The sequence below is a fragment of the Brassica napus genome, chromosome C6, assembly GCF_020379485.1.
Source record: "Brassica napus cultivar Da-Ae chromosome C6, Da-Ae, whole genome shotgun sequence".
NCBI classification, from domain to species: Eukaryota; Viridiplantae; Streptophyta; class Magnoliopsida; order Brassicales; family Brassicaceae; genus Brassica; species Brassica napus.
The window spans coordinates 18,665,230-18,733,784 of record NC_063449.1 but is presented as its reverse complement, the minus strand read 5'-3'; the positions used below and the strand labels follow the sequence as shown (position 1 = coordinate 18,733,784).

Below are 68,555 nucleotides of genomic sequence, written 5' to 3'. Positions count from 1 at the left end.
CAGCTTTTGCGCTGGTTGCTACGCGGCAACCTTGTTCGCGTCTTTCTCTGATTTTTCGTGAATGTGTTTTCTCCGCAAGATTCTTCGTAAAAATAGATCTTTTTCTAAGATTTATTTTTCGTAAAAACGTTCATGCCGATTTTTACGGACTTTCAGACATTGATTCCGTCGTAACCGATTTTGACCCCAACAGTTAGCCCCCCAGCTCATTAGAACCATGAGCTTCTAGCGTGAGGTTTTAGCGAGTGGATTGGCAAGTTAGGTGAGTTAGGCGGAATTAATGGTCGAAAAGGTCCGTGGTAAGTGGTCTTCTCACTCTTCTAAAAGTAGAACGCGATAAGATTGGGGCTGCGCCTTATGACGGCTGCCTACGTACCCTTGTTGAAGGGATCATGCCTTTCGTAGTTTTGGAGTTAAGGTTTGTATGACTAGTTTTTCAGCGAGACCTTTATGGTCTGGTTTTAATGTAGAGGTTATCAGGCGTGTTGCTGCCGATGGCATTTTATATGGGTGTAGAAGGAAGACTACGAGTTTTCATCTCGTAATCTAACTCTGTGTGAACTGTTATATCCGTGATCTGTTTCGAGAGTTTTCCACAGTGTGTAAACTTGCGGAATTTCTGAAGACGCTCAAATATTGGCAAAGAGACAAATTTTGGGATCTCGTATCAACGTTTTTGATACTATGCCTAGAGATGTTAGAGACCAGTGCGCTGGGTTTAGGGCAAGACCTAGGTTTACTCCTGGTTTTAGAGGGTGCGATGACTAATTCGACTTACGTATCCCGTTTCAGTTTCATCCTAATTCCATACCGATTTAAAGTCCACGATAGGTTCTCGGCTTATACGACTTGTATGGTTGGAACCGAGCATCTCTCCAAGGACAATTTTTAAGCCTCCTGGAAGTGTTGACCAAAACTTTTGGGTTTCTTTTATAGCGCTATTATCCTTGTGTCGGATGTACAAGAGTCATCTCTACGAGATGGCTAAGTCTGTTTAGGACGTTAAGAGTTTGTTGTGATCAGCAACAAACTTAATGGTTAAAATTACCGTTTCGAGTCTCCGCGAAGGATATGTTTTGAGAAGATGTCAGTGCGTATGACTTTCTGGTCTTCCAAGAAAGTGTTTTTATCGAGGAAAGAAATTTCGTTGAAGAACGAGTCTTCAGGCGTCTGCGACGTCTCGCGATGCTGGAGATTTGTTATTCTTTCGTATGCCGCGTTTTGTGCTTGAAATGTTCGCGGGCTTGAAGATGTTTCGCGATGTTGCAAGGGATTAGTCTTAGCCCTGCGTTTGGGAAACATTCTGGTTTGACTACAGATGTTCGCAGCCAGAATTGTTGTTCCTGTTTGGATTTGATTTGCGATCGAGGAGTTAGGACCAAGGGGTCACGTAAATTTGTCCCCGGAAGGAGGGGTCCTCCTATACCGTGCTTTGTGTGGTGTTGGCCTTCTGAAATTTCTTTCGTGTCTATTTGAGGATGTTCCGTATAGCTATAGGAGCCCTGTTACGAGTTTTCCTTACATGCCGCATTTTACGAGTAAAACACAGCGGGCTTAAAGTGAATCGTAGTATATGGAACTTGGTCGATTTTTGACAAGTGGAACCTTTCCGTTAACTGTTTTGTTGTTAGGACTGAGTTTTGTTATGACGAATTTACCGTATGATTCCCGTTTTTGGGTGGTACGATAATTGTTTGTGTAATCCTTACTTGGCGTTTCATGACAAATTCCGGATTACCGTTTAGCCGTCAAGTTATTGGAGCGGTGGTTGCTCAATTGTTTTGGCTTTGCATGAAGGTTGTGCTCAGCTTGATAGCCAAGGACGTTGTTGCCAAAGGATTAGACCATGACACTTTCGTGCTGTCAATAAGGTCAAGTCGGTTAGAATCGTCCTTAAAGGGGATGCTGTAATCTAGTTTGGCTTCGAAGGAAAGGCGTAATTGGGCGAGTGACGAATGGCGTTTATCGAGATTGATAAGCCGAGTATGCCCATGGTGGTAGAAAACATTTTTCCACTTTAGGGTTAATTTATACGATGAAAGTTTCGTATAATGTTTCCTTTATTTGTATGGAAGTTGTTTCCTTTGTTTTCCGAGGGAGATAAAGCCTAAGAAGCTCGATACAGAGCCCGTGCGGAGTCAGTTGCGGGGTGATTTCCTGCTCGGACGTGACCAAGAGGAATGAGAGCGGATGCCAGTGAGTCGCGGGGCTAAAGAATGAGACCTTTCAGATCGTGGTGCGAGGAAGTAAAGTTTATATTGGTCGTCCAATGTCGGATCATACAGCTTGGTTTTTTGCTATAAGGAAAGTACTTTTTCATAAAACCTGTTACGTTTACTTTCGAAAGTTACTTCGTATGAAATGATCTGATTATACGAAGGAGTTTTTGCATAAGTAACGGGCGACCACTTTTTACGAATTCATTAAATTGACGCGACATATGGAGATGTCAAAATAACGATGTTTCCGCAGATTTTTGAGAAACGTTTTCGCTTTTGTTTTTATTCTTCGGTGAAAGTTTCTCTGAGTCACTAATGGAGTTTTACCAAAGGTTATTTCACCGAGATCTAGTCGCGAAACGTTTTTACAGGTTTCTTGAATGAATCAGTTAAACAGCGATAGACTTAGTCGACGAGCGGGGACGACGTGTTTTCTTTGTCGTATTTTCTATTACTTTTGTTCTTGATTTTGCTTTGTCGCAAATGTTTTTGATGTTTCTCCGTGAGTCGGTTGGTTCAATGGAAAATGAGAGTGATGCTTTGATGCCTGAAGATTTCTCGTATAATGATTCTTATATGAAACTCGTTTTATCAAATCGGAAAAGATCTTTATGACTTCAGCAAATCATCGACTTTCATTCTGAAGTTTGATAGAGGTTTTAGAAACGAATGATTGCGATGATAGATGCTGTATAGTCTTTGAGAATTTTTCCAACATGGTTTGGATCAGTTCCTAGCGTTTAGACGAATCTCAGATTGTCGTTTGCTTTTAGGATGATCTTGACGAGACATCGCATTGTATGAATATTTTTTTGAAGTATGGGAGTATACGAGTATAGTATACGCACCTACTCCGTCCCTTTTTCTCGAGGAATAGAATGATCGACAGTCCGAGTCGGTTTGAAGACGACGCTTGGACTGTGATTTGGTTGTTTCCAGGTTGAAGACTTGGAATATGTCAGTTCCGAGAGAATTACCAGAAACGAATCGGTTTTAAGACGACGTTCATGTCTCTAGTTTTTTCTCTCCTTAGGAAGCGAGCTTGATATGCGTGGCGATCGTTTCTCGATTTTCGGAGAGTTTAGATCGGTTTGCAAGATCTGGACTAACAGTTATGGGACAATATATCGAGACAGGGAAAATCACCTAAGACTTAGTTCGCTAGACTATCCACCTAGGTTTTACGTTCCCTAAAGTTCTATGGCAGTCTCAAAGGCGTTTTTATTTCTTAGTAATTTTCTACGAAAACTCCAAGTCTGATTTCAAAAATTTCAAGTCGCAAATACCTTAGTTCTCTCGAAGATGCAGTTTTGTCTTTTCTCAGTTTTGCTTGCTCATTTTCCATTCCTCTTCTTGTGTATGTTCGCCTTTTTCGATATTGGTGTTTATCCTTTGAAACTTGACATTTATCTTCCGAACTTGACTGATACGAAGTCAAAAAAGGTTCAACCTAATCGTATAGTTGAGGCGGCTAAGGTGTTATGTTAACCATTGCCGTATTATACGATTAATCTGAATCCACGCGAAAAAACTAGTCTTTGCGTTTTTTTTTTATCGTAAAGTTTCAATGGTAACTCCAATCGAGGCGAAACAAGAGACGTTTTGATCGAGACTTGAAGGAGAACACAAAGATGGAGGTAAGGGCGAGTACGAGCAAGTGAAGGAGTTTAGATGAGTCTTACTTGTTTTCGTCGTAAAATCTCAACGGAAACTCCGATTGAGAAGAAACGAAAAACGTTTCGATCGGGATTCAAAAGAGAACGCAAAGGAGGACTTTTCTGAGGCCTGACAGGTCGCTATGTAGCGAGTGGAGGTCTGACAGGTCGCTATGTAGCGAGTGGAGGTCTGACAAGGAGAGTCCTACTTGTTTTCGATGTAAAATCTCAACGGAAACTCCGATTGAGACGAAACGAAAAGCGTTTCGATCGGGATTCAAAAGAGAACGCAAAGGAGGACTTTTTTGAGACCTGGCAGGTCGCTATGTAGCGAGTGGATGTCTGACAGGTCGCTATGTAGCGAGTGGAAGCAAGCCAAGAAGAGTCCTACTCGTTTTCGTCGTAAAATCTCAACGGAAATTCCGATTGAGACGAAACGAAAAGCGTTACGATGAGGATTCAAAAGAGAAAGCAAATGAGGACCCTTTTTAGGCCTGACAGGTCGCTACGTAGCGAGTGGAGAGTTGGCTTGAGCTCGGTCGCTTGAGCTGTGTGCGTGCTCGGTCGCTACGTAGCGACCGAGCTTGGCTGGAGCTCGGTCGCTACATCGGGACCGAGCTTGGCTTGAGCTTGGTCGCTACGTAGTAACCGAGCCGTGTGCTTGTTCGGTCGCTACGTAGCGACCGAGCTGTGTAATCGATTTGTCGCGCTTCCTTTTTCCGCTGTTAACCTAGGGGTTTTCTGCGGTTTTTTAGGAGAACAAGTTTTACCCTTCCGAAATGTTTTCGGAAAACGTGTTTTGGTAGAACCCTTACCCATTGAGATTTCTTTTGTTCGGTAATGAGCCAAACTTACGGGGTTTGATAAGATTTATTGTTTCCCTTTATGTTTAAAAAGAGAAATCGCGAGCTCGTTTCATTGCAATTCCAGTGGCGAAAAGTCACAGCAAGGTTTTCGATTTTCTCAAGAACTGTGGCGTTTGCATAGGCGTTGGCCATAGGCGCAGTGGTGGCTGGAGTTTTCTTGCCAGCGTTGTTGTGAACTGCGGTTTTCTCTTTCGAATTTCCAGACATTGTTTTGATCAAGCGTTTTGCGGCTATGAGTTAGAGTAATCTGTACCCCCCTCCTTCTAGCGCCAAACTGTGGGAACCGAAATTCGCACTGTCGATTTACATTTAAATTAAGAAACTAGGAAAACCCTAATTTCCCAGAGGTCCCGGATCTCTGCGAGAGCCAACGACAAGTGACCAAATATATGCGGAAATCATGAAAAGATAACAAACAAGTTTAGAGAAAACAGTAGACCTTATTTCGAGTCCGCGTGAGAGCGTTCCGATCATTACAAGAGATCATAAAAGCTTTGGCCGCAAAGGCTGTCAGTGAGTTACCTAGTTCTAGTGACTTAAAATCTCAAACCTAGTTGACTCGCAGCTCGATAACAAAAGACGAAGAAAATCATGAAAAGGTTTTTGATTGATTTCGGACTGAACCTTATGAAAGGCTGCCTACGTACCGCTTTCGAGGATCAAGCCGAACGTAGTTCAAGAGTGAACCAAGAGATCGAACTGCTTGTGCATGTTTGTCTAGTAATCGGGTGCCAGTCTTGGAAACAGAGCATGTCGAGAATAATACCTCAGAATTTATAAGTGCCGAGAGTTCTGAGTCTAAAAAGTTCCCCCTCGTGCCTCTCGCCTAGGACTCCTTATATACTCGCTCCTAGGTTGGTTTACGCTTTTTCCTCTTCTGTCCTTAAGCCGTCATAACTTAAAAATGGAGATATTCCATTTTTTCCGATCTTTCTAATTATCTTCGAATACTTCATAATTATCCGCGGAAACTTGACATTTATCTTTCCTTGCGAACCAAGCATAAACCGTCCTACGGTTTATGGGCTTTTGGTTAAGAAATCGTAAGTGGGTTTCGAGTCACGTCCTAGGTCTCTTTGGACTATTGTTTGACTCGAAACGTTTATTACGGCTTCTTTCGATAAAAAACGAACTTTCCGCGGTTTTTATCGTAAAGTTCGATTGATGACTGCAAATGACGAGAAACACGAAATGGGTTGGCTACAGTCTTCGGGAGATAGCATTAAAGAGTAGACGAGAATGCATGGATTCGTGTTGTATCGATTTTTAAGAAAGCACGGTCGCTACGTAGCGACCGAGTCATGTGCGTGCTCGGTCGCTACGTAGTGACCGAGCTTCGGGGAGAGCTCGGTCGCTACGCAGCGACCGAGCCGTGTACGTGCCCGGTTGCTACGTAGCGACCGAGCTTCGGGGAGAGCTCGGTCGCTACGTAGCAACCGAGCTTCGGGGAGAGCTCGGTCGCTACATAGCAACCGAGCACGCTACGTAGCGACCGATCACGCTAAGTAGCGACCGAGCACGCTACGTAGCGACCGAGCACGCTACGTAGCGACCGAGCACGCTACGTAGCGACCGAGCACGCTACGTAGCGACCGAGCACGCTACGTAGCGACCGCGCACGCTACGTAGCGACCGAGCACGCTACGTAGCGACCGAGCACGCTACGTAGCGACCGAGCACGCTACGTAGCGACCGAGCACGCTACGTAGCGACCGAGCACGCTACGTAGCGGCCGAGCACGCTACGTAGCGACCGAGCTTTGGTGAGAGCTCGGTCGCTACGTAGCGACCAGCTTTTGCGCTGGTTGCTACGCGGCAACCTTGTTTGCGTCTTTCTCCGATTTTTCGTGAATGTGTTTTCTCCGCAAGATTCTTTGTAAAATTACATCTTTTTCTAAGATTTATTTTTCGTAAAAATGTTCATGCCGATTTTTACGGACTTTCATACATTGATTCCGTCGTGACCGATTTCGACCCCAACACTTGTTCTTTGTCCCTTCCCTCTCTTAAACATCCTTTCCTTATCAACAACGCTTTATATGTTCCTGCACTAGATAAAAATTTGATATCTGTTTTTCAATTATGTTCAACTAATGGTGTGGCTGTCACCTTTACACCTACTTACTTTCAGGTCCGAGATCTGAATACGGGAGCTCTTCGTCTGGAAGGCAAACCTAAAAATGGGACGTATGTCTGGCAGAAAAATCCAGCATCTATGCCTCCTTTTCTATCTTTTGCTCCATCTACTAGTACTTCTATGACGGATTGGCATTCACGCTTAGGCCATCCGGCTTTTTCGATTTTAAAACTATGCTTTCAAAGTTTTCTTTACCTTTATCTTCAAACGTTTTGCTATCCAAGCCATGTAATGCTTGTTCAATTAATAAAATGCACAAGATGCCCTTTTCTACTTCAACGCTTAAGTCTTCTTTTCCTCTTGATATAGTATTTTCTGATGTATGAACTTTACCACTTGTGTCAATAGATGACTTCAAGTATTATGTGATTTTCGTGGATCATTATACACGGTATACGTGGCTATATCCTTTGAAAAAAAATCACAAGTTCATGATGTTTTTCAACGATTTAAAGCACTTGTAGAAAATCGTTTTCAAACTAAGATTAGGACTTTATATACGGATAATGGAGGTGAGTATATTGCTCTTACTGCTTTTCTTGCAAGTAATGGCATCTCTCACTGTACTACACCTCCACACACGCCAGAGCATAATGGTATATCGGAAAGAAAGCATCGACATATTGTCGAAACTGGTCTTGCTCTCTTGTCTCACTAATCGATGCCATGAGCCTATTGGACATATGCTCTAGCTATGGCTGTGTATCTTATTAACCGTATGCCTACTTTGGTCTTATCTAATAAATCTACTTTTGAATGTATTTTTATGCAAACTCCTAATTACTCCAAACTGAGAATTTTTGGTTGTTTGTGCTTTCCATGGTTAAAACCTTATACTTCACATAAGTTAGATTCTCGGTCTACTCCATGCACCTTTTTGGGTTACTCTACAACACAAAGTGCATATTACTGTCTAGATAGAGCTACATTTAGGGTTTAAACTTCAAGACATGTTGTGTTCCATGAATATGTTTATCCTTTTGCTCTACCTAACCCACTAACGTCTGATTCTATGCAAGAGAAATGTGATGCAGAAACAATGCAGGTACAATCCCCATCAGTTCTGATCATTCCTCAACAGTCCTTGACACCATCTGTTCCAACGCCATCACCACAGTCCTCGACACCACCGCTTCCAACTCAGCCTATTACTCACTCAACACCTTCGACAGAAACAACACCAGCTCAGCCTAACACGGCTCCATCTGCAGCAGTGCCACCAACTCCCCCACCTATAACCCATCAACCTCAACAAGCGCCAACAGTGCAACCTACGGCGCCTACTACCGCAACAACCAACTCATCTCCATCACAAGAAGCTAGACCTCAGCAACAGCCAACAAGAACATCTCAGCGCCAACGCAAACCAGTCACGAAGCTCAATCTCAGTGCGGTATCTGTTCCCATGTCAGAGAAGATACCCACAAGCGTTGCTGAAGCACTTAAAGATCCTCGCTGGCGTCAAGCGATGATAGATGAGATCAACGCTCAACTACGGAACCATACTTGGGATTTGGAGTCTCCCACACAAGCTGCTAATATTGTTGGTTGCCGATGGGTCTTTACAATCAAGCGTAAGGCTGATGGTTCGGTTGATCGGTTCAAAGCGCGTCTTGTTGCGAAAGGATTCAATCAGAAAGCTGGTATTGACTATCAAGATACCTTCAGTCCAGTGGCTAAGCCAGCAACCATTCGTCTTGTCCTCAGTGTTGCAACCTCTGCACAATGGCCAATACGTCAATTTGATTTCAATCATGCCTTCTTACAAGGCAAACTTGATGACAAGGTCTTCATTACGAAACCCCCGGGCTTCGTTGATAAAGACAACCATCTCGCAGTGTGGAGATTAAATAAAGCCATCTATGGTCTCAAACAAGCTCCCCGGGCTTGGTATAATGAGCTCAAGAGCTTCCTGCTTCAATTCGGCTTCAAGAATTCTTTGGCTGATGCGAGCCTTTTCATCTTCAACAACAAGGGAGTCCATCTCTATATGCTCGTCTACGTCGACAACATTATCCTTACTGGAAACAGTCAATCCCATCTCGATCACTTTATTACTGCATTATCAACTCGTTTTCTCTAAAAGACTTAGGACATCTTTCATTTTTCCTTGGTATTGAAGCTCATTATTCTGCTCAAGGTCTATTACTAACACAACATCGTTACATTGTAGATCTTTTACACCGCACAAAGATGATGGATTGCAATCTTGTGCCGACTCCCATGTGCATAAACAAACCTCTTACGCTTACCTCTGGTGTTCCATTGCAAGATCCGATGCAATACAGGGCCACAATAGGTAGCCTGCAATACCTTTCACTTACTCGTCCGGAAATTTCCTTCGCAGTCAACAAGATGTCTCAATTTATGCATTGTCCTACTGATGAACATTGGAACGGTGTGAAACGCATCCTGAGATATCTTTCTGGCAGCAAGACTACAATGATCTTTCTCTCCAGTCGCAACACACCTTCTTTACATGCCTATACAGATGCGGAATGGGCTGGGAATCATGATGATTACACATCTACTGGTGCATACATAGTCGACTATGGCAAGCATCCCATCGCATGGTCATCTAAGAAACAAGCCACAGTTGCCCGTTCTTCGACTGAAGCTGAGTACCGGTCTATTGCCTCTACAGCTGCTGAGGTTTTTTGGCTGATGTCCATGATCTCTGAAATGCAGATTCCGACAGCAAACACACCTACAGTCTACTGTGATAACATAGGAGCAACCTATCTCGCGGCAAATCCTGTTTTTCACTCAAAAATGAAACACCTAGCTCTTGATTACCACTTCGTACGGAACCAAATACAAGCCGACAAAATAAGAGTCTCACATGTCACCTCTGCTGATCAACTGGCAGATGCTCTCACCAAGACTCTCAAACGGTCCAAACATGACAATCTCTGCAGCAAGATCGGCCTCGCCAAAGGCGGACCGTCTTGAGGGGGCATATAGGAATAGGAAAGTATATACACATTCATAACAATATATTCTCAATGTCAATCACATTAATCTCTGTATATTTGTATGCCTTAATGTGCTCCTCTGTATCTGTATATTAGAGAGCCTCTCTCTGTCAATAATATTATCGAATTCCATAACTCAATAGAGATCTGTGTTAGCGGAAGAAATACTAAAGCGTTTAGATCTCGAGAACCTTTGTTCCGTCCGTTCTCTCACATCTGTAGATCTCTTTACGAGTTCCCGATTCTCTCAAATTCAACGATTCTCTTGTACTTAGAGATGTCAAATGGGCGGGTTGGGCGGGTTTGGGTGTGTCCGAATGGGCTTCAGTTTTTTGCTGGACATTTTTGGTCGAAGCCCAAATAGGACCATGTCCAAATGACACCATAACCAAATAGGACCATGATTTGTTGGGTTATCCATGGACGGCCATGTGCCCACTTAATGTAAACAATATATTTCAATTCTAAAAATGCAAAAATTCGTAAGTTTTTCAATTTTAAAGATGTCATATACAGTTCAAAAGATTTATAAATATGATATACTTGTGTTTTCAACTTCATGTTTCAAAGTTATAAAAAACACAAGATAAATTCAAAAGATAAGTCGTCATTTGTCAATCAAATGCAATAGGGAAGGGGAGGTGCAACAGCAACAACAGCAACAACAATAGGAGCTTCAAACTAGATGATTTTCCACCACCTAACCAAACAAAGAGAAAAAAAATTGACATGATCTACTAAAGGCTAAACTCAATCATTAACATGAGCCAAGAGCAAAAGCAAACACATGTATTGCCTACCCTGGTTTGATAAGACTCGTTTTCACTAGATATAAAACCACACTAGTTTCTCCATAACCAGCTTACGTGCATTAAAGAATTCTTCTGTCTTTTACTTATGCAGAAGACCACACGAGCATTCAGCTGCATTAACGATAGAGAAGTAGTCGTGATCAGATATTTATACAATTAACCCCAAAAGCTTTGCATGCTAAAATTGCCTACCCTTTATGAACTCGTTCCAGCATTTGTTCCTGCGGTCAGATCCCTAGTCCGGCATTTGTTTTCACTTTCACCGATCCATCTGAGTCTAACACATAACACAAATCACTAATCCATCAAATCAGTAGCTAATAGTGAAAACCCATAACACAAATCACACATAAACAGTTCAAAGATGACAAAATCAAACCTCGAGAGATGACGAAATCAGAGACAACGAAGAAGAATCGAAGAAGAGCGAAGAAGAACCGAAGAAAAGTGAAGAAGAATCGAAGAAGGAGAAGGAAAATCGAAGAAGGAGAAGAAGAATCGCAGGAGAAGAAGAAGAATCGCAGGAGACGGAAAAAAAAAAGGAAATCGTGTTTTTCCCCAATTTCCTAACCCTAGACATTTAAGCTTATTGGGCCAACTGGTTAAACCCAAATTTAGCCATGTATGTAGTTGGGCTCACCCATTTGGACAAAAAATATTTATGGTTCAATATGGGTCTGTCCATTTCGGACCATATCTATTTGGACACGGGCTACCCATTTATAGCCTGTCCATTTGACATTACTACTTGTACTGGACTTGATATCTGACAGGCTAATCATAACTATAATTGGTTCTCTTCCTCAAACTGGAGACCATCCTCAAAAAGAGCTATTTCCTGACTTACACTGGGCTTCAGTCTTTGGGCGCTTGTCACCAACTTACAAGCCTCTCCTTAGTTCAAACTTGGTACAACCCGCAAGATAAGTGAGACTCTGTGGGTATATTTCTTCTTTCCGAAGCTTGCAATGATTTAGAGTCAGTGAGACTCGGTGGGTTCCCAAAACTCAGCGACGTTAATTGGTTTCGCATGGCTCCTTCACTCATGCCGGAACCTGAAAAGGTTTGAAGTATTAGGAGTTGCTTCCACGTGACAGATTCTTCGATAGAGGCGCTGGCTACAAGGACAGAGGAATGAAGCTCAATGTCCATAACTTTGTGAGCTTGACAGCTGGAGTTCCAAGATGGCTGAGCAGGTCTTCATTGTCTCGGATTGGGACATACATTGTTTGTTGGTCGAAGAGAGACGGTCACAGCTATGATATGCCAGAGACCATGGATCACCTTGTGTTTTGATGGGTGTGAGCTTGGATGCTATCATGGCTGGGAATTCCACACACTCCCAAATTTAATGTACTGTATAAATTATAAATTCGATTCAGAAAATGATCCAATAAAATGTGTAATTTATTTGAACTTTTTTAAAAATTGATTGTAAGCTAAGTTTAGGTGTTGTGGTTAGAGTATAGTAGAGAGCTCCACATGGCTCTAAAACACAAAGTTTTTAGAAGTATGTATAAAATATATAAAATCTTAAAGTTTTATATCTCAATTTATATATTTATTAAAAGAAATTTTAGTTTTTATTTTATTTTTGGATTCGTGTTCTTTTTCAATCACTCCACTTACACATGATAAAAGACAACTATGCTATAGATATATGCATCAAATTTTTAACATGGTGTAACCCTAACTTCTTGATGTATTTAGAGGCTCACGAGGTAGTAAAAACACGGTGGAGAAATGGAATAATGTTTATTGTAGATCCTAAAATCTACACTAAGTATTTGATAGTGATCGAGAGTTTAATCTAGGAAAGATAAAATGATGTAGGCAATGATATCTTTAGAACACAACGATGTAATCAGTTTCCAGTAGGCAAATATGAATTTTATTGATGGATAAGGGTGAATACAATGTATGAAATGAGATCGAAGTTACAAACGAGATCGATAAAAGAAAAGATCTAAAGCTAGGTGAAAACAAGATCGATGTATGGGTGTAGCTCTCTCTAGGGTTTTCAACGTGTGCTCTCTCGTATCCATTGATCTCTTCTTATAGTAGATTGACTCCGCGATCTCCGCAACAACTCCGCGATTTCTTGCTCATTGAATCGATCTCTTCATGCTCGTCGCAGTCGGGCCTCTTCGCTGGTCGCATGGCCCAAGTCATTTAGGCACAATTACCTAATTGACCGAAATTTTCCAACATTTGTCCCCCAATCTCTTTTCTTCAGGATGAATGAAGGGAGATTATCTACATAGGTTTTGTACGTTACTTCGTGCGCGCTTTTTGGTTTGTCCGTGTAACGGCTATATGCACCGCCTTAGGGCAAATCGTTAAATACGTCGGGCCTAGCGATAGAGCCGTTAGGGCTAGCGGTGGCTTATAAGTACCCGAGAGCGCTTCTACGTTATCATAATCATCTTCTTATTTTGCAACCAAAGACTTTTCGTTACCGAATTCTGATAAGATAGCTTCATCGTTCTTCTGTCCTCTTCCGACGACCACGGCTAAACGGCCCGAGGAAATTTATACCGTCCACGGTGTCGATCGGGCCGTCGTAGTTGACTTGGCTTCCACGACTGAATCTCTGGAAGCTGTTCATGATGGATACGGTGGGGCGTATCTCACCTTCTTTGAGACCTGCGGTCTTTTCTTCCCGATCCCAGAACATATCCTTAGTATTCTAGCAGAGCTGGGTTTGTCGCTCACTCAGATGTCTCCCAATTTCTTGAGACATCTTTTGGCACTCCTGGTCAAGGCTCGCAGAGAAGGTCTATTGTTCGGCCTCGACGAGTTTCGTCATCTCGTTCTGATGAAGCGAAACAATCAAAACCCTGGGACTTTTCTTATGTCTCCCCGTCAAGGACGTCACATCATACATGGTATCCCATATCGTGATCAGAACTGGCGGGAAGAATTCTTTGTCTTTAAGATCGACGAGGCGTTTTTGGGAAGTTTCGATTTCTCGAGGCTTCCCCGCTATTGGGCTGAGGACATATGTAAGTTCCTATTTTGTACTTTTGCATGCGCAGGCGGTTAATTGATGGATTTTTTTGTTCGTTCCAGTTCATTCGGGGAGATCAGATATGACCGACGGGCTTGGGGGTTTAATCGGAGCTCTTAGGGGAGGTCGCTCGAATTGGCCTTTGTTCGATCGTGCTCGAATTCGAGCTGCTTTCTCGATGTCGGACGGATCGGGTGTTACCCCAGAGGTCGCGGGTGCCGCTGAGGATGAAGCGGAGCACTCTCAGGAGGAGGTGGGGGCCTCTTCTAGCAATCCTCCTCCTCCCGATAGGTTGGAGAGGTGGCTCGCGAGGAGGTCATCGTTTCATACTCCTAAGTCGACGTTGGCGGGCAAATCTGCTAGTGGGCTGCCTCCGATTTCAATTCCCGATTTGGAGGATGAGGGTTCACACGAGGGTCGGAGATCTCATGTCCCTTTGAGTCCCGGTTTACAGGAAAATTCTGCTGCTGCGAGCCGTAAACGGCGTAGCTCGTCAAAGGCCGTTGTGGACGAGCCGTCTCGTTCCAAGCAAAAGCCGAAAGGTCAGAGGTTTGCTCTAAAGGGTGATGGTTCTTCATCCGTGGGCCAGGAAGATCATGTTTTGATTGCTCATCGTACGAGGTCCGCGGGTTGTCGTTCTCTGTCTCTTGCTTCTCCTGCAGAGCAGGAAGCCTACGCCAAATTGGTCGTCGCGAGCTCCAAGGTCGGTTTTGTTGGGCTACATGTGTTTCTGTTATAGGTGATGGTGTACTAATTCTGAGGTTTTCCCCGTTCCAGGTTATGGAAGCTTTCAACAAGTTTACCGTAACGATGGAGGATCGCATTCGTGCTTTTTGCAATGAGAGTGAAGTGGAGAAGGGAAAGGCCGAAGTTCGGAGGCTTACAGAGGAGCTCCGAGTGGCTAAGGAAGAAACTAGAAAGAAGACGGGGGAGGCGATGCTCTTGAAGGATGAATGGAAGAGGGCCCGTCGTGAAAAGGCGGATTTTGAGACTGAAGTCGCCGCTCTTAGAACCAAGATTGCGGAGCTCGAAGCAGGTCGTGATTGAGATATCTGTAAGGGCTCTCGCGCTGCTCGTCGTGAAGTTGCTAACGACTTACGAGAGGTTCTTTCTTCCATGGAGAAGAGGTGTGTTGACAAAAAGAAAGAGGTGTCCGCCGAGATTCAGCATCAGGAGGTTGTCGCCAATCTTGATTTATTGAACGAGATCGAGAACGAGGGGTTAGTAGTGGATGAAGAGATCATTCGTCTGAAGGAGATAGAGAAGGATTGCGAAGCTATTGCCAGCTTGGCCGCTGTTCCAGACTGGTCGGTGGCGGGTCTTGATCTTCCAGAAGTTTCTGAAGATTTGGTCGTCAACGACGAAGCTGAGGATTCGTCTTCTGGCGAAGGAGCTAGTTCTTAGAGTTTTTTTATTTTCTATTTCTTTTGTATCGAATATAGACGATCTTTTCTTTTTTGTTTTCATAATCTTTTTGTTTTGAACGGATAACTACTACTTTCGGAATATATAATCTTTGATTTTATTCCCCTTTCTTGTTGAGATCTTGTGGTGCCTTCATCATTTATATGGTCTTATCTTACTCTGTACCGATTTCATATTTAGAGCGAGGTCTTTGCTTTTTCTCTTATTGATATATCGTCGAGAAGAGTGGGTCTTCGTGAGTCTGAGAGGGTTCGAGGCCGAAATGGGAGTGTTGTCGTAGAACGAACATGTTCCGGTGATGTGAGCGGGTTGGTTACGGAAGTCCTTCGCAAGGAGACGCGACTTCCTCGTGCTCCCGTTAGCGGAGAGGGGAAGGACCTTGGAGGAGAAAAGGTGGCGGTTCGTACGAGCTCAAACAGTCCGACTGGCTCAGAAGTTCGAGACCGCCCTCCGAAGAAGACAAGAGTGACTAGTGCTGATCATCGTCCTGGTGTTTTGGGTGATGGTTCTGTTGCGAAACCGTTTCATTGGCAATTCTCCCATTCCAAGGACTGCCCGATTATGGAAAATCCAAATAGCGTCGCTCATCTGGTCAGGCATTTTAACCCAGCCGGGTGTCCGCTCCCTTTTCTTCAAAACATGACAGCGTGACTCCTTCGTTAAGATGGTTGTTGCGCACGCTAAGGTCAATTTTTAATATTCGTAACTTCGAGTCCTTAACTCGTTTGTATTCGTGCTGACCTGTGATGCTCCAGGCTATGGAGGCTAACAACGAGTTCGCGGCGACTCTAGAGAGGCGTTTGCAAGATGTCACGCCCTCCGACGAGCTTTACGAGATCAAGAAGGTCGTTCTCGAGTTGAAGCTCAGCTTGAAGATGGCTCATGATCGAGAGCACGCTAACGCTGCTCAGCTGGCTGCTGCTGAAAAACTAGGGAATCAGGCTGCTTCGCTCGAAGCTCGTTTGCGAGTTGTGAGTAACGAGAGGAAGTCTGCCCTTGAGCAGGTTTCTTTTTTGGAGGCGAAGATCAAGTCTTTCTTCTAATAAATTTGCCGATGATCTCCGTCGCGCAACTTACGATGCTAAGAAAGCTTTAGCCGACAGCTATTTGGATGTGCTGATATCTCTGAAGGAGAAGTGGGAGAAGAAGAAGGCTGCAGCTGACTGGGAAGCTCGTCTTAAGGAAGTTATGGCTAATATAGATCTCCAGAAGGAAATCATGAATAATAACTTGTTGGCTTCGGATGAGTTGTTGCGTCTTCGAGCGAAGGAGGTCGAGCTCGGGTCCGAACTCGATGTGTTGGCGGTGTCGGATTTTTCTGTTGGGAAATTGGATCTCCCTCAGATTTCTGAGGATCTGCCAGTGAGTTCTTTGCGAAAGTTCCTTCTGAGGTGAACGAACCTGGTGACGAGACGAAGAACGTGGGCAATCAGTTTGAGGATGGCGAATTTGACGCTGAGGAGTAGTTTCAGGGATTTGATTTCTTTTGTTTTTTCCCTTTTGTATTTGTCGCATTATCCTTTTAAATAAAGAACAGGAATGCGAGTCCTTGAGTTGCTGTTATTTTTATTCTTATGTGAGCCAATATTTTGGGGCCGTGGATCAATTTGTCGTAGATACTTTTATACGTGTGTCTGATGCAACAAATGATTTTATTTACGAGTTTTTGCCGCGTTGGTTGGCGGGGCTGGCTGTTTCCGAAGACTTGATCAAGGTCTTAGTCTACAGCCAACCATTATAAGTATTCGAGGAATTGCGTTGAACGGATGTAAGATATCGAATGAGCTCAAAGTGCGAAGCATAGAAAAAACTAGATTTCATTAAAATGTCAAATGTTGTTATATTACAAATGTGGGACAGAGATGGTAGCTAGACTTCCTATTTGAGGTTGATGATGTCGTACTAGCATGCCTCAAGTGTGTCGTGAGTTGCCTATGTACCCTCGGGTGTCGCGGCGTGCGTCTTTTTGAGCTTTGCAGTTGGTGGGTGACTGAACTCGTGTCTTGAGTTCCCTACGTACCCTCGGCGAGGGATCAAGTCATAACATAGTTCGATTGTTTTCCCTGGGAGTAGGGTCGTTTGTTCGGTAGTTCGTGTACGTGTGTCTGTCTCTTCGGGGACTTTGCTTGTTTGATTTTAGGCGTGCTGCTCGATATTCTTGAAGCTTGCAAGGTAGCATGTTCTGGAGCTCTTTTGACTTCCTCTAATAGTTTCGATCCCTTTTGGAGTTGGGAACTCCAGTCATTGGTGATAGGTTGAGGGAACTGCCTTCATGCTATACAGCCAGGGTCTTCCGAGGATTGCATTGAACGGGGCTGGACGATCTATCACGATGAATTCGATGATTTTTCTGACTTCTCCGGCGGTTACTGCGAGTTCGATTGATCCGAGGGAGTAAGTAGTTTCTCCTGCGAATCCGATTAGCAGAGTCCATTCTTGTTTAAGGAGGGCCTTGGTTAATCCCATTCTCTTGAACGCGTCATAGAAGAGGACGTCGGCCAAGCTTCCTGTATCGATCATGAACCGAGATAGTTCACAACCGCCGACGTCGAGCCGTATTACGAGAGCGTCGTCGTGCGGTTTGTCGAGATTTGCTGTCTCATTTTCGTCGAAGGTTATTTCGTGGTCGGGACCTGATAGGGGCTCTTTGAATCCTACGTTGTTTTTGGCTCTTCGTTGGTATGCTTTGATCGAGTTAACTGAGTTGCAGAACGTAGAGCCTCCGTAGATAAAGTCGATTCGTTTTTTGTTTTTCCAGCAACCCGGGAAATTCCATTTTTTGGTGGGTGCTGGTTGGTAGTATCTCTGTCCCCCAGACTGGTTGCGATTAAGAGTCCGCGTGCTGTCTTTTTTCCGAATTTGTGGGGCAATCGGTCTTTCTAGTAGTTCCCGAATTTCGGCCATTTTATGCTTTCGTTTGAAGTTGGGGATTCTCCTGAAGGAACACTTCTCATTTGGGTTGTATCAAGTAACGCTAGGAGGAGGAGCAGCCTCGTTGAGGTTCTCTAACGTGCGGATTGCTACCGTAATATCGATACAGATTTTTCCTTCGGCATGTCCCTCGATTTCGTTAGGGGTATCGCTTTTTGGTCCCCACGAAATCATGTCGACTCTTTTCTTTGACGCTGGGGGTGGGGAGCTAGGCGATTCTAGCTCGTTTTCCCTGCTTCTTTTGTTCGAAGAGCCCTTAGTTTTACCATTGGCTTTTGGAGTTGTTGGCGCTCCCTCTTCTTCTCCAGTATCTTCGCTGGTTTCTTTATTTTTGTTTTGACTGCGAAGTGCTGCTCGGCATTCCTCGGTTGAATAACCTTTACAGTTATGGAAGGCACATAATTTGTTGAGATCGTATGTCGACGATTTGTTTTGCGGCGAATTGTTTATCGCATAGGAGTGTTGTCCTTTAGTTGCTGGTTCTTTAGGAGCATTAATCTTTTTGGCGGCGTTATTTTTGTTTGCGCTGTACTGTTCCTTTAAAGCTGCGACCTCTTCCTCGTGGGTTGCGAAGTAGTAGGCTCGATGTATGGTGTCGTCCAACGAGATAGGTGCTCGCAATGCCATTTCTTCCCTGAATTTGGATGAGAACCAGACGCCGTTCTTAAGTGCTGCTAGGGCCACGACTTTGTTTGGATGCGAAATATCGTCTTTGATTTCTCTGAACTTGTTTATGTATGCTCTTAGCGGTTCGAAGGGCGCTTATTTGAGAGTCCAGAGATCTGCCTCTGTAACCCTAGTTTCTATGAAAGCCGAGTATTACTTGAGGAATGTAGACACCAATTGGGTGAAGTTGTCGATTGAGTTTTCTTCTAGGCCGACGAACCATTCATGAGCGGCACCGGTGAGGTTTTCGGCAAAGAAGCGGCAATAACCGGCCTCTTTTTCGTATTCGTTGAGGTGAGCTCTGGTTATCGCTAGTCAGAAGGCTCGTACGTGAGCTTTTGGGTCTGTGTTCCCAGCATATTCGGGGAATTTAAGTTTTCCCACATGGTGTAGCCTTACGCTGTTGGGCAGTAAGGGTCGGAGAAGGGCAATCACGAATCCTTCTTGTCTCTTCGATGACCATATCTATGTCCGGGGTGGAGCTCGTCGCCATATGCACGATGGCGTGTATTCTTTTGAGCTCGCCATCGTTTCTTTCGATATAATTTTGGAATGTTCCGGTTTCCTTCGGGATCCCCAGGTCCTCTCTCTGAGGATCCGTGTCGATGGGTATGCGAGGGTCGTAACCTCGAGCTTGCTCTATTGGGTCATTGAACACCATTTGCTGAACGGTTCTCGTAGCAGATGGAGTTCGATTCTCGGAGGTTAGGTTACCCAGTGGTGGACTTCGTGTTCTCTGCTCCCCAGGTCTTTCTGCATATCTGTTTTGTGATTGGATCGGATTATTTCATTGACCTTGTAGCCCGATATCTATTCCGTACAGCCCGCTATAACTTAAGCTTCGCTGAGGCATGCCCTGCTGCGGTGGTCATTGTGAGTTTTCTCCTAGCACCCGGATCGAGCGCTCGGGATCTCTGGAGTGCTGAAGGCTCCAGTACTTATAGGATTTAGTGTTTCCCTTAACGGATCAGGCGGAGGTTGATTTCTTTCTCAGGCGTTAGCTCGGTGATCCACAAGTTCCCGTTCGGCTTGATCCAGTCGGTTAGCAATGGTCCGATAAGCGGCCTTTTGGCTGCGAGTTTTGTTGATTAATGACGAGACCATCCCTTGAAGCTCGGTCACTTCTTCCCGAGTCTGCGCTAGAGGGGTTGGAGATATCGGCCTAGCTGATTGAGGTCGGGTTACGTCGTCGGCGGCCTGTCTTTCTTCAGGGAGATTCCAGACTCGAGCTCCAGTTTGGTCGGGGATCGAGGTTTGATCTGGAATCGAGGTGCGATCTGGTGGTGAGGATCGATCGTGGCTTGACGGTCGGTCCTGGTTCGATGTCCCGATTGGAAGGATTTGCTGCGCCTGGGCTGTTCCAGTCGTCCCGTCGGTAGCCGTTGGTCCAGTGGGTAAGGTTTCGGTTCTCGGGTCGGATCCGATAGGATCGACGTTGTCGACTCTTGATGGCGTGGTTCTGATGGTTTGATTGGGATCCATAGTCGCGCTTAGGAAACTTAGATCGGTTTCTTAGCAAAGATGTTTTTCGTTTATCTTCCCCACAGTCGGCGCCAAAATGTAGATCCTAAAATCTACACTAAGTATTTGATAGTGATCGAGAGTTTAATCTAGAGAAGATAAAATGATGTAGGCAACGATATCTTTAGAACACAATGATGTAATCAGTTTCCAGTGGGCAAAGATGGATTTTATTGATGAATAAGGGTGAATACAATGAATGAAATGAGATCGACGTTACAAACGAGATCGATAAGAGAAAAGATCTAAAGCTAGGTGAAAACAAGATCGATGTATGGGTGTAGCTCTCTCTAGGGTTTTCAATGTGTGCTCTCTCATATCCATCGATCTCTTCTTATAGTAGATTGACTCCGCGATCTCCGCAACTACTCCGCGATCTCTGGCTCCTTGAATCGATCTCTTCCTGCTTGTCGCAGTCGGGCCTCTTCACTGGTCGCATGGCCCAAGTTATTTAGGCCCAATTACCTAATTGACCAAAATTGGGTCCTACTTTCTACTTTCTGTTGTGATTATCTTTCATGTTCATTATCCTTTCTCTGCAGTGTTTTTCAATCAGCTTATTGCATTGTTACATTTTAAATAACCAAAATGAAATCAGTGCCGGTCTACCATTTTCGGATGCTCTAAGCAAAAAATAATGATTTGTAAGATTTTCATATTAAATATTTTGACTATTATAAAAAAGTTTTAAAGCATAGAGATACTTGGATTACCACTGCTTTTATCTGATATTGTATATATATAATATAAAACACATTGAAATTGTATAAACTAATTAAATTCTATTAATGATTGATTGGTAAACCAAAATTATCAGATCAACTGCATAACAATATTAGTCAATACTATTATAAACATTTCACTGTTGCCAATTATAGTTTTAATAAAATAATTTGTTAATATAAAAAAAATTAAAAATAATTGTTTGTTAACAAAACACTTATTTGATATATTTATTAGTAAAAGTTCTATAAACAAGGATGAAAATTCTTACAAATATTTTTATTATCAAAAGAATTTAAATTATATTTACATATAAATATTAACAAAATTCTTAAAATGAGAAAAACCTACATAAAAATATGTCTTCTAAAACTAAGTGTCATAAATAATCGTCTTCGTGGCTTGCACTCTGCATGAACTAAAACTAGAAAAGTTTGTCGACAACAAGGTTGTGGCCCATGTGAAAGAAGTGCTTTAGATATCAAATCTATCTCCTAAACTACTCGGATATATCAACTCGTTGCGTTATAGTCATCACACATTTATTTAGTGGGGTAACAAATGCAGTTCCAATAAAGGGCCATAAGTCACTTGGATCTTATAGATCCTATTGATTTTTTGCTATCGAAAACTGATACAACTCTTTGAAGAATAACACTTGTAAGAAAAAAACATACATTTTAAAAGGAATTCCATTGATATGAAAACAAAATTTTATCAAATTTTTTGAAAACAATTGACTATATAAATAGAAATATATGTAATATAGTAACGATGATGAAAGTTAAATTAATTTGAAGATGCTTATGCAAAAACATTATTTATTAACAATTTGTTGAATGCAATATTTTTTACCTAGTCAAACCTTTTATACAAAAAATATGTGTGGTTGTCTTTTCTTTATAGAACCTTTTATTTGCACATCGCATTACAAAACTCAATACATTTGTTGATATCTCTTCATAGTCAACATTCAATACAATCATTCCATATGTGTGATTATCTTTTCTTTATCGAAAAATTTATTTTCATATTACATTACAACCCTCAATACAGTTGTTGATATTTCTTGATAGTCAACATTCAATACAATCATTCCATATCGTGTCATTCTAAAAAAAACAATGATTTAAGTTTATTATGTCATCTGTTTGACCCTTATTAGTTACCCTTATCATGATGATTCTCGGATCAAAAATCTATTAACTCATATCGTTGTTCCAATTAAAATTCAATAATACAAAAATAAAAATCACATTAAAAATTAAATTTAAGTATAATTTATGTGTAATTTTATCTTCTTTAAAAATTAAGTACCAATAAATGTTTTAAAACAAGGTAATATTATATATAATCTAAGTTTTTGTATTAGTAATTGTGTTTTAACATTTATAATAAATGTATGATGATTGATCTAAAGCTGATTAAAATTAGATATTACGTATATAAAAAGTTATTAATAAATACATTGTTTCAGTAAAATGTGTAGTTTATTTGAAGAGTAGGTAATGTTGGAAATAGGAAAATATGGGTATTTGATAGTGGCATCTTAAATCTGGTTTAAGTTGACTTGATTGATCGTGCATGTTCATGTTTGATTGCTGCACGGTCAATCAAGTTAACTTTCCCAGATTAGGGGTGTTATATGTCACTTCATCCTATATTCTATACATCTATGTTTCAGGAATTTGTACGTGTTTTGAGTCTCATAGACCAAAAAGAGCGAAAGTATGCTAGCAATTAACGTTGAACGGGATTGAGATGTTAGCATATTGAGACAATGAAAGATTTGAGAAGTAGCCTATGAAAGGACATCATAAGGCAGGAAACAAACTTCAACATGGAGATGAAAGAAATGATATGAAATTGATATATGAAGTATGAAATGTGATGATAATATGAAGGATGAAGAAGAGTTGTAATCGAAGATGGAGGTACCAAGAGTAAGATGAGTAGTAAATAAGATATGAATAGGCACTAGATTTATGCAACCATAAAAGAAGAGCAAGTGTTGGGATTAGAAATAAAAACCTCAATATCATGATGATAGAATGAGGAAGATCGAATGGTGGAAATTGATAAGGGCGAGAAAGAGTATTGAATCCAGAAAAAAATAGTTATAACATCTTCCGTCTAGTGAAAGGTCAATGTTTTTTAATTTGTTGTGTATGTTCTTTTTAATTTTTGTACATCTAATTAAGACACCTTTTAACCTGATATTGACTAGGGATGAAACAACAAAGTGGATAAGTGATTAGAAGATGTAAAATACTCAAGTTGTAATGAACTTGATGGCATACTTATACAACCGAACTGATGGAAATGATGAGGAAATATTTGATTGTAAAAGAGAGAATGACCAATAAATTAATGCAAAGTTAGATGTTAATTAAATGGAGGGAGGTTGAAGTAATATACTGAGTAATGGTGAAGAGAATAATTCATTAAGCATTCAAAGACGAATTCTATTGAGGGGAGAGAGTGGAATAACCCTCAGTAAAAATAAGGATAAGGACGAGCCTTAGGAATGGTCGAAGAAAATAATAGTCTGAAAAATAAGTCAAAGACAATTTTTACAAGTGGATTTGGTATTACTTGGATAAAAAAGTATGGAAAAATCATCGGACCGGAATTGGTATGAGGGAATGGTGCAGAAATTGAATGGTCGAGAATAAAGTTAATAGTTTCGGAGAATTCATCAAGTATGGGAGAACCGAGAACAAAATTAGAAGTGTCAGAGAATGTGAAATTAAGTTTTAAAGACATAGACAAGTAGCTATGCTCAGATACAAGTGAAGCTGGTCGAGAAATTAATTTCTCTAGATAATTTGGAAAAGCTTACAGAATGCTAGTATGAGATGACTGCGAGTGATGCCAAGTGATTAGCCAGATAATGTGGAATGAGAACCGAACGTTAATTGAGCTGCTTGAGAAAATTTCATAATTTCAAGTTGGATATTTGAAAAATGGATGGCACCGGAAGGTTCTTCGGAAAATTTAGTGGATCAGAGATGTCGATGGTTTAGTCTAAAACGACGTAGTCGGACGAAAAAAATAATCGTAAAATAATTCTCAAGCCGTGGTGAAATAGATTTAGAAATAATTTATAAATATTTTTGGAGGAGAAAATCAAGTTTTAGTTCACAAAATATTTTTCGTTAATATATGTTTAGTTTTGCATATAATTGTATCATAGCACATGGACTCGTGTTCGTGTATATGTTGATCATAGAAAGATCGGATCTAAATGCGATGATTGCAATTTGAATTCAGATATAACTCGACGGGTGAGCAGGTGTATATGTGCAATGTTTTAGTCTTGTGAAGGGAGGCAACGAGACACGAGAGAGATACCAATGAACCAAGAGTTGTGCGTTTGTGTTTCATCACTAAGAATTATTAGAATGATTGTTTATGACAAATATCATTTCATATTAATCTACATACGTTAGGAAACGAATGCGTTATTTTTTTTATTTTTTAGGGGGGTTTTCTTCGAGGGGAAATTTCCAAAAATAACTCAAGATTTGATTTTGAATACAAAAGTGTACCTCAAATTCAATCAAATGCAAAAATAACCCAAAATGCTAGTGAAATTACAACAACATCCTTATAACAAAAAAACATGTATTGAGTTTTACTGTAAGTCTTCTTAGTGTAAATCTTCTCGATCAGTATATCTATAAAATAATGTAAATTTTTTATAAAAAAATATTTTGATGGGAAAAATTTAAATCATGTAATAATAAACATTTCTAAATGATGTAAATTTAGTTTTACTAAAATTGAATTATTTTCAACATATATGAGTGAATGTAGATTAACTCATGATAGTCCTTGGTTTAGGGTTTGATAACATATGTTATAGTATTGTTGATATTTTTAGGGTTAGCTTTTGAAATCTTATCTTTATTTTTAACTTTTTTTTTGACTTAATATTAATAACTTGATTTAAACAATTTTTAAGTATCTTAAAAGTTTAAGGAAGTGCTTTTTGCTTAGTTATTTGATTATAGGGTCTAGAAGACTCACATGATACTTTTCAAGAAGTCTTCTGACATATCCGCCTAAATTTTAGTAGAATTTAGGGTTTCTGTCTAAATTTTAGAAAAATTTAGGTTTCTAGGTTTCCCACCTAAATCGAAGTATTCGAGAAGTCTTCTAAAAGAAGTCTTTTCATGTATTAGATCTTAAAAGTAATTGATAAATTTTATAAAAATATTTTGAAAGATAAAAAATTGAAATCATGTATTAATAAACATTTCTAAATGATGGAAATTTAGTTTTACTAAAATTCAATTATTTTTAACATAGATGAGTGAATGTAGACTGAGTCATGATAGCCTTTGGTTTAGGGTTTGGTAACATATGTTATAATATAGTTGGTATATTAGGGTTAAATTTTGAAAAATTTTCTTTTTAATTTTTTTTTTAGTTTAACCTATATGTGTTTAGTGACTATCTAATAACTTGATTTATACACTTTCTAAGTTTTTTTTAAGTTTAAGGAAGCGTTTTTGCTTAGTTATTTGATTATGGGGTCTAGAAGACCCCGAGAAGATTTTTGTTTAAGGTTTAGTAACATATGTTATAGTTTTGTTTGTATTTAGAATTAGTTTTGGAATCTTAACTTCTTAAAAAAAAATTAACCTACATGTGTTTAGTTTTGTGTATATTAAACATTTTATAAATTGATTTTAAGCTTAATGAATTATTATTTGCTGTTTAGTTAGTTAATTGATTAAGTTATGGTTTGGAAGACTTCTAGAAGACTTCCCAAGAAGATTTCTACATATTCCCGCCTAAATTTTAGTAGAATTTAGGTTTTCCGCCTAAATTTTAGTAGAATTTAGGTTTTCCGCTTAAAGCGAAATCTTCCAAAAGTTTTGAGAAGTCTTCTAGACCCTAAAATCAAATACATGAGAAGACTTCTGGAAGACTTCGCTTTAAGCGGGAAACCTAAATTCTTCTCAAGAAGTCTTCTGTATCAATAATATTTAACCTAATTAGAATTTTTGTCTCCATATGTAAAGAAAATTTACACATTCTCTTTCTCCCTCACAAATGGATGCAACAAAAATGTAATGTTTCTCACTCTAAAACTCTCCAACCTCTCTCTAATCTCTTTGAACATCAAAACACCACATTTTAAATTTTCTCATTTTTTTCTAATGTCTTCTCACTAATTTATCTTCTTTTTGCAGGCTTTTCATTACATGGTTCTCATTTTTCACTCTTTCAATGGTAGATCTATAAGATTTAGATATGTATTATTGTGTGTTATATATATATATTATATTCTAAAGCTATAGATTCAACCTAATATGATTGTTTTGTTTATTATTTAAGCATAACATTATGTTTTTGAAATTTTTCTCTGTTTTTAAGTCATTTGAATGTTTTTGAATTTTCAGGTTTTTCAGATCCGAGACAGACTTTGAAAGACTTCTGAGAACACTCTCAGAAGACTTCTAAGCAAGTCTTCTAATGCATTTTATGTTAGAAGACTTCCCATGAAGTCTTCAATATGTCTTCTTCCCAAAGTGGTACAAATTTTGGATATGTATTTTGTGTGATTTATATATTAGATTCTAAAAAGTTATAGATTTAACCAAATGTGACTGTTTTGTTTATTATCAAGCATAAAAAAATATTTTTGACGTTTTCTCTGTTTTGAAGCACTTTGAATGCTTTTGAATGTGCAAATTCTTTAGATCTGAGTCAGACTTTGGAAGACTTCTCAGAAGACTTTTGGAAGACTCTCGGGAGACTTCTTCGAAAATCTTCTAATGCATTTTATGCTAGAAGATGTCCCACGAAGTATTCAAGAAGTCTTCCGAAGTTTTCTGTCCAAAGTGGTATAAATTTTGGATATATATATTGTGTGTTTTATATATTAGATTCTAAAAAGTTATAGATTCAACCTAATATGATTGTTTTGTTTATTATTTAAGCATAAAAAAAATTCTCAAGTTTTCTCTGTTTTGAAGCTAATTGAATACTTTTGAATATACAATTTTTTTAGATCTGAGTCAGACTTTGGAAAATTTCTCAGAAGACTCTTAGAAGACTATCAGAAGACTCTTGGAATACTTCTTGGGAAGTCTTCTAATGTATTTTATGGTAGAAGACTTCCCACAGAGTCTTCCGAAGTCTTCTGCCCAAAGTGGTACAAAAGAATGATGTCAAGTGGAGTCCAAACTTATCTATGTTGAGGAATGATATTTAGCTCAATGTATAATAGTCTTGTTTATACCATGTTTTATGATTTGTATGTGTACTATTTTAGTTGTGAATTCTTTCGTAAACTTCAAGAGATATTAATCAAAAGAATTTGGTAAATATGTTCATGTTTTGCCAAAAGTACTTGACATTATTGAAGTTATTGATACAACATACCAAGATTTTTTTTTAACCATTCTACCCACTCATAACAAAAAATAACAACACAAAAACTTAGTCAAATTTAGTAAAACTAAGAGAGAAGACTTCACAAGAAAACTTAGTCAAATTCACAAAAGATCAAATTTGAATTTTAAGTGAAAGTTGAAATTTTAAATCTCATGTAAGTTAAAAAGTATATCTTATTATCTAAAAAGACACATTAAACCACATGACTTGATATTCTTGAAGTTACTTAACACTTTTGAAAGTTAAAAACATACCTTGAGGTTACTTAACACTCTAGAAAATCTAATGTAGAAGTCTTCTCTTAGAAGTCTTCTCGGATTAGCCAGAAAAATTACTAAACATAAATATTTGAAATCTCATAATTATCACCAAATAAGTTATGAATTTCATCCAGAAGCCCCAATACTAACTAATACACATGAATTAATAAGAAAATATTAAAAATTTATTTTAACTGTAGAGAAAATGAAAGTTTATTAAACATTGACGTAGAAGTCTTCTATTTAGGTCATTTTTGCAATTGCAAATTTATGAATGAATACTTATTAGGAAGTCTACTCTACAGAAGACATCTTGAGAAGTCTTTCTTTGTAAATATTGGCTTACTTTTGAATTTGAAAAATTCTCGAAAATGCCAGAGAAGACTTCTCGAGAAGTTTTTTCAGATAAACAAGTTGGTTTTACAATTGACTGAAGTTTGTCAAAAATTAGACTTTTTATAGAAAACTTCTCGGAAAAGACTTCTATAGACGTCTTCTGAATGTCTTCTCAATGTCGTAAGAAGTCTACCTGAGATACTTTTGCAATTGACTATATTTGACTTTCCAGAGAAGTTTTTTCTAGAAGACTTCAATAGAATTCTTCTCTCGTAACCCAATGTTTGACCAAAACTCGGAATAACATTTTAGAAGTCTTCTCATTAATATTAAATGTTTTACTATTAGTTTTCAATTGCAAAAGTAACCCACGCAGACTTCTTACGACAGTGAGAAGACTTCGGGAAAACTTTCAGAAGATTTCTATAGAAATTTTCCCCGAGAAGATTTCCCGAAAAGTTTTCTATAAAAAGTCAAATTTCTGACAAATTTTGATCAATTGCAAAACTAACATGTTTATCTGAGAAGACAGTCTTCTGTGGGATTTTTCAGTTTTTTTCTTAATAAAGAAAGTTAGAAAACTCCTAGAGAAGTCTTCTTGATGGAGAACACATCTAGTAAAGTCTTCTGAAAGTCTTCCCGAAGTCTTCTGAAAGTCTTCACGAACAGATTTGATAAAAAAAAATGATTTCATACTTTGAACCTGGGAGATGACTTTCTTAGCTTCTCTAAGCACCTAAAACTTCACTACAAAAGCTACCAAGTCGTTAATGACCATGAATCATGAGCTTCAACGTCTCTATGAACCTTACAAAACTTGGAGACAAAATCTTGGTTTTTTGAATGAATTTGAAAAGAGAGTGAAAGAGATATGATTTGTGTGCATAAGTAATGAGATATGAAGAGTAAAAATCGAAACTTTGGTGCATTAAAAGCTTCAAATTGGTTGTTCATGGTGGTCAGTGTATTGATGGCAACGTCAATATTTTAAATATTTGGTGAAGATGAGGATGATAAGGTAAAAAACTCATTTTTGAAAAAAAAAATAATAATAATAATCGCATTTATGTGAAACTTTTATGGTGAATAGAGAAAAAAAGTTTCAAAAAAACATAGGTTATTTTTGTGTTTGACTTGAAATATTATGTCATATTTGAAAAAAAAAACCATTTCTTCAATTGTTAAATCGCGTTTTTATAGTGTCTTTCTTTTTCTTTTTTTTTGCTAAAAGCATTTTTATTGTCACCGAATACATTTTCCTTGTTTTTGTTTCGTTTCTTTACCGTATTTCCAAAAAAAACTATTCTATAACTTCAAATATAGAATTTTTTTTTGCTTTCTAAAAGAGAACTTCAAAAGTTAAAATTTGGAGTTTTGAAAAGTGAGTATTTGAAGTTTCACTACTCAAACCTTCAAATTTGAAGTTTCATTTTTTTATTTGCATTTTGGTCTTTAAAATTAATTGTACGTCATATTTATGATTCTTAAGTATTTTTCGTTTATTGTTTTAATCCTTAAAAATGTATATCTCATAAATATTTCAAGTTTGTTTTTATAAATTCATGTTTTACACATAAAATAAATAAATATTTTAAAATAAGATTTATAATATTTTAAAACTAGAATTAGACAACAAGAATATTACAAAATAAACTTAAAAAAAAACTTTTAAAAAGATACATTAAAACATAATTGTTATACAAATTTAAATATTACAACAAAACTAATAGTCTTGTAAAATTTCTCCGGAACCTCCAAATGATTGTCCAAACAAATTTTGTGTAACCGAAGATGGAATATTACAGAAATAATTTTCTGAAATAATGTGGTATTTTGCTTGCGGTTTAACATTTAATTATGTATTTCTATTTATAATTTTATATTTTAGTGCAAAATTGTATTAATCAATATTTTTTTAATATATTTATATATGTGCTAATTATTTTTAAAAAAGTTTATGGATTTACATTAATTATGACAAATATAAGGATTCTAGTGTAAACTACAAATAATTTTGAAATTAAATTTGAAGTTTTGCTTTTGGAGAAAAATATTTTGAAACTTCGAATATAAAATTTTGGAAATTTTAAAATACAAAGCCTTTTTGTAGATGCTCTTAGGTCCTCCCGTTACGCTCTTCCTATCGTCCATACTGAGAATAATCGGTTTTGACTTTTGACATCTACGGCTCCACTATTTTGTGTTCACCATTTTTGATGAGTATTTGAATTTCATTATCAAAAGGAGAATGCCGATAGAGCTGAGCTACAAGAGGAAAAAACGAGAAGCCGTTTTTAGCCAAAAATAAAACAACAGAGAGAGCCTAATGCATTTAATACAATATCAGTGCCTCCTCACTCATACTTGAGTCAAGTTTGCATTAAATTTCTAAACGTCTTGTGATATTCCTTTTTGCCAAGATTTGTGTCACGGATTAGTCCGTCGACCTATTTGAAGGTAGTCTGAGAAATGGATGAGATGTTATTGTGGAGTCTTTTATTTCTCTCATACCAAATCTTGTAGGCCGTGAGACTATCTTGAGTAAAGTCGATGGACAGATGTTATCCTTTAAATGTGAAAGAGATGAAAGCAATCCAAGTCATGTGAAAAAAAATCATTTGATAACAAAGAAGATTTTTTTTTACCAAATTCTTTTGAGTTTTTTTTAGAAATAAATTATTTTGAATTTTTTTTTTTTACTATTTTAGAGAATGTATCTGAATGTGTTATTGTACATGGCCTAGAGATATATGACTCATGTTACTAAAATTTATTTCCTATGTGAATCAATTTAGTTTAGATTTTTAGAATTTAGGATTTTACAGACGGCGTTAACGTCGGTATCGTTTTTTCTGCCATTTATTTTTTTATTTTTTTAACTAATTAAATATGACATTTTGGTTGATTATGAAAAGTGATGTGAATTTAATCATAGAAGGGTAACATAGACTACTTGAAATAGTAATACAATGCACAATATTCTATTTAGTTTTTTGGTTGATATTCTATTCAGCTCACAAGAATATACACAAAATAGTAATAGTATGAACATGCACTCTTCACACTTATCCATGTTACTCGGGAGTAACATAGACTACTTGAAATTAGCATAGAATGGAAACAACATGCCAAACACAAAGCCACACACTTTTGGTTTAATGTGTTTACAAATAGCAAATCAGACGAGGAACAGAAAATTACTTCAAATTCAGATTTCTCAAAGCTATTCCATTTGAAATCAGATAAAACAAACGAATTGAAAGTAAAATAGAATGAACAGTGGAATCCAAACACAAAAAAAGTTACTTCAGATTCAGAGATACTTGTTCCGGCGTTCTGGCGACTATCACAAAACGAATCTGACAAGCATCCCATTTTGTCAACGACATAGCCTTTGAAATTGGAAAGCGTTATTCGACCTTGCCTCTACGCCGTTGTCATGACCGTTGATTTCCGAATCGGTGAAGCCTTCCACTCCCATCACAAACATAGGCTGCACAAACGGTTTGGTCTTCCAAAAAACTTCTCTGAGAATTGAAATTGAAAAGTGGTATCAAACTTCTAATATAATTGAAATTTCCCCATAAATATATAAATAAATAGTTTCAAAAATATGATTTTTAAAAAAAAAAAAGTTTCAAATATAATTTTTGATTTCCAAAAAAAAAATTTATAAAAAAATTTAAAGTTGAAAAAATATAATTCGAAAACAAAATTTTTTTTATTTAAATAACAAGGGTATGAGAGTGTTTTGCCATTTAATAAAAAATATATTTTTAAAAATATCTCTTTATTGGTGGTAAACATGAATGTAGTAAACATGAAAATTTCCCTATAGAAATAGCTTTAAATGAAAAATGACTAAAAAAAGTTTTATTAAAAGGCAAAAATACATTTATATCGTAGGATTAACTTAGGGTTTAAAGTTAAGTGTGGAATTTTGAGAACAAGGTTACAAATTTAAAAAAATAAAAAAAAAAAATATGAAAAAAAATAAAAATAAAAATAAACTATTTTAATTTTCGCGATAAAAAATTTAAAATAGTTATGGGAGAGAATTGTTTTTTCGATTTAGAGAATTATAAACAAACTGAAAAGAGGAAGTGGGCCTAGTGAGAGCAGAGGAGTTATTCCAGTCCTTATTTTGATTTGATTTTAATTTCGTTTTAAGAGATACAGATTTGGTTACCAAGAGAAATTGTAATTTCTCGGGAGAGAATGATTTGATCATCTTCGATTCGATGGGATCCCGCCAACGCAAAACTCTTATCGACATAAGAAGCGTCGTAGATATTTATTTATGAAGGGGCGAGATTGATTGATGATGCTTTGTGGTTCTTTGCGAGATCGAATACAGCCTTGGCTTCGCGACTATGTTAAACTCCAATCTCTCGCCGTCATCCTCATCTACGCTCAGGTCACCCCTCTCTCTCTCTCTCTTCAAATCTGTTTTGATTGGGTCTCTATCTAGGGTTCATCGATCCGAGACTGTTATCCAGATTGGCTGCGCTCTGATTGGATCACTAGGGGCCTTATACAATGGAGTTTTGCTGATTAACTTGGTGATCGCGTTGTTTGCGCTTGTGGCAATCGAGAGCAATAGCCAAAGCCTCGGCCGCACCTACGCTGTTCTCCTCTTGTGCGCTCTTCTTCTCGATATCTCATGGTTCATCCTCTTCACCCAAGAGATTTGGTATGATGGTGAATCCTCTGTGATCTATGCTTTTACCCTTTGGAGACATTATTGTTCTGTTCAAATCATGCCTTTTGGTTGATGAAGCAGGAGCATTTCAGCTGAGACGTATGGGACCTTCTTCATATTTTCAGTGAAGCTGACCATGGCCATGGAGATGATTGGCTTCTTTGTGAGGCTCTCTTCCTCTCTCTTGTGGTTTCAGATTTATAGGCTTGGTGCTTCTATTGTCGAAACGGATTCTGATTTGCGGAACAGCTTCTTGAACCCGCCAACTCCTGCTATAGACAGGCAGCGTTCAGGTGCCGAAGAAATCTTGGGAGGTTCTATCTACGACCCTGCCTACTACGCCTCTCTTTTTGAAGAGGCCCAATCCAATTTGAGTTCACCCAACGCAACACAGGTGACTCTTGTTTGTCAAGCTTACCGCTTTTGTTGTCTCTTTCGAGTTTTTGTATATGGTCTTAGCTGTAGTAGTAGTGGATGCAATGCTTTATACTGGGTCTGGGATGATTCTTCTCTTCCTTTAGCTCTTTTTCCTTCTATGGTAGATGCAAACAAAGAGCAAGATCGCTTAGTAATGAATAACTTCCAGTTTTAAGATATACATCACACACACACACACACACTACATAGTGATAATAATGGTGAGCATTGAAGAAGTCACTCAGTCAATCCAATTCTTCTTTTTTTTTTGTGTCCTCTTGTAGGTGAATCATTATTCAGCTGAGAACAATGGATCACCATCTGCAGCAGAAGCCTCTCAGATTAAGTCTTCCATATCCAGATCATTGCATGCAATTGATGTTAGTCTCCCTTGATTCAACATTTTTTTTTTTATGTCTCTTGGTCATATTCCGTTGTCCTATTTCTGTTGCCTTTACTTCTGTTGTATCACACATAATAAGACAATTCTCGTTTCAATTCTGTGTAGGAAGAGAAAGGTTTGAAGCAACCGCCGGGGATGTCTTCATTATGAGCAAAACTCCATTCAAGAAAGGTGGTGCTATCTTAGCAAATTCTAAACAAACAAGTGTCTACTTTGCAGTAGCTGAGGCTTAGGATTTGAAGCAGGCGCGCAAGTAAGTGAGAGATTCATGACATACTCTGCGTGTTCTTACAAAGGACAAGAAGATTATATATGTTGACGACAAGTAAGCACCGTTTCTACTTAAGCTTTTTTTCATTATTTATTTTGTATGAAAACATTTATTTATTTGGGGATACGTGGTTAGAATAGTGTAAGAATCTACCTGATGCATCATGATGATTCTTTCCGGGTTTATCTTTTGTGTTGTAAATGGAGCTACTTTTGTTGTTTTATTTTGGGTTTCAATGGAGATAGTATAAAGATATATGGTGTCCTTGTGTGTTTGATATGAGTTTAGAGGGAGATGATCTTGAGAACAGAAAAAAAAAATACTTATAAAACTAGCTCGAATCTTGTGGATTGTTCATACGCATGAAGATTGTAGTTACATGTTGCGGAGACGTGATATGAGGGAGATTGTTGCATTGTAGTACATGGTGTGAAATCCGGTCCATGTGATGTTGTGAGGTTTTGGACATTTTTGAATCCGGTTAACATGGAAATGTTAGATGCGCTTTGGAGACTTGATCGAGTTTTCATAAATTGAACTTTGCCATAGTTCGGGTTTTCTACAACAAACTCTTGTGCATTGCGTCTCGAATTCTCACCGTGTAAAGCCCATAGAATAAATAAGATAAAGCCCAAGAGAAAGTCGAGCTAAAAAGCCTATATTAAAGTATTAAATAAACCCCAAAAATGTCATGGATTTTAATAAGTTTTTTAGAGAAAAAAGTCCGGCTGATTTAAAAATGATGTCGTAATCAGCAGAAAAAGAGAGAAACCGAGAAGGATCTGGAATCAGCACTCCTCCACACAAAACTTAAACCCCTTTGTCTCTCGTTTTCTTGCTTCTAATTTTCAAAATAATCAGAAATTGCTCCTTATATATTCTTTCGTCTCTGTGAGATTCACCTGCTGTTCTGTTGAAGAAGACTCGGAGTTTAAGAAAAAGGTGCTTACTTTCTTTCTTGCATTTATCGTTTTGGTTAGTATTTTATTTTTTTGTCATTTTAATCTCCGTGACTAGCCTGATTTGTTGTTCTTCCGTCTTTGTGAATAATACCAAAAAAAAAAAAAGTTGTTTTCTAAGATTAATTGTTGAGTTTGAGAAACGGGTTTTCATCGAGACTTGTTCTAGGGTTTGATGTTCCTTGTCGCTCATGGTAATCTTGTGACTATGAACATGAATAGAGGCCATGGAAGAAGCTGCTAGTGCAACGAGTTATTGGTGCCACATGTGTTCCCAAACTGTGAATGCGGTGATGATGGAAGACGAGATCAAATGCCCCTTTTGTCGAAGCGGCTTTGTTGAAGAGATGGATGAGGATCACCACTCTTCAGATCGGAGAGCAACAACAACCACTTCTTCTATCTGGGCTCCCATCTTGATGGAAATGATGAACAACTCTGCCACAAGGAACCAGACTGCTGAGTCTGTTGAGAATGAAAACGGAAACGGTAGGGACTTGGATTCCCAGCTTCAAGAAATTCTTAGGAGAAGGGGAAGACGTTCTTCTGTTTCCGTTGTGCAGTTGCTTCATGGTGTTCGAGCACTCCAACCTGAGAGTAGTAACAGAGATGCTGATGATGATGATAACAACCATCCCTCAAATGGAGAGAGAGGGCGCTTGATCGTCATCAGTCCGCATCATCAAATTATAGCCGTCCCACGCTCTCTTGTTACGGATTCTATGCCTGATGGTTCTTCTCTAAGCGACTATTTCATCGGTCCTGGATTCGAAGCGCTGCTCCAGCGTCTAGCAGAGAATGATCCCAACAGATATGGAACACCTCCAGCTCGTAAAGAAGATGTCGAGTCTTTGGCTACTGTCAAAATCCAAGAGCCTAGTCTGCAGTGTTCTGTGTGTTTGGATGATTTTGAGGTTGGGGCCGAAGCTAAACAGATGCCCTGCAAGCACAACTTCCATGCTGACTGCTTGCTCCCGTGGCTTGAGCTTCACAGTTCATGCCCTGTTTGTCGGTATCAGTTACCTACAGATGAGACCAAGACTACTGATTCAGCAACATATGACAACAATGGAGTTAATGAGTCTTCTTCTGCTACAAGCAGCAGCAGCCAGGGAACTGAGAACAGCGATGCAAACCGTCACGAAGGAGAAGGAGAAGAAGAGAACGATGATGGTAATAGGAACGCATTCTCGATCCCATGGCCGTTTAGCAGCTTGTTCTCGTCGTCGTCGTCTCAAGGCAGAAATTCATCGGATTGAAAAAGTGTTTCCTGTGGCAACAGAAGCTTTTGATATGATCATGGATGGGTTCAACCTTTAGCTGTGTTTTCTCTTTGACTGTAAATAAGCTTTCTCAGATTTGGTTCGAGTGTTACAATTTGAAAAACAAAAGTCTTACGAATTTGTGTTTTATGTTTTGTACCACCACACCACTGTAGTAGTCCATAGACTTTAAGAAACAGTGCAGTACCTTTGTTTAGTCAAGGATCGCGTTCCTGTGAAATAGTTTCGCTTACGCGTGAAGATTATTAGGTGGGGATTCACAAAAGCCAAGAGTATCACGTTTGTAAAACACAACAAAGGTGTGACTTTAACGAACCTGAAGTTTATATAGACCATCCCGATCTCCTTCTCTATATATATAGTATATACAATTTGTGTGAACTTATAACACTACTACCTCTCTCGGAGTAATCCTCAACCAAAAGAAAATAATGAATCGTTTGGCTTTATCATTAGTCGCTTTGATTCTTCTCTTACTCTCTGCCTTCAACAACACAACAATGGCGCGAACCTTGCTCAGTAAGTGACCTTCCTGATGAACTCTACAGTAACTATACCCATCTATATAATATTAAACAGATTTCATATTCAATTCATTTTATTTCTACAATTATCAAGGGGAAGGAGTACCTGCAAGTTTAAAAATTGATGTCTCAGAGAGTGTGTCGCCGCCAGCTCGTCAAAAATCACCTAAACCTCCTGGTCCTGGACAACAGCATCATTGATCTCTTCAAAGTTTTCTTTGACCTTCATGAACACCAAATAGTTGATCATCATAGTTATCGCTTATGTTGTAAAATCATATTATTGTACATGTTTATATCCAAACAATAAACATGAGAATTGAAAAATAAAGTATCTCCGGATACCCTAGCAAAATGATATATCATGTTTTGTCCGCATGTATATGCGAGCATAATCTTTTTATGAATATTTATTAACTTATGTTTTATTAATTCAAAAACCAGCATAATAAATTATTATTATAAAACTATGACCTCACTGATTTGACGTATGTTGGTGCATTGATGTTGGTGCATTGTTCACATGGAAGAACAAAAGAGAGGGTAACACGATAGGGAAGAAACTAGATAGGGCTTTGATAAATGGGACTTGGATGCATTAATACTCTAATTCTTATGCTAGGTGCAATAATGGGGAAGTTTTTGATCATGCTAGATGTATGGTATTATTTATCGGATATAAGAGAAGAAGTTAGGAGGCCGTTTAAGTTTTTCAACTTTTTGACAGATCGCGAGCAGTGCTACCTACTGTATAGTCATTATGGGATACGACAGAACCCTTATTCAACTCTAGAACTACTTTACGTTGATTTTATCACAAGTTGAAGTTCCTTAAGAAGGAGTTTGGAGCACTGAATAAGAATCACTTTGGAAACATTACAGAGAGAACAAAACATGCGTATGAGGCATTGTGCATCTCTTAAAATCAAGGTCCTACTAAATCCAACTCCCTCAAACTTTGTTGCGGCTGAGGAAATTTCAAACGTATGACACAAATTTGCTAGTATTGTAGGACGTTTCTTTCGGAAAAAGTCTTGTATCAGATGGCTTCAAGCATGAGATCATAACACTTTTTTCACATAGCAGTCCAGGCTAGAAACTCAAGGAATTCAATCAAAATTTTGATTAACGGGGATGGTGTGTCTCTTTCTTTGGCGCAGGACATTAAAAAAAGAAAATGTACAACATTTTTCAGAGATTTCTCCAGCAATATCAAGATGTTAGCGAGGAAATTTCAATTCCCTCTCTCCAGAATTTGTTGACCTTCAGATGGTCCGCTGTAATGGATGCAAGTTTAGTGGCATATGTCACTCCTCATGTGATATTTTCTACATTGCACTCCCTCCCTAATGAGGGATAAACTTCCTCGGAATATTTTCAAAATTAAAAAAAAAAATTATAAATTTATTTTTTTTAAATTGAAATTCGAAAATATAAAATTAAAATTGAAATAGAAAACATATTTAAAATACAAAAAATAATAAAATAGTTTTTATAAATAAAAAAAAATGTTTTATAAATACAAAATTAGTTTTAATAAATATGAAATCATCATTTTATAAATACAAAATAGTTTTTATAAATACAAAAAATAATAAAATAGTGTTTATAAATCAAAAAATGTTTTATAAATACAAAATTAGTTTATTAAATATAAATATTTTAATAGATATGAAATCATCTTTTTATAAATACAAAATAGTTTTAGTGTTTATAAATAAAAAAAAATATTTTATAAATACAAAATTAATTTTAAAATATGAAATCATCTTTTATAAATCCAAAAATAGAATTTATATACAAAGAACGGTTTGTATATTTAAAAATAGTTTTTATAAATAAAAAAATAAAAAAATAGTGTTTATAAATCAAAAAAATGTTTTATAAATACAAAATTAGTTTTAATAAATATAAATATTTTTATAAATATGAAATCATCTTTTATAAATCCAAAAATCGAATTTATATACAAAAAACATTTTGTAAAATCGAATTTATATAGAAAAAACGTTTTGTAAATACAAAAATAATGAACAATTTATAAAAAAAAGTTCTAAATCAATTCAACACAACCAAATCACAATTCTAAACCTATTACACAACAAATCACGATCCTACCCAATTACCCTAACAAAAATCTATCAAAAACCTTCTAAAATCATCAAATCTACTTAAAAACCTAACAAATAGGACCTAAGAGAGTGGGATAGGGTCCTTACATGATTTGTAAGGGAATGGAAAGGATTCGCCGGAGAGATCGTCGCGAGAGAAGGTGGAGAACGCCGGAAGGAGAGAGAGATCGCCGGAGAGGAAGAAGAGAGAAATGGGGAAGAAGATGCGTTCGAGTTTATAAAACCTTGGGTCCGACGGATATTTTCCGTCGGAATTCCCTCAGTATTTTCAATTTCAATTTTCCCGAAATATTTGGCGGCTTGTTTGCCCGGTTAAATGAAAATATTCCGAGGAAATTCCGACGGCCACTTAAATATCCGTCGGAATTTCCTCGGAATATTTTCATTAATTCGAGGAAAAAGAATATCCTGTGCATGTATTTCTATTAATTTATATTGTTCCGAGGAAATACCGAGGAACTAGTGTTTGGGGTTTCAAAACATCAATTTTTTTTGCCGTATTTCATTTCTTATACAATTGTAATGCATACCATTGAGGATTCTTTGTATAGATGAGCATAAACCATGAAATAACAAATTTCAAAACGAATTGTAAGTATTCCCTTTACCGTTCATTAAAGTGTATAAGTGTTTCTCTTATGTTGTGGGGATTTCGTTCATACAATCGGAAAAGTGTTTATTATAGGGTAAGGAACAAATTTTTGACTTCATAAAGAACGTAAGACACTTAATAAGGGTTATATAGGTGTTATTCAAACCGCAAAAACGTTGTTTTCGGTTTAAAAACCCTATTTCCTCGGAATTTCCTCGGAATATTCCGAGGGAATTCCGAGGAAACCCTTTTCTTCCTCGGAATTCCGTCTCCGAGGAAATTCCGAGGAACTAGTGTTTGGGGTTTCAAAACGTCAATTTTTTTTTTAAACGGATCGATCGATGGATATATGTCCAAAAACGCATCGATCGATCACTAAGATGGACCAAAGCGTAACAATGTGATCGATCGATGAGATTATCCCATCGATCGATCGAGGATATCAAGTGTTCCTCGGAATTTCCTCGGAATATTCCGAGGAAATTCCGAGGAACTAGTGTTTGGGGTTTCAAAATCTCGAATGTTTTTTTATAAACGGATCGATCGATGGATATATGTCCACAAACGCATCGATCGATCACTAAGATGGACCAAAGCGTAACAATGTGATCGATCGATGAGATTATCCCATCGATCGATCGAGGATATCAAGTGTTCCTCGGAATTTCCTCGGAATATTCCGAGGAAATTCCGAGGAACTAGTGTTTGGGGTTTCAAAATCTCGAATGTTTTTTTATAAACGGATCGATCGATGGATTTATGTCCAAAAACGCATCGATCGATCACTCAGATGGACCAAAGCGTAACAATGTGATCGATCGATGGGTATATGTCCAAAAACGCATCGATCGATCACTAGTTCGTCGGAATTTCCTCGGAAATATTCCGACGGATTTATGTTTCCTCGGAATTCCGTCGGTATATTCCGAGGAAATTCCTCGGAAAATTCCGAGGATTTCATTTTCCGTCGGAATGTCCGTCAGAATACCGCTGTTTTCTTGTAGTGCTAATCAGATTGATTTTGTCTAACAAAGATTATTTTTGGAGAATGTATTGCTTGCTTCTGATTTGGTCATTGGTTACCACAAGACATCTACATCTCCTCGTTGTGCTATTAAGTTTGACATTTCTGAAGCCTTTGACATAATTAGGTGGTCTTTTATCACATTCGTCTTGAAAGCCATGAATCTTCCCGATCAATTTATTCATTGGATCAGTGTTTGTATATATTTCACCGGCATCTTTCTCGGTAGCGGTTAATGGGAGTCTTGAGGGATTCTTTACGAGTGCAAGGGGGATCTGGCAAAGTTGCTCTCTCTCTCTCTCTCTCTCTCTCTCTCTCTCTCTCTCTCTCTCTCTCTCTCTCTATGTATATAGGATCATGAACAATGTTCTTTCCAAGCTTTTAAATGAGGCAGAAGCCAATGGAGAATTTGAGTACCATCCGCAGTGTCAAGGAGTGAATCTGACGTACTTGAGTTTTGCCACCGATGATATTTTAGTCTTCACGGATGGGTCCGTGGATTCGCTAGGATGGGGTCTTGGAAGTGATGAGTCGATTTGCTAGAATTTCTAGGTATAGGGGTGGGCATATCGGTTTAGTTTCGGGTTCGGTTTGGGTTCGGTTTGGTTTGGTTAATTTGGGTTTTATAAAACTCAACCCAATTAAAGCCAAAGTAGTTTTGGTTTGGGTTCGGTTTGGGTTTAGTTTGGTTCGGTTTGGTTTAGATTTAGTTTGGTTCTTTAAAATTCTATGAAACAAAAAACAATTTAAAACTCGATGACAAAACTCTTAACCACGTCAAAGGAAAAAATACATAATAAGCAAAGAGCAGACTATTTGTAATCTAATTAGCGTAACAAAGACCTTGTAAGCATTCCAAAACCTATTAACTAAAAGACTATTTGCATCTACCTTTTTATTTTTATTGATCCTATAATAACTTTGTTACATAATTTAGAGAATGAAAATTGGAGAAGATGAACAAAACGAGATGGCTACAATTTAGATGCTTATAGTTTTTAGGTTTTGTTTTCAGTACAATAATTAGGTATTAGAATTACTTGAATCATATTTGGACTTTTTTTAAAATATATGGAAGTTAAGAAAAAATAGAAAACGAAACTTTAACTAAAATTTACAATATGTTAACATATATATATTGGATTATTGGTTTGGTTCGGTTTGGTTTGGTTTTGGTTTGGTTCTGGTTTGGTTCGGTTTGAACCCAAACCAAACCAAACCATTCGGGTTGAGTAAAATATGAACCAATTGGGTTATGTAAAGAGCACGGTTTGGTTTGGATCGGTTTAACTTCGGTTGGTTCGGTTTGGATCGGTTCGGTTAGGGTTTTTTGCTCGGTCGTGACCATCTTCCCTATCTCACTCCGTATCCACATGGACGGGGTCAAACATGGTAATTAAACGTTTTTTTTTTCATTAAAATTTGATTCATTATTAATAATTTGTTTTTTTATTACATTCAACCGATCTGGGAACGGGATCAGCGCATGGATCAACCGTATGATGTACTCGGCCCTCGACAAGGGACATCCGACTTTCACTGACTTCCCTGCCGAGAAGCAGCATATGTGGTTTCGTCAGTTTGCGGTAACTATTCTAATTTTTTACTTATATTTTTAATCTTTAATATAAATTTTCTACTAATTGTGTTTTTTTTTCAGCAAGAATTCAACTGGAATTCCGATGAGACGCTCTTTATCTATTACCACTTGTCCATAAAGTTATGGACAAATATGGGAAGCAGATCCACGAGTGGAAGAAGAAGTGGGAAATCAACAAGGTTGTTTTTATTTTATTAAACAATTTTTAAATTTATTAAACTATTTTTTTATTTATTAAACTATTTTCTTTTTTTTTATTAAAAGGTCCCAAAGTCGATAAACAACACGGTCTAAACGGAGTTGTGTGCGCATTGGGATAAGGAAGAGACGAAATAAACTTCTTCCACCAACTCCACCAACCGCAGGAGCGACCGTAAAGGGAACGACATCTTCAAGCATAACTTGAGTGCTCAATCTATTGCCACTCTGGGGGATCGCATGGTAAGTTCAGCCGCTTTTTCTTCAATTATTTAAGTTTTGAAATTTTATTTTTTGTGCATTTCTTCTAATTTATAATGTTTGTTTAATTTATGTTTTTTTCAAGGCGGAAGAAAATGAAGGCGAGCCGGTTGATGATCTCGCCCTAATGAAGAGGGCGTATACCAACAAGAAGACCGACCAGATTGATAACGGTCTTGTGAGGGAAGTGGTCACCCTGGTCCAAACTCAGGTGCAAGACGAAGTGTCTCAGCTTCAAAACGAGGATGACGATTCGACGACTTCAACCAACTTGTCCCGGTTTCGAATCAACGAAATCGTTGAATCGGTAAGTTTTTTTTTTAAAAGTTCAATTCATTTATTTCTTGATTTTTATTTTATCATCTTTTTATATTATTTAAATTTGGCTATTTTCTATTTCAGTCGGTTCCAAAGAAGAAGGGACGTTTGTTCGGTTTGGGTTGTCGCACCCGGTCGGTTCCTCCTTCTTCTGCACCACCGCCCTTTGTTGATCCAGAAGTACTTACGGCTCAGTTGAAGGACAAAGATGATCGTATATCTTTTTTGGAGACCCAGATGGCGGCTCAACAGGCGGGCTATGAGGCACAGAAGAGGTTGAACCAGCAAATGATGGAGATGATGCAGAGGATGTACCCGAACGAGGTGTTCCCGAACGTGGATGACCTATAGTTTTTTTTCTTTTCAAAAACTCGGAATGTTTTACTTTTATTTGTACAACTTTGAATATTATCTAATATGTTTTTTTTCTATTTTAATTTTAATTTTATATTTTTGAATTTAAATTTCAAAAAATTTTATTTTTTTAAAAAAAATTAATTAATTTTGAAATTCTGAGGAAATGAACCTTCGGATATTTCCGACAAACGTCTCCTAGGAATTTTCCGAGGGAAAACTTCCTCGGAATATACCGACAGACATGTTCCTCGGAATTTTCCGAGGGCTCCGTTCCTTGGAAATTCCCGATGAAAGTTCCGAGGAACATTTCGTCGGAATTTCCGAGAATTAGACCATCGGAAATTCCATCGAAATATCCCGAGGAAGTTCTCCCTCGGTATATTCCGAGGACCTTTCCGACGAACTAATGGTCCTCGGAGTTTCCTCGGAATTCCGTCGGAAATTTCCGAGGGATTTCCGATGAAAAATAAATTTCCGAGGAGTTATTTCCGAGGACTTATTTCGTCGGTATGTCGTCGGAATAACGTAATTCCGACGACATACCGACGATTTTTTCCCTCGGTATGCGGCTTCGACATACCGACGATTTTTTCCCTCGGTATGCGGCTGTTTTCTTGTAGTGGCTGGATGGGGTCTTGGAAGTGATGAGTCGATTTGCTAGAATTTCTAGGTATATGATCGTGAAACATGTTACTTGAGGCAACACTAGACTTTTTAGGTATATGATCTTGACCACGGTTCAACCTTTAAGCTGTTTTTTTTTGTGTCTGTACATATATAAAGCTTCTCAGATTTGGTTGAACGATAGCTACTCGTAGAAAAACAAATGTTTTTATCATGCACTATGTTTTGAACAGTTCTTGGGAAAATTTTGTAAAAGTCAGCTTGTGGTGTTTGTTGCGCTTTGACTTTAATTAACAGTGAAGTGCCTTGTTTAGTCAACGATCACGTTTACGCGTGAAGATTAGATTAGTTGGAAATTCTTAAAAAGCTTGTGTAAAAATAACAAAAGGTGCGGCTTTAACGAACTTGAAATTTTTTATATACCAAATGTTTCTTCATCTCCACATTCTCTATATATATAAGTATAGAACTTACAGCGCTACTACCTCTCTCAGAGTAGTCTTAACCAAAAGAATAAGCAAGCAAAGGGGATGAATCGTCAGGTTTTATCAATAGTCGCTTTGATTCTTCTCTTACTCTCTGCGTTCAACAGCACAACAATGGCCCGAACCTTGCCGAGTAAGTGTCTGCTTTCATTCTTCTCTCAAACAGATATCAAATTCAATGTTGTCGTATCTCATTTTGTTTTTGTTTACTTTTTGGGTTTGTTTTACAATTATCAAGGGGAAGGAATATCTGCAAGTATAAAAGTGGGGGTCTCAGGGAGTGTATCGCGCCAAGCTCGTAAAAAGGGACCTGGAGCTCCTGGAAAACATAATCGCTGATCTCCTTAACGTTTCCATAAACCTATATATTCGTAGTTAATCATAGAGTGATTTACTCTAAGAGACACATTTGTGTCTTTTGCTACACTAAGAGACACTTGTTTACTAATATACCATTAGATTTGTCTCAATGAAAGAAGAAGGTAGTGGGATGTTTAGTTCACGTGTGACTAAACGAGAAGGTCTCCAAGTTGTAAATGAATTGAGCTAGTTTTGATTTTAAAATTATTTTTGGTTATTTTTTATTATCTTAATCCAAAAACTAAAAAAAAAAATTAACAATTCTTTTCTCTATATCAAATACCAAAACTGTTATAATCTAAACAAACAACCAGTCATAACAGTCTCAAACCCAAATCTAATTACCAAACACCGACTTCTTTCGTACCCTCCGCCTTCACCACCTCTGTATCACCAAGATCTCACATATTTCACCTCCACCGTATTCACCACCACCTCCTCCTCTCTAATAGCAACCTCCACAACCACTATACCACCCTCACGTCTTCCACATACGTATCCACATCCACCACTACGGCATCCATCACCACGGCATCCACCACCATGGCATAAACCACCACCTCCTCCCTCGAGTAGCCACCTCCACCACTGTATTCACCCTCACCACATCCACCACCACCTCCTCTTTATCGTCAGCTTTATCAACTTTATCTTCTCCATCATCACCTCTCTCTCCTCCAACTCCATTGTCACTGTATTCATCCTCACGTCATTTTGAAATCATTCAATCTAAGCTTAAAAATCTGACAAGAAACTAACTTGTCACCTGAATCAACTCTCCTAGTTACGAGACCCAAGTCTTGGCCTTTAGATCAATCAATAACAGCCTCGGAGAGGGTCAGATCCCTGCTCGCACCACAGGCTTCACCGTTGGCAAGTGATTCACTTGGAGGGGAAACGAATTTGGATTTATTTTCTCCGGTAACAATCGGCGTCGGCTTTGAGACTGTCTCACAGAGGATGACGACCTGAGTTGCGTCACCACCATCATCAACAATCAGATCTGGACCACCACCTGAACCCGAGTCAAAGAGCATGCTCTGTGCACCACCAGTACTCCTGGAGAACCGTCTGACTTCAGTGCCAAAGGTGTTAAGAGTTTCGACGGCGATTTGGATGGTTATGTGGAGAGACTCAGACCTTGTATTCACGGCCACTCGGGATGAAAAATAGATAGGGTTGATTAATCAAATGAATTGTTAGGAATGTTCTCAATTTGATTGAGAGAAACAAGAGGGTGAAAGATAATTTCGAAAGAAGGATTTACCATTTTTTTTGGTAATTGGAGTCGAAAGGAAAAAAGGGTTTGTATCTAGTTAAGGGGCATTAATGTATTTCTCTCGTTAGGAAGTGTGTGGCTAATTTCTTCTTAATCATAGTTACTATGTTTTATGGTCGTGTTTATTACATAACCACGCTCTAGTTTGATCAATTGTACAGTGTCCGAAGCGGATTTGATTATTTTAACCAAAATACATATTGCAATTAAAGTAAAGAATACACGCACGAGCACTAATACGTGGCGGACAAAGAGTGGTCGTTGACATATATCTCCAGCAAAGACAGTAATGTTAGGTCTATCCACTTGATTTTCCAGAACTACCCTCGTTCTACATAATGAGGGAGGGGTAGTTTAGGAAACTATATATAGGCACCAACAAAGAAGTCCATAAGCTCCTCATCAGATCCAAAACGCGACCATCTCATAACAAATCTCATCCCCAAGAGGCCTCTAGAGAGAAGGAGCGATATAGAAAACGAGTCTCTTCCTTTATAAATCCCATTTTACAAATCTCTTTTCCCTCCCCAAATCTCCTCTTCTTCTGTATATATATAAAGCCTACTCCTTTTTCAAATCTCTCTCTTCTAATCATTTGGGGCTAACGAAACCCTAGATTTGTGATTCCGAACTGCAAACTAGCGAAAGGTCTGATTCTGTTTCTTACCCTTTGTTTCTAATGGGTTCAATTACTCGGATCTGGTTTCAGTTTCGTCCTACCCTTTTAGGCTGTCGTTTCGAATTGGATCTCATAATTCTTTCGATTAGTTTCATACCTCTGTTAACAAAAGCGCGGTCCGTGTCTGATTGTGAAACAATTGTATAAGCTCTATGCTCGTAAAATTCAGTAATCAAAACCCTTTTTTATTACAACCTGTTTTGGTCAATGAATTCGACTTAAATCATCTGTTGCCCCGTGTATGTTTGTCGGCTTAGATCCACATGAGTTGTTTCAGTTATACGGTCTGTGTCGAGATCTCTAGCTGATTTTTTTATGTGTTTGTTTGTGTTAGAGAATGGCTGAACAAGGAATGGAAGGGAGCCAGCCAGTTGACCTTAGCAAGCATCCTTCAGGGATCGTTCCAACTCTTCAGTGAGTTCTCTCTCTCTCTCTTGTTCTTTTTTTTTTAGATTCTTGAGTTTGTGCTTTTTGTGAAATGACAAGATTTTTTAAAAGCTTTTTGTCTTGTTTGTGTGTTTCAGAAACATTGTATCGACAGTGAACTTGGACTGCAAGCTTGATCTTAAAGCCATTGCTTTGCAGGCTCGTAATGCTGAATATAACCCCAAGGTTTTTGTTTTACTAACCTATCACTTTGATTAGACCTGAATTAAAAAAAAAAGTGTTTTAAGAGCCATTAGTATTAATATTCAGCGTTAACACTTATGTCAGGGTTGGTTTTTTGTTTTTTTTTTCTCTGAACCTGATTGGCCGGCAATATGATGTTTAAACTAATTTTGTTTGTATTTTTCTGGATTTAGTTTAATGTTCTGTGTGTTTCATGTTACAGCGTTTTGCTGCGGTAATCATGAGGATAAGAGAGCCAAAGACCACAGCGTTGATCTTTGCGTCTGGGAAAATGGTATGTTATATCGTCTTTACAGCATATTTGTTCACCTTTTTCTTATATTGATCGATCTACCCTGTTCTCGTTTTAACGCGGCTTCTATGTTGTCTTATTTCAGGTGTGTACTGGAGCTAAGAGTGAACATCTTTCGAAGCTGGCTGCGAGAAAGGTAAAACCAGCTCCTCTTACTACTTTCTGATTTTCTTTCTTCCGGGGACACTGTAGTCAGAAGCTTGATAGAGTTTCAGTAGGTGTTTTTTATTATGTTAAAAGAAAAAAAAAACCTTTTTTATTGTTCAGTACGCTCGGATTGTTCAAAAGCTTGGCTTTCCTGCAAAGTTTAAGGTATTCAAATATCTATCTCTGACATTCCGAGCAGCAATTTGTTTGGTTTTCATTGTAACGAAATTGCTGTTTGCAGGATTTCAAGATACAGAACATTGTAGGGTCTTGTGATGTCAAATTCCCCATCAGGCTTGAAGGTCTTGCATACTCTCACAGTGCTTTCTCAAGTGTAAGTGATGACTGATAACCTCAAGTATTGTAGTTGTAAGATGGAGATAATAATGTCTGATCTGATGATTCGCGTCTCTCTCTCTCCAGTACGAGCCTGAACTATTCCCAGGACTGATATATAGGATGAAACAACCAAAGATTGTACTCCTTATTTTTGTGTCTGGAAAGATTGTTATAACCGGAGCCAAGGTAAAATAAATAATCTTACTTTCTCCTCAGTATGATTTAAACACATTTTGTTATGAAACTACTTGGGGTCATCTGATGAAAATCACTATCAGATGAGAGAAGAGACTTACACCGCCTTTGAGAATATCTACCCAGTTCTTACAGAATTCAGGAAAATCCAGCAATAATACTATGTGAGTCTCCAACCTCTCTCTTTGTATTCTTTTTTGTATACCTCTTAAACTAATCAATGGTTTGATTGACTATATGGTCCTTTGATACAAGCAGAGCCTATATATGAGAAGAAACAAAAAAGCATGTTCACCTTTGGGTTGTCAAGAACTAGAGATCTCAGGGTGGAAAAGCTATGGGTGAGGTTATCCTCTTTCAACAAGGACTTGGTTTGATGCAGATTGAAAAGCAAAAACTGTAAATACCGAAAGGAGATGCCAATAGAGAATCTCTCTTGTTTTTTTTTTCTTGTTCTCTCTGTTTCTTCCACGTATCTTGTTTCTTGTAATGTTTGTTTAAGTGAGTAATACCATAGTAACTTAGAACCTCTCTGCTAACCATCTGTAATAAGACACCTAGACTTTGTAATAAACTCCTTTTAAGCCGATTTGCGGCTTTGGTTTCTTAAATGTTGCGAGTATCATAGATCATTTTAACGATTATTTGTTAGCTTTTAATCACAGATGGTGTTAGGCAAATTAATTGCTTATTAGTTTATCAACAAACACTTAGTACAGTGTTTTTTTTTTGTAACACTTTTTTTGTAACACAACACTTAGTACAGTGTAAATAGACAAACTATAGTTCTTTTTGTGAAGAAACAGATAGAACGGGTAGTACTTGAAAGTCGACTTGATTGCGTCCAATGTCTGCATCAAACGTGAAAAGAAAACACATGATTTGCTAAGAAAATGGGGTTTTTGGACCAAGATGATGATGAGTGACATGAACTTGCCTTGTTCTTGGTGGGCGGGCATGTAGAATGGTTCAAAATACAAGAGGGAATGGAGTGTCCAGACCACAAACTCTGCTTACTGGAGCTTCTAGCTGCATACCAAACGGTAGTTAAAAAACACTTGAGAGAGTTAATCTCTTGCAAGAGAGAGAGTGAAAGAGAGCAAAGATTTGTTGTTGTATCCGAGATGGGCCAAGAATTAAGGCCCAAATTGAAGCAAAGGCCAGGGAAATAGATCCAGGATACGATTACCAATCTGGAGCGTTGAATCCAACGGCCACGATTAACTCAAAAGCTTGAAGAGCTAAAGGGAACTTTAAAAGGGCATCTTCCAAGCGAGCGAGAATAAAGAGATAAACCTACCACTTCCCTTACAATTTTCTTATCCGGAAAAACCCTTCCGGTGAAGAACCTCCTCCGCTGCTTCGCTCCTTCACTTCTCTGTTCGTTCCTTTTCTTCCTTACCATTGATAATCATTTGAGCTTCTCTGCATTTTCAGTGGCTCAGTTTATGTTTGGTGTTGTTATGTTGGATGAGAATTTGCTGTAACCTTTTTAAAACTCTTTTCCGTAAAGTAGTAATTCATTTCCCTAACGTTTTTTGGGTGTTTCATTGATATAAAAATGATTGTTTCCTTAGTGTTTTTAGTGAGCTTTGCTTTGAAATGTGTGTTGCCTGCCTTTCTTCTTCTTTTCAGACATTGTTGCGAGTTTTCATCCAGTTTAGCTTTATTTTGACTATGTTAACCAAATATTGACGAAAATAAGATATTTTTTTTTCTTTCATATCTTTGAAATGTTATCTTACTGTGTTTTTAGTGACAAAATGGCGTCAACTTTCACTGCAACGTCTTCCATTGGTTCAATGGTTGCTCCAAATGGTCACAAATCTGATAAGAAACTTATGAACAAGTTGTCTTCAAGCTCGTTCGGAAGGAGGCAGAACGTGTGCCCCAGGCTCAGAAGATCCAGTCCTGCAATTGTATGCGCAGCCAAGGAGTTGCATTTTAACAAAGACGGCACTACCATTAGGAAACTTCAAGTGAGTATCTGCTTTACATTCTGTCAACTGAAACTTTACTGCTGCCGCTAAATGTCTTTGGTTTGTGATTACTAGGCTGGTGTCAACAAGCTTGCAGACCTTGTTGGTGTGACACTTGGACCTAAAGGGAGAAACGTTGTTCTTGAGAGCAAGTATGGATCTCCAAGAATTGTTAATGATGGTGTGACCGTTGCAAGGGAGGTATGGAATCGTTACCCCCTCTGATAGTGACATATATATTTTTATTGAAAAGACTTTTCTGACTCCGAACTTTCTTATTTAGGTTGAGTTGGAAGATCCAGTTGAGAACATTGGTGCTAAGCTAGTCAGGCAAGCAGCTGCCAAGACCAATGACCTGGCCGGTGATGGTACCACAACATCTGTGGTTCTTGCTCAAGGTTTTATTGCTGAGGGTGTCAAGGTATGCCTAATCTTCTTCTTTCAGCTTTCTCTGGCGAAACTCAAAAATGACAGTGATGTTAATCTTATCATTCAGGTGGTGGCTGCTGGTGCCAACCCTGTTTTGATCACTAGAGGCATTGAGAAGACAGCAAAGGCTTTGGTTGCCGAGCTCAAGAAAATGTCCAAGGAGGTTACACATTTTATACATATCTTTCTTTCATTTACTATGTGAAGAGTCAAAACTATGATCACTTAAAAGTAAGACATGTCTGATGTAGGTTGAAGACAGTGAACTTGCAGATGTGGCAGCTGTTAGTGCGGGTAACAACGAAGAGATTGGAAGTATGATTGCTGAAGCAATGAGCAGAGTTGGCAGGAAGGGTGTGGTGACACTTGAGGAGGGTAAAAGTGCTGAGAACGCACTCTACGTGGTGGAAGGAATGCAATTTGACCGCGGTTACATCTCCCCTTACTTTGTGACAGACAGTGAGAAAATGTCAGTTGAGTTCGACAACTGTAAGGTAACTGTGTTTCCTAACTCTGACCTCACTCCATCAGATGAATGTTCTAATGAATTGTTTGTTTTGACTGCAGCTGCTTCTTGTTGACAAGAAAATCACCAATGCAAGGGATCTCGTTGGTGTTTTGGAGGATGCCATTAGAGGAGGATACCCAATTCTAATTATTGCAGAAGACATTGAGCAGGAGGCTTTAGCGACCCTTGTGGTTAACAAGCTTAGAGGTACACTGAAGATTGCAGCTCTCAGAGCTCCAGGATTTGGAGAGCGCAAGAGCCAATACCTTGACGATATTGCCATTCTCACTGGAGGTAACTTGCTCACCCCTTATGTTTAAAAGCATAATCGTTGTGGTCTTAATCTTGTCCTCTCTTTTTTTCTTTCTGCGCTTGCAGCAACTGTGATTCGTGAGGAAGTTGGTCTTTCACTGGACAAAGCTGGAAAAGAGGTTCTTGGACATGCCGCAAAGGTCGTCCTCACTAAAGAGACTTCGACCATTGTGGGTGATGGGAGCACACAGGACGCAGTGCAAAAGCGTGTTACACAAATTAAGAACCTTATAGAGGTACCGACGTGTAATAGATTTATCTGATCTCTACTTATTTTTGTCGACAGTGTACTTATAGTATATGCTTCTTGGTTTGTGCAGCAAGCAGAGCAAGATTATGAGAAGGAAAAACTGAATGAGAGAATTGCAAAGCTCTCCGGTGGAGTTGCTGTGATTCAGGTTCATACAAACCCCAATAGTATTCTTTAATATAACAAAAGAGTATGTTCGAGAGATATTAATTAAAGGTCTTATGTATTGGTAAAAGGTCGGAGCACAAACTGAGACAGAACTCAAAGAGAAGAAACTGAGAGTTGAAGATGCTCTTAATGCTACAAAGGTGATCTTTTATTGCTGAGGTTTAAAAAGCATACTCGTGAACTATACTGATATGATTGATATTTGTCAGGCTGCTGTTGAGGAAGGTATTGTAGTTGGTGGTGGTTGTACTCTGCTTCGGCTTGCTTCCAAGGTTGATGCCATTAAAGCCGCACTTGAAAATGATGAAGAAAAGGTAAATTCATCAAAGCTTTCAGTTTCTTATTAAGAAACACTTCATGTCTGCTTCTAACTTCCCTGATTCCCTTACTTCAGGTTGGTGCGGATATAGTGAAAAGAGCACTGAGTTACCCTTTGAAACTGATTGCCAAGAATGCTGGAGTCAATGGAAGCGTAGTTAGCGAGAAGGTAGTTTAACAGACAACCTTCACACACACTTTAAAGCAGATGCTTGAATAGCTGTCTTTTTATTCATTTGTCAGGTGCTTTCTAACGAGAACGTGAAATACGGTTACAATGCTGCAACCGGCAAGTACGAGGATTTAATGGCTGCAGGAATCATTGATCCAACAAAGGTCAGTTTTTTTTTCTGCATACATAAACTGTCTCCACTAGCTAATTTGGTCATCAGAGAACCTGAATGTGCTTTTGTCTGGATATAGGTTGTGAGGTGTTGTTTGGAACACGCAGCTTCGGTTGCAAAGACATTCTTGATGTCAGACTGTGTTGTTGTTGAGATCAAGGAACCTGAGCCAGTTCCCGTAGGCAACCCAATGGACAACTCAGGTTTGTTAAGACATTCATATACTGTGAAATCCACCAAACAATTCATAGTCCCATCACTGATTATATTTACTACTATTATTACAGGATATGGATACTGAGGAGAGAGGGGAACAAAGTAACTCTGCCGGAAGTTGATTGCTTTTAGCTTGTAATAGATGAGAGCTAAGTGTAATGGTCTTGAACCAAGAGAATGTGATTTGTGTACTGAAATTTTGAATCAATCTTATGAATAAAATCATGATTCCTTAAATGTTTGGAAATTATTTTACCCTGAGATCATGTTGTCTACAACTAATGCATGCACATGACCGTATCTGAATTTAGGTAATGACATGACATACTAAAACAAACCATAACGCTACGCTGAGTTTTACTTTCATTTCATATGAGAAAAATACAACTTGGACTGTAATGGTAAAGAGAGAGATTCACAGGTAAAAAAAGAACACCTTTAAGATTGAATACAATTCCTCAAGAGTATATATATATAAGCCAAGAAGAGAAGAGAAAGCGAAGCGAAGCTATGAACAGAATCACATCAAAAAGACATAAACTTTTAAGTCTTTCGGTGGTGAACTATTTCTTGTTAAAGCCAAACAAGGATTTGATGGCGTTAATGGCACTCTCGTTGATGAAAGATTCATCAAATTGCTTCATGAGTGGATCGAAAGCTTCTGACTTCCTGATGTTTTCCAGATCTGGATCGCTTCGGATTCTCTGCAAACAAAACAAATCCCTCATCAGCTTTAACAAACAACACCATCTCTTTTAGGGAAACATGACAAGCCATCGAGATTACCTTGAAATCTTCATATCCTGACTTCAATGCTTCTTCCAGAGCAGAGAGACCAGCCTGAACCTATCAAAGGAACTCTTATGAACTCTGAAAACTCAAAATGCAATAATATCTGAAAGATAAAAAAGATAGTATTTGTTACCTGATTAAGTTTAGAGTAGCAACAAGCAACATTGTAACTTGCAACTGATGCTTCATCTGGTGTTGGTTTAGAGCCTAACACAGACTCAAACCTCTCCAGTGCTTCCTCATACTTACCATTCCTACATCAATTAGAGATTACAAGTCAAGATTCACTTTCCAAGTGCAAGCTCACAAGAGAACTTGAGCATTTTTAACTTGGAAAACTGAAGCCCTTCACGAAGATCCTTCTCCCGTTGAGCTTTCAGTTCTTTCTTCCTCAAATAGTTTTGCATCTACCCACACACATTTCACAATACATTATTTTGGTGTAACAACCAACATAAACAAGAAGGTTTCAATAAGAATCTAACCTGAATCTCTCTCAACCTACTGCTAATGAATCCGGCATTTCTCTCAGCTCTTATTATCTCTTTCTCTGTTAACTCACCAGAATCATCCACCTTACCTACAAGAAACAATACAAGTTTCTTAGAGAGTCAGAGAGTATAGTTTTTGGGAATGTTAACAAACAAACAAACCATATCGCTTCTCCATCTGCATAAGCAAAGGACCAATTCGCTGACGGATGGTGTACATAGTCCTACCGTACTCAGCTGCAGGCCAAATCTCTGTTCCAAACACTGCACTGCACACTCGAAATATTCAACGTCCTTTAGTTACACATTGCAAAGATAGAGATACAAGGCCAAGTTTGAAGGTCCGATTCCAGTCACAATCTCTCTAAAGCTAATCAAAATTCAAAGGATGAGAAAAGAAGAGAGCAAACCTTGTGGCAATAACTCTGTCTCCGACTGTGAATTTTCCGGTTTTATCGGCAAATCCACCAGGCAAGATGGCGTCAATGTAAGTGCCACCATCTCTTCCTTTCCTGAATTTCAAACCATAAGGCTGCTCCACTTCTATCTCATATGTTTCGTACTTCTCTTCTCCTCCTCCTCCTCCTCCTGCTTCAGGTTTGGCTGTGGGCTCTGTCTCCGATGCCTTCACAGCGAAACTCCGGCGTTTTGCCACATGGGTATTCCACGAATTGCTCGAAAGGAATAGACTTTTGGCGGAAATGAAGCTGGGTTGAGTGAGCAAGGCAGGGTTTTGCTGGGTTCTTGGCAGTGAATAGAGAGATGGATAACTGGTCGGAGCTAAAGACATGGTTGATTCTTATCTTCTTTAGGTTCGAGCTCAGACACAAGGTAAAGAGACTAGAGTATTAGTTGGTAGATTTTGCCATATGGAGGAGGAGTCCTTGTGTGGTTTGGATTACAAGTTTGCATGATTTAGTGGCTATGGTGTGTTTTGCCACGTGTCATCTTCTAATGGTACCAATGCGCTTGATCCTTTTTTTTCTCCTCCCATTCCAAAAATTCGCATCTCCCCTCACTTTTGATTCTTTTATTACTACAATACCTGTCGTGCTTTCACTCTTAAGTACTGACCAATTCTGCAAGAAGACAAACGCAACACTACAGCAAGAGTGGTATGTTCAGCGAAAGAGTCACTGGCTCTCTAAAGAAAATATCTCATGATGATCCTTAAGTTGAGGCTGCAAACAATTACTCAGGAAAGATACTGAGATAGCAAGAATGTATTCACCTCTTCCTCTTGGATTTGTATAACAAATTTTCCCGCTTGAGTTTTTCGCTTTTCAAGCAGTTTCTCTGTTTGGACAAAAACAAATTCTAACTTCCCCATTTGCTTCAACACAACATCAGTAGGAAACTTAGATATGGAAAGCACCAACACAACATCCCTGACAACTATATACACACAGTGTCTTTATTTTTATAAAATGTAAAAAGAGCTGCGTCAAAGTTGAGAAGCTGCTCAAGTTCCAGACAGATTAAAGTTTCATGTAGACATTTGATCTACATGGTGATGTTAAATTCATATGAAACTAAATCGCATAAGTAGAGATACTGGTTGCTACTAAATCTATTCTATTAAAACACAAGTGTGACCAGTTGATAAAGGTTGTGTCCAACTTATTTTATACCCGTCTTCTAAATATCAATAATAACTGACATTTATGCGTTTTATACAAATATTGTAACCACTAATTCAATTAGCAAAATATGCCGGACTAACTTTAATTTCAAATCGTACAATTTCATATAACTAACAATTTGTGTAAGTATGATACAAACACAAATTTTTGTAGGTTTAATCACAAAAACAGACATATTTTTAGGTTCAGGAACGCGGATGTGGTGATCGATTGCTCGGCGGAGAGTTACCGTGGCGATTTTGCCAAATTCGGTTAATAAATTGGTTTTGTAAAAATAATCCATTTTCCTGGGTTTTGAATGTTTAGAATGGAATTTATATACCAGATCTACAAAATTGATGAAGGATCTAAAAGAAAACCACAATATTGCAGCCTATAATGATAACTTCTTTTATGACGGCCATGGAAATGTTTTTGCAGAAGCCTAGAAGCTACCATAAGGAAGACGACGATATATTTACAATAGTGCCATTCATAAAAGAAATTATTTATTAAAAAAAAGACAAAAAGTGTTGTAATTCGATCGAACACGTTACAGGCTGTAAAAATAACATCATCTCTATGCACTAAGCCAAGGTAAATCATTAGTACATGCACTGCAACGCATCATATGTAATACGAGTTTTAAAACTTATGTTTGTCTAGGTTTTAAATTAATCAAATTGATGTGTAAAAAAATGTTATTCAAATATTTAATATTGAAAAGTAATTATCTATCGCTCAATGTTTTGAAAACAAGACAGGCATTGACATCGGGTCAATGGTCAGACCGGTCCAATCAAGTTTCAAATTTTAATTTAATTTTAAATTAAGTAATTATATATATATATATATATATACATATATGTGTATATATAAAATTATTATTATAATTTTTTATATCAGAATCTAAAAACTATATGAAAATAAAATGAAAATTTTAAAAATAATATATAAATGTAATGAAAACTAATATATTTATATCGATATTAAAATAATGTTATCTTTATGATTTTTTTAAAAAAGATTGTATTTTTTTTTACTTGAATTTCATAAAACCATGTTTTAATATCAAACTGGTCATCGATTTTAGGAGCTTTTCATGGTTTTTAACCGTTTTTACCAGATATGTCGGTTTAACTCAAATCCGATTCTAGCACATTCCGGAACCGGTTAGAAGTGCGAGTCACGGTCTAGTCGGTTTAGTTTTCAAAACACTGCTATTGTTTTATATCATTGTGTTCAAATTAATTTTTTATGCACAAAAACTGTCGACTTTTTGTGTTCATACAAAAATGATATACAATATATGTTATCATATTTAACCTGTTTAGCAAAATATAAAGTCTTTCACATGTACAAAATATATAATTACCAAAAATATTTAACATATTAAAAAAACATAAAAATTTGTAAAAAAATCCATGTCCTGATTTTGCAAAACTGTAAAATTTTAATGTTTCAAATAATCATGTTGTATCTTATAAAAATAATTAACACTATTCAAATTTTGTAAAAATAATCAGTAAAAACATATCCGCGTTTTTAAAGCGCAGGTCAAAATCTAGTTTATTATTTGATTAATAGATAAAATTATAACTATACTTTGTTATTTAAAAAAATTATAATTGTTTAGGAATAAAGTGTAAAATTAATGTGCGAAATCGCTATGGCAAAACTGTATAGTACAACATCACAAATTCAATGCAATTGCCAAAACCACTTACGAATAATTAAAAAAATATTTTACACAAATATTATTATAAAAAAAATATAGTGATTACAAAAGAAAACATAAATATTAAAATTAAATTTCAAAAAAATATAAAAAAAAACATTTACCCGTCAAGAACATGTCTGAAATAGAGTCATCTGCAGTACATTGGTCATGAGATGATCTGTCCGAAATCAAAATGCTTCAACCTCTGAGATGCAACCCTGTTCGCTACAAAGATTTGACCAGACAAAAGAGAATGAAAATAAACCAAAAGCCAGAATTAAACGGTGTGTGTGTTTATTATAACATCGAGTGTCTGAAACTCACTAGCAGAAAAAACAAACGTAGAAGTACAACGCACAGTAAAAACATGATATCGTCTAAAGATCTATGCAAGTTTACATATGTCTTCATACTCAATAGACTTAATGACTCTTCCTTCGTAGACACCTTTCTCAATCTGAACTTTAGCACAGAACTTGTCTGTATCCACACCCAACAACTTGGCATTCGAACCACGATAGGCCCCATTCACAATCTTCACCAACCCTCCAATCTGTGGAAGCACCGTCTCAAGCTCCTCCTGATCAACTCGTAGCACATGCTTAGAATCAAGCATTTCAATCTCCCCGACATAGTTGTCAATCACTTCCCTCACAACACCCTTTTGCTTATAATAACCTTTCTCTGCGAGAGCTTTACTCATCACCTTCACAGTGATCCCTTGGAACAACCAGTAAGCTTTACGATTCATCCTCTCCTTCTTCTTCTCTTCCTCCCTCATCAACTCATCCAAAGCCGATCTCCTCTCCGAGTCTCCTCCGCTCCTTTTCCTCTTCTCCCCTCTCTCGTCGTCTTCGTCCTCAAACATATGTTTCGAGCTCTCCCCCCTCGCTTGACCACCCGTAGTAACAGCCTGTTTAATCCCTCCACCAAGAGAGAACCCAACCTTGACTCCACTCTTCAAACTCAAGTCTTCATATTTCTTCTTCTCAACATCAGTTTCAACCTCATCACCAGCATTGAACATCTCAGAAGCTCTTTCGATCTGTCTCTGAATCTCCCTCTCTTGCTTCTCCTCCTCAGCCAAATCACTCTTAACCCTCTTATTCTTCAACCTCTCCTTAAACAAAGTCTCCGAGTCTCTATCGATATAAGTAATGAACCAACCTTTAGGAGTCTCTTCGACCTTGCACTTCCCAGTCTTCCCCAAGTACTTTATAAACTCCGTCAACGTCGCCCACTCCGTCGAGTTCATGTGAACATGGTGCCTGTCGTTGATGTACTCGTTGTAAACCACGGTGGCGGCGATACGAGAGAAACGGTGGCTACGCCGCATGAGATCGAGGAAGGTCGTCTCGAACTCCTCGGAGTAGCCTTCGACGACGCGAGTGGGGTTCTGGCCAAACACCTGCATCTGACGCTGGTGAGACTCGCTCATACAGTGGCACTTGAAGCCGTTCTCGTCACGACACTGTTTCTGGCACATCTGGCAATACCATCGGAGCTTCTGAAGACCCTTCGCCTTCATCCGGTTCGCCATCGCCTTCGGGGTTAGAAAATCGTTCTTTCCCATCCTTCAATAATCTCCTCCAGCAAATTAGGATTCAAATCTAGGGTTTACCTGAACGATCGATTCAGCTGAGATAAAAGATTGCAGACAGCAGGGACCGATCTGTTGGCGTTGAAGTAGAACCGAGTTTTATTGCTTCTCCAAATTTACCCAAAAGAAAGTTAAGTGGACAAAATATATCTTACTTTTAAATTTAACCCTTGTTAAATAAATCTCGTCATTTTAATCCTTAATTTTTCAGTAAATGACAAATAAATCTCGTACTTCCGTCAACAAAATCATTTCGATTCTGTCAAAAGTCAAAAATTTAATTCTGTTAGTTATGTTTAACGGTTCATCTTTAGCATAACCGAAATAGTTTAATAAATACAAATATAAGATTTTTTGTTCCAGATAAAAAAAAATAAAAAATTCTTTATTTAAAATAGTTTAATTAAAAATTTGGAATTTCTCATTTATCAAAACGGCAATTCTCTTAAACAGATAATTTTCAAGTTTTGGTCACAAAAATAAACCACAAGGAGAAAAAAAGACCAAATGTTTCATTTAATAGGTAAAATGACAATAATACCCTAGATATAAAAAATAAAAAAAAAGATATCTTTTTATAGTTTTAGATTATATGTTTTCAAATTCAAATTTTTTTATAAAATTTATTTTTTTCGAATTTATTTTTATTTTTTTTTCAATTTTTCTTTTTATAATTCGAAAATAATTTTTGAAATAATTTTTAAAATTTTTATTTTCAAAATTTTAAATATTTATTTTTTATTTTATAAAATTTTAAACCTCAATCCCAAATCTCCACCCCTAAAACTCTAAACCCTAAAGTTTGGATTAGTTAACCCTATGGGTATAAATGTATATTTACCTCTTTAATAAAACATTTTTGTCATTTTCCTCCTTGTGGTCTATTTTTGTGACCAAAACATTTTGGAATTTCTCATTTATTAAAATGATATGTTCAAATAAATTTAAAATAATATTTTTTAAAATTGAATCGAAGATTAAAAGTTTGGGCAATTCTCCATAATATTCTCTTTTGAGTTTTTATCTTAAAAATAGTACTGAAAGCTAAAAGTCACAAAAATAACATTCATTAATACACTAAATGACCTTATTACCCTTGTTTTATATTAAACAAAATTAAAAAAATAGTAAATCTCTCCGATCTCTCTCACGACTCAAAATCTCTCCGATCTCTCTCTCATGACAGGCCGCCGACAAAATTCCATCAACTCGGGCGACGATGAACACTGTCGTCATCACCGACGAAAGCACGAAGCTTTGATTCTCCAACTCCATCTCGGTATGATTCCAAAATCTAGTGTTTCTTTTATTTGGTTCACAAAAAAGCTTAGGGTTTTCGAATTGAAAATTGGGAGTTTCGATTTGTTGTTATTCGGATAATATATTTGAGCTTGTTTTGTTGTTCAAATCGAACACATAGAACATAATCAGAATTACAAAGAATGAATCTCAGGAAGCTTCATTTACAGAGATTTATCCTCGTGATTTTCGTTATGGGTATATGTCAAAGCCTTTCTGTGTCATTTTAAAGCACGCATCGAGAAATATGATTAATGATCCTCTTGAGCTGTGTTGAACACTCATGTCTTGCGCTTATTTCCCGACCTCTCTTGCCATCATTGCTGCTGCTCTTACTGTCTTAAGCTTAGCTTTTCTAAGCGACAAGTTATTTTGTTGTCCAGCGAGGGAAAGGTTGGAAGTTTTTGGATCTCAAATCAAAGGCTGCTGAATCGTGGAAACACAAGGTTTTGAGGTAATGTACCTTTTGATTTTTTTTTTTTCTAGATACAGTTGATCTACATCAGATGCTATTCTCAAGAACTAGTTGAGCTACATCAAATGCTTATGACATTGTTAGTCTCTTGTTGGTTGTGCTTGTGAAACTGTGTAGTGTTTTTTAAAAATTTTGGAAGGATTTGTGTAGTTTCAGGAAAGCCTTCCAGAAAATCCGATGGTAAAAAATTTGAAAAACTTCTTGCTTGGTGTCTTGTTCTGCTTACGCATGTTGATATCTTTGGTAGGCTCGTGATTTTGCTTATGACATTGTTAGTCTCTTGTTGCTTGTGCTTGTGAAACTGTGTAGGTTTTTTTAAATTTTCTGGAAGGATTTGTGTAGTTTCATGAAAGTCTTCCAGAAAATCCGATGGTAACAAATTTGAAAAACTTTTTGTGGTGTCTTGTTCTGCTTATGCATGTTGATATCTTTGGTGGACTCGTGAATTTTCTTATGACATTGTTAGTCTCTTGTTGATTGTGCTTGTGAAACTGTGTAGTATTTTTAAAATTTTCTGGAAGAATTTGTGTAGTTTCAGGAAAGCTTTCCAGAAAATCTGATGGTAACAAATTTGAAAAACTTTTTTGCTTGGTGTCTTGTTCTGCTTATGCATGTTGATATTGTTGGTAGGCTCGTGAATTTGCTTATGACATTGTTAGTCTCTTGTTGCTTGTGCTTGTGAAACTGTGTAGAGTTTTTAAAATTTCTGGAAGCATTTGTGTAGTTTCAGGAAAGCCTTCCAAAAAATCGGATGGTAACAAATTTTGAAAAAAAAAAAATTCCTTGTTTACGCTGGATAGAAACAAGATGGGAGATTCATTACCTCTCAAACTAGCACTGCCTGGGCTAAAGTACCCTATTGGTTCAGAGCCAAACGAAAGATTTTTGCAGATGGGAACACATGCAACGAATGAGACACATGCCTCTCCAATAGCTCAACAGAGTACTGCGACTCCAATATTAACTCCAAATCAGACGCAGCAGGTACATGCTAATTTTTTTTGGAGTTTTCAAGTAATTTTTGGAAGCTTTTGTATGTGTTCATGATCCCCTTCCTGACTTTTTTTTTGCAGATGGGACATAGGCAACGAATGAGACACTTGCCTCTCCAATAGCTCAACAGAGTATTGAGACTCAAGTTTCGCTAGAGGGAAATTTTAGCCACTAGGCTGAGGAGAATCATCTGTTATTAGCTAAAACATAAACGTATTTAAAACTAAATTTTATATTATAAATATTGGAAATAGTTATGGAATTTCTCGATGAGTTTCCAGAATAGTTGAATATTAGTGTGTTTCTTTCTACCAAAGAAAAGAAGTTTAAACTAAAAAAATGAGATGAGATCAAAAACTAAGGGGAGTAAAAAGCGATCCGATTCCAAGAAGAATCGAACACGGGTTGAGGCAACTTTTTGTCAAGTTTCGCTAAAGGGTTAGTTTAGGCGCTAGTCTGAGGGGAATCATCTGTTATTAGCTAAAACATAAACATACTGAACACTAAATTTTATATTATAAATGTTGGAAAGAGTTATAGAATTTATGGATGGGCTTCCAGAATATTTGAATATTAGTGTGTTGCTATCTATGAAAGTTTAAACTAAAAAAATTGAAATGAGATCAAAAACTAAGGGTGTGATATCTGCATATTTGGAAAATTTTAAATTTTTATTTGGAATTTTGGGAAAAAAAAATTACATCTACAACAACTCGAACCCAAAATATATGGTAAAGGAAGAAGAGTGTGTGGCCACTAGGCCAAGTGTGTTTCAATTGTTTATTGATGTATGTAAATGAATATAATCCACTGATATTTATTCAATTAAAAAAAATAAAAAGCGTTCCAATCCCAAGGAGAATCGAACACAGGTTGGGGCACCTGTTTGTCAAGTTTCGCTAAAGGGAAAGTTTAGCCACTAGGCTAAGGAGAATCATCTGTTTTTGGCTAAAACATAAACGTATTTAAAACTAAATTTTATATTATAAATGTTGGAAAGAGTTGTGGAATTTCTGTATGGGTTTCCAGAATAGTTGAATATTAGTGTGTTTTTTTCTAGCAAAGAAGTTCAAACTAAAAAAATGAGATGAGATCAGAAACTAAGGATTGATATCTGCATATTTGGGAAATTTCAAATTGTGATTTGGAATTTTGAGAAAAAAATGCATTTAAACCTAAATTGTATATTACAAAAGTTGGAAAGCATCCAACTTATTCAGGATAGGCTTCCAGAAGAAAATATATATGTGGTCTGGTGCATATCACGTAAGCATCAAACGAAGAACAACTATAAATTATTTATGAAAACATGTAAATCATCAATAAACCATTGAAAATGAATAAGAATGGAACATGTTGAAAGTATTTAAACGACATTTTAGAAAAATCTTCATAAGAAAAATGAAATAAACTCTATGTTTTTGTTTTCGACACACAGATAAATAGATACACAAACTTCTTCATATCGCCATTTTGCATGTGCTCTTGTTATGTCCTCCTATGCCACATCTGCTGCACTTGAGTGCCTGGGATTTAGAACCAGGAACCCCAAACTCGCCAACTGATCTGATCCTCTTTGTAGGAGGCCTTCCACTGCTTTTTTGGTATCTGGAGGTGGACAAGAAAATTCATCAATATTCTCTGAATAGGTAGACGTTGATAACTCTCCACCAGGGTGTATGCCTTCAGCATAAGCTTTATCCCATGTTTCTGTCGAGTGAATAGCATCTACATAACGGTTTTCATCTCTCTTAGAACGCTTACCAGTATCAATTGCGTGAATGCAAGGTATCATGTCGATGTCAAAAACATTGCAAGTGCATATGAAACTTCGTAGTTGATATAAAGCAACAAACCTTTATACACAACCGACATACTTCTTTAAATACTCTAGTATTGCAGATGAAACTTTTTAATTGGCGATTGTTTCCAATAGAGATTGGGAGAACATCTTCAAACGTGCTTTTCAACTCCAAAGAAATCTCATAGCTCAAAGTTATGTCTTCCACTTGAATACAGAAATCTTCGGAAATCATCTTTAGCAAATCTTCATATTGAAGATCTTCTTCTAAGTTAATAAACGATGCAGTCGTGTTCTTATCCACAACAAACTCCCACTGAAAAGTTTCCTTTGAACTCCATTCTCCACAAACACAAAAAACTTCAACCATATTTTAAAAACCTATTAAAAAAATCAACTAACTGTGTATTAGAGACATTTGAACAAAAAATTCCAAAAAACTAAAAAAATTGTGAGCCTAGAAAGTGAAGATGACGATAATAATAGAATCTGAATCCATTTATGAACTTAAACTTCTAAAAAACTCTAAAATCCAATCACAACAACATATCAAAATCAAATTAATTCACAAAATCATAGAGATCTAATATATCATCGAAATTAAACACTAATTGAAACTAACCAATCATCACTTTATAATCAACAGGTAATGATGATACCTTGAAGATTTAGAGATGCCGAGATACAAAATTGAAGAACGATGAGATGCAGAGGCAGCAAAGTAAACGATGTGGAGAGACGATGACGAAGACGAAGCGGAGAGGACGATTGAGACGATGATGGAGAGGACGACAAAGATGATGGTGGAGAGGACAAGATACGACGGCACAACTTCGTCTAAAACTTTATAAACTTTTCAATTTTTTATTTATATTATTAATTTTGATTAAATAAGGGGTAATGGTCAATGACCATCTTTAATGAAACATTTTTGTGATATTTGGGCATGAAGTCTAGATTTGGAAGAAAAAGTTGGATTAGGGCTATCTGAGGCCATTTCTCTAAAAGTTTTGTTCAACACATAAGGTAATTTAAAATACAACATATATAATAGGACAATTCTCTCAAATAGTTATTTTTAAGTTTTTGTCACAAAATAGCTTTTAATAAGAAAAATGACCAAAATAGCCCTTTTTATTTTGAAAATTTTAATTTTAATTTTTTTTTTTAAGTTTGAAACTCTATCCTCAAAACCCCACCCTTAACTCTAATCCTCAAGTCTTAGATTAGTTAACTCTAGGGTATAAATGTATTTTTACTCTTTAATAAAATTTATTTTGGTCTTTTTTTATTGAATGATATTTTTGCGACAAAAACTAAAAAAATGCTATTTTAGAGAATTTATCTATATAATAAGTAAGTGCTTAAACTGAAAACGAATTAAATATAAACATAAAAATAATAGTTATCTTAGTTATGCTTGTGAAGTGTTTGTTTACTGATCAGTGTAATGATTCTATTTACAAAAAAAGTTAGTTGTTGACTAGAACAATAAACTGGGAAATTGCATATCGTATGGCTATCAAAAATATTATAATTCACCCCATAACTAAAAGCCCTAACTTTTTATTATTTCTGTTATACATCATAAACATAGCATATCTACTCTATTAATTTAGTATTCTATTTTTTATCTAAAGTTGAACACATGCAAATCTGTTATAATAAACATAGCATATCTACTTTTATTTTTTATTTACTATAAACAAGTCTTATTAGGACTATTTGACTAATTACTTAATGTGGCATAATCATTACTTTTAGTGTAACAAATTTGTTGAGGAAATATATATTTAAACTAACTATAACAAAATAAAAATTTAGCCAAATCTTATTAAAAGATTTAAATATTTTTATAAAATAATGCAATAATGAGATATATTACCCGTGATTTTAACCACTTGACAAATTGCTTATTTTTCCGTTTATCAACCTCATTTGCAAATATTAACTATGAAACCAAACAAAAAACGAAATCAAACTGAATCAATAATGATTCCTATCTTCTTATACTATAAAGAAGAGTTTTACTCTCTTCTTGAGAGGCCACGTCACTAAATAAGAGAGTCTAAGCGTGACACGTGTCCTGCCTGATATTAACAATTTACAATCGTTTTTTTGGGCTGCTATTTGGGCTTCGATCACTATTGTTTCATGATGGGTTGTGTAAATTGCTCGGTCCATTATAGGAGACTCCGCCGTCGACATACTCTTCATCGAAACCCTACTCTGTTCATCTTCCTGATTGCAATAAACCAGAAATGTTTAGTGGTCGCGCTCCCTCATTTACTGCCTTCGCAAGAAACTTCAATTATAAAACGTATGCTTGAACCCATGAAATGCATCAGTTCTTTCTTCACATTCATAAGATTTCTAAGAAATCAAAGTCGATAATGGCTAATTCCACTGTCTTCCTCGCCGATTTGAAGGCTAGCCATTGCACCTCCACCGCTGGGTCTGTTTGCTTAGAATCTGGGAAGCTATGATTGTTAAGCGCGGCGGCAAAGGACGACATGCTTCTCCTGGACGCCAAGGTGAATCCGGCTTGACTATGTAGTTTTTCTTTTTGTTTTTTAATTCTTTCTCGCGTTTTTTTTTGTTTTGGTGATAGAACTTTCAAACCTAATAGTAGTTCTTCACTAGAGATCATTTTGTTCCTGTATTCATTATCAAAATAGTTTTTTTTTTGTTTTTGTTTTTAATTCGTTATCAAGCTTTCCTGATTATTTTTTTGTTTGCCATATGAACAGGCGACCATGATGCCTGTGACGGTGAATGTAAACCTTTTTGCAACTCACATGCCTAATACATCTCCAGCTTTAACCTATGCAGCCTGCTACAACACGTCATGGATCCTCAGGTTACATGTATGTAGCCATGTTAAAACGGGCTTCTGATAAACGGACATAAACGGGCTGTGTGTAAAATTATTGTTCGTTAAAAGTCCATTTGAATAAAGAAATTAAACGGGCTTGGTCGGGTCTGTCCGCTATTATCCATTTAATAAACGGGTTTATACAAAATTACACGGGCGGCCCGTTTAGCCCGTTAATATTTTTTTCATATGTAAAACGATGACGTTTTTGTTAGAAACAATTGTAAATCTCTAAAGCCCCAATTTTTGTCGCGATTCCTGCGTTCATCTCTCTCTCATCCCTTGTTTGGCTTCGAATTCAATCTTTTGCTTTCCGTTGGTGACGTTATCGGATCTCAAAGCTTCTTTAGACAATTTCCCACAGGCCACAGATCTTATTATCAGTTTTCACTCTTCAGGTAACGACATTTTCTCAAAGCTTCGTCAAACTCAATTATCTTAGATTTTTGTTATGGGTTTCCTTAATTTGATTCATTATTGTGTTCTTAATGTAGATGGGTTAGGAGATGAGTTTGTCTCAGTCTTGTGTTCTGTAACCGACTCACCATCAACAAGTCTTGTGTTTTGTCACCGAGGGAATATCTGCTTGTGTTCTTGTGTTCATATCGGCAAGGTCCTGTTTTATAAGCAGACGTATTTGACCAAAGAAAACGCAGAACAAGTCTTGTGTTCATATCGGCAAGGTACTGTTGCTTAACTTTAGAACATGTGGTTTATGAACATTTGAAAACTTGTGCTAGGTTGAAGGGTCTTAAATGAACAGATATACAAGAGGGCAAGTGAGGCGTATGAAGCTTTGTCGACTAGGTTAGGCGAGCAGAAGTTTCTCTTTGAAGACAGGTTTGCTGCAATTACTTTGACCAAACTTGCTTTGTATCTTTTTAAGACTTTTGAATAAGATTCATCATGTTTTCTCAGGTCTTGTACTCTTGTGTTCTGTCACTGACTCACCATCAACAAGTCTCAGGTTGCTTTGTTTTGTAGGAACAATTGAAGACCTCTTTGATGAAAATGAAGATGTCCAAAAAAAAAACAAGTATTTCAGAAGTGATAAGATGTAAGTCCTTACTCCTTAGTGTCTTTTGCTTGTCGTTACATTTTAGTTCGTGACAGGAACTGATTGTATAATTGTATTATAGTATTACATGGGGATTGCTTGAAAGCCTGTAAAATCACTTTCAGAAATAATGTTGCACTTTTTGTTGGAAAAATAAAACACAGGGGATGCTTTAGCTGTTGGAGATTAGTATTTAGAAAGAACAAATAAGTCAAGTTCGTAGACTCTGATAGTAGTGGTTAAGTACCATATTGTTGTCTACCATATTTTAAGTCTCTGACTTTTGTTGTCTGCTGATTTTTAGTCTCTGCCTTTTGTTGTCTGCTCATTTTAAGTCATTTTGGTGTCAGTAAGTTGTGATTGAAGATCAAGACAAGGTCTACCAAGAAGTCATTGAGTCGTCAGAAACTCATGAGAATGTCTTGTGAAAGATAAGGCTTTGTGCAAGATTGATGAGAATGTTTATGTTCATGGATTTTAATACTTTATATTCAAGTTATGTTTTGGCTCTCTTTCTAAAATTGTTATGTTTTTTGTAATGTAAACTCTGAACATCTTGTAAACTCATGAGAATGTCTTGTAAACTTATGAGAATGTCTTTCTGATGCATTATCAATACAGGTTTGCAATACAGGTCGTTTATAATCATTAAACAGCAAATGTCTTGTAATTTTTTTAAATCTAAACGGGCCTTAAACGGGCATTTTAACGGACGTACAGTAATCGGGTTTTTAGTGGACGTACAGTAATCGGGCTGTTAATGTAAACGGGCTTTAGCGGATGCGTAGTAAACGGGCCGGACATTAACGGGTCTGGACATAAACGGGCCGGACAAGCCCGTTTTAACATGCCTACATGTATGACAATGAGTAGATAGGGATTAACGAATGATCATAATATGTGACAACCCAAGTCATATTTTTCTTTTTCAGGTCTCTCTGTTTGTTCTATTATTGCAAATCTGATATGTATTTTGCAATAATCACTCTTTGTTTGGATCTTCTGTTCATAGGTCCATCCCTGTTCTCCGGAAAATTGAATAAAGCCACGAATTTTAAAAGAGGAATAAGAAAGTGGTCCAAATCTCCAGAGAGGTGATTCTGGCCATGTAGATGTAACACCTCGAAACTCTCTCTTTTGTAAAGATTATGCGTCGATTTTGCTCAAGTTCATGTTTTCAGATGTTTGGTTTGTGAATCATACTACACCTATAAAATAGGTAAGCCTAATCTCTCAAAATCATCCTCACTAGAAAGTATGTTTTGGGACTTTACTCTTATGTTTTCATT

General features: G+C 37.5%; 8 protein-coding genes and 2 long non-coding RNA genes across 16 annotated transcripts; 7 read left to right on the top strand and 3 right to left on the bottom strand.

The window, feature by feature from the left end:
• Positions 1–13,382: 13,382 nt before the first annotated feature.
• On the top strand, positions 13,383–14,720 carry LOC106404082 (uncharacterized protein At3g60930, chloroplastic-like). The gene is made up of 3 exons (XM_013844838.1): positions 13,383–13,668; positions 13,736–14,376; positions 14,451–14,720. Exons 1-3 carry the CDS (start codon positions 13,383–13,385, stop codon positions 14,718–14,720), a joined length of 1,197 nt encoding a protein of 398 aa, XP_013700292.1.
• Positions 14,721–14,789: 69 nt separating this feature from the next.
• LOC106404081 lies at positions 14,790–16,493 on the top strand. The gene is made up of 4 exons (XM_013844836.1): positions 14,790–15,065; positions 15,279–15,689; positions 15,854–16,102; positions 16,230–16,493. The coding sequence occupies exons 1-4, from the start codon at positions 14,790–14,792 to the stop codon at positions 16,491–16,493; spliced, it is 1,200 nt and encodes a 399-aa protein (XP_013700290.1).
• Positions 16,494–32,019: 15,526 nt separating this feature from the next.
• On the top strand, positions 32,020–33,994 carry BNAC06G11010D. Of its 2 annotated transcripts, none has more exons than XM_013843330.3 (5): positions 32,020–32,363; positions 32,446–32,639; positions 32,730–33,042; positions 33,350–33,445; positions 33,574–33,994. In XM_013843330.3, exons 1-5 carry the CDS (start codon positions 32,268–32,270, stop codon positions 33,616–33,618), a joined length of 744 nt encoding a protein of 247 aa, XP_013698784.1. In that variant the 5' UTR covers positions 32,020–32,267; the 3' UTR covers positions 33,619–33,994. The 2 variants fall into 2 exon arrangements, with proteins under 2 accessions (XP_013698784.1, XP_013698783.1); XM_013843329.3 differs by having other exon boundaries at positions 32,039–32,363; positions 32,727–33,042.
• A 441-nt stretch (positions 33,995–34,435) lies between these two features.
• Positions 34,436–36,182, top strand: LOC106402358 (E3 ubiquitin-protein ligase SIRP1). Of its 3 annotated transcripts, none has more exons than XM_013843070.3 (2): positions 34,436–34,681; positions 34,921–36,182. In XM_013843070.3, exon 2 carries the CDS (start codon positions 34,926–34,928, stop codon positions 35,955–35,957), a length of 1,032 nt encoding a protein of 343 aa, XP_013698524.2. In that variant the 5' UTR covers positions 34,436–34,681; positions 34,921–34,925; the 3' UTR covers positions 35,958–36,182. The 3 variants fall into 3 exon arrangements, with proteins under 3 accessions (XP_013698524.2, XP_013698525.2, XP_022560497.2); XM_013843071.3 differs by having other exon boundaries at positions 34,458–34,681; positions 34,868–36,182; XM_022704776.2 differs by having other exon boundaries at positions 34,458–34,714.
• An 8,528-nt stretch (positions 36,183–44,710) lies between these two features.
• LOC125588852 lies at positions 44,711–46,017 on the bottom strand. The gene is made up of 2 exons (XR_007325038.1): positions 45,223–46,017; positions 44,711–45,148 (listed from the first exon to the last, which is right to left on the bottom strand). It is a non-coding gene; the product is annotated as an uncharacterized LOC125588852 (long non-coding RNA).
• Positions 46,018–46,136: 119 nt separating this feature from the next.
• LOC106402668 (TATA-box-binding protein 2) lies at positions 46,137–48,628 on the top strand. The gene is made up of 10 exons (XM_013843447.3): positions 46,137–46,383; positions 46,749–46,828; positions 46,939–47,026; positions 47,247–47,318; positions 47,422–47,472; positions 47,604–47,648; positions 47,725–47,817; positions 47,907–48,008; positions 48,101–48,181; positions 48,276–48,628. The coding sequence occupies exons 2-9, from the start codon at positions 46,752–46,754 to the stop codon at positions 48,173–48,175; spliced, it is 603 nt and encodes a 200-aa protein (XP_013698901.1). The 5' UTR covers positions 46,137–46,383; positions 46,749–46,751; the 3' UTR covers positions 48,176–48,181; positions 48,276–48,628.
• A 612-nt stretch (positions 48,629–49,240) lies between these two features.
• LOC106405587 (ruBisCO large subunit-binding protein subunit beta, chloroplastic-like) lies at positions 49,241–52,778 on the top strand. Its single transcript, XM_013846117.3, has 15 exons — positions 49,241–49,397; positions 49,774–49,996; positions 50,072–50,197; positions 50,280–50,417; positions 50,493–50,588; positions 50,677–50,919; positions 50,993–51,227; positions 51,312–51,481; positions 51,566–51,643; positions 51,732–51,803; positions 51,873–51,977; positions 52,058–52,150; positions 52,225–52,317; positions 52,405–52,528; positions 52,613–52,778. Exons 2-15 carry the CDS (start codon positions 49,781–49,783, stop codon positions 52,624–52,626), a joined length of 1,803 nt encoding a protein of 600 aa, XP_013701571.1. The 5' UTR covers positions 49,241–49,397; positions 49,774–49,780; the 3' UTR covers positions 52,627–52,778.
• A 109-nt stretch (positions 52,779–52,887) lies between these two features.
• LOC106405589 (protein MET1, chloroplastic) lies at positions 52,888–54,851 on the bottom strand. 2 transcript variants are annotated; one of them, XM_013846120.3, is made up of 7 exons: positions 54,235–54,851; positions 53,987–54,093; positions 53,819–53,913; positions 53,664–53,740; positions 53,467–53,587; positions 53,328–53,387; positions 52,888–53,245 (listed from the first exon to the last, which is right to left on the bottom strand). In XM_013846120.3, the coding sequence occupies exons 1-7, from the start codon at positions 54,612–54,614 to the stop codon at positions 53,105–53,107; spliced, it is 981 nt and encodes a 326-aa protein (XP_013701574.2). In that variant the 5' UTR covers positions 54,615–54,851; the 3' UTR covers positions 52,888–53,104. The 2 variants fall into 2 exon arrangements, with proteins under 2 accessions (XP_013701574.2, XP_013701575.2); XM_013846121.3 differs by having other exon boundaries at positions 53,328–53,381; positions 54,235–54,748.
• A 2,589-nt stretch (positions 54,852–57,440) lies between these two features.
• LOC106402520 (KIN17-like protein) lies at positions 57,441–58,893 on the bottom strand. Its single transcript, XM_013843275.3, has one exon. It carries the CDS (start codon positions 58,737–58,739, stop codon positions 57,552–57,554), a length of 1,188 nt encoding a protein of 395 aa, XP_013698729.1. The 5' UTR covers positions 58,740–58,893; the 3' UTR covers positions 57,441–57,551.
• A 7,523-nt stretch (positions 58,894–66,416) lies between these two features.
• LOC106404883 lies at positions 66,417–67,854 on the top strand. 3 transcript variants are annotated; one of them, XR_001281174.3, is made up of 5 exons: positions 66,417–66,607; positions 66,704–66,892; positions 66,973–67,049; positions 67,128–67,266; positions 67,617–67,854. It is a non-coding gene; the product is annotated as an uncharacterized LOC106404883 (long non-coding RNA). The 3 variants fall into 3 exon arrangements; XR_001281173.3 differs by having other exon boundaries at positions 66,420–66,607; positions 67,177–67,266; XR_001281171.3 differs by having other exon boundaries at positions 66,422–66,607; positions 67,194–67,266.
• Positions 67,855–68,555: the final 701 nt, after the last annotated feature.

Excerpts from the sequence above, each read along its gene's own strand:
- LOC106404082 (XM_013844838.1), top strand. The coding sequence starts at position 13,383 with ATGTCTCCCAATTTCTTGAGACATCTTTTGGCACTCCTGGTCAAGGCT. Across the intron at positions 13,669-13,735 it reads CTATTGGGCTGAGGACATAT|TTCATTCGGGGAGATCAGAT; the intron begins GTAAGTTCCTAT and ends TGTTCGTTCCAG. Across the intron at positions 14,377-14,450 it reads TGGTCGTCGCGAGCTCCAAG|GTTATGGAAGCTTTCAACAA; the intron begins GTCGGTTTTGTT and ends TCCCCGTTCCAG.
- LOC106404081 (XM_013844836.1), top strand. The coding sequence starts at position 14,790 with ATGGAGAAGAGGTGTGTTGACAAAAAGAAAGAGGTGTCCGCCGAGATT. Across the intron at positions 15,066-15,278 it reads ATTCGTCTTCTGGCGAAGGA|AGCGAGGTCTTTGCTTTTTC; the intron begins GCTAGTTCTTAG and ends TTTCATATTTAG. Across the intron at positions 15,690-15,853 it reads CAAATAGCGTCGCTCATCTG|GCTATGGAGGCTAACAACGA; the intron begins GTCAGGCATTTT and ends GTGATGCTCCAG.
- BNAC06G11010D (XM_013843329.3), top strand. The coding sequence starts at position 32,268 with ATGATGCTTTGTGGTTCTTTGCGAGATCGAATACAGCCTTGGCTTCGC. Across the intron at positions 32,364-32,445 it reads TCATCCTCATCTACGCTCAG|ATTGGCTGCGCTCTGATTGG; the intron begins GTCACCCCTCTC and ends ACTGTTATCCAG. Across the intron at positions 33,446-33,573 it reads GATCATTGCATGCAATTGAT|GAAGAGAAAGGTTTGAAGCA; the intron begins GTTAGTCTCCCT and ends AATTCTGTGTAG.
- LOC106402358 (XM_013843070.3), top strand. The coding sequence starts at position 34,926 with ATGGAAGAAGCTGCTAGTGCAACGAGTTATTGGTGCCACATGTGTTCC.
- LOC106402668 (XM_013843447.3), top strand. The coding sequence starts at position 46,752 with ATGGCTGAACAAGGAATGGAAGGGAGCCAGCCAGTTGACCTTAGCAAG. Across the intron at positions 47,027-47,246 it reads ATGCTGAATATAACCCCAAG|CGTTTTGCTGCGGTAATCAT; the intron begins GTTTTTGTTTTA and ends TTCATGTTACAG. Across the intron at positions 47,649-47,724 it reads GCTTTCCTGCAAAGTTTAAG|GATTTCAAGATACAGAACAT; the intron begins GTATTCAAATAT and ends TGCTGTTTGCAG.
- LOC106405587 (XM_013846117.3), top strand. The coding sequence starts at position 49,781 with ATGGCGTCAACTTTCACTGCAACGTCTTCCATTGGTTCAATGGTTGCT. Across the intron at positions 50,589-50,676 it reads TCAAGAAAATGTCCAAGGAG|GTTGAAGACAGTGAACTTGC; the intron begins GTTACACATTTT and ends TGTCTGATGTAG. Across the intron at positions 51,978-52,057 it reads TTGAAAATGATGAAGAAAAG|GTTGGTGCGGATATAGTGAA; the intron begins GTAAATTCATCA and ends CCCTTACTTCAG.
- LOC106405589 (XM_013846120.3), bottom strand. The coding sequence starts at position 54,614 with ATGTCTTTAGCTCCGACCAGTTATCCATCTCTCTATTCACTGCCAAGA. Across the intron at positions 53,588-53,663 it reads GAAGGGCTTCAGTTTTCCAA|GAATGGTAAGTATGAGGAAG; the intron begins GTTAAAAATGCT and ends TAATTGATGTAG. Across the intron at positions 53,388-53,466 it reads GCTACTCTAAACTTAATCAG|GTTCAGGCTGGTCTCTCTGC; the intron begins GTAACAAATACT and ends TTCCTTTGATAG.
- LOC106402520 (XM_013843275.3), bottom strand. The coding sequence starts at position 58,739 with ATGGGAAAGAACGATTTTCTAACCCCGAAGGCGATGGCGAACCGGATG.